At 43.9% G+C, this 72089-nt stretch overlaps 1 protein-coding gene across 1 annotated transcript; it reads right to left on the bottom strand.

The window, feature by feature from the left end:
• Nucleotides 1-22635: 22635 nt before the first annotated feature.
• On the bottom strand, nt 22636-38198 carry LOC142698085 (uncharacterized). Its single transcript, XM_075847780.1, has 2 exons — nt 36613-38198; nt 22636-22924 (listed from the first exon to the last, which is right to left on the bottom strand). The coding sequence occupies exons 1-2, from the start codon at nt 37656-37658 to the stop codon at nt 22636-22638; spliced, it is 1335 nt and encodes a 444-aa protein (XP_075703895.1). The 5' UTR covers nt 37659-38198.
• Nucleotides 38199-72089: the final 33891 nt, after the last annotated feature.

Below are 72089 nucleotides of genomic sequence, written 5' to 3'. Positions count from 1 at the left end.
CACATATCTACAATTATACACATTACACAGACATTGGCACAAGTATATAAACACTTTACATACATACACATACATATATACACATTACACAGATACATATATCCACATTACACACTTACATATATACACATTGCACAGATACATATATCCACATTACACACATACATATATACACATTACACACATACATGTATATCCACATTACACACATACATATACACATTACACACATACATATATACACATTACACACATACATATATACACATTACACACATACATATATCCACATTACACACATACATATATACACATTACACACATACATATATCCACATTACACACATACATATATCCACATTACACACTTACACATATATACACATTACACACATACATATATACACATTACACACATACATATATATACACATTACACACATACATATATCCACATTACACACTTACATATATCCACATTACACACATACATATATACACATTACACACATACATATATACACATTACACACATACATATATACACATTACACACATACATATATCCACATTACACACATACATATATCCACATTACACACTTACACATATATACACATTACACACATACACATTACACACATACATATATACACATTACACACATACATATATCCACATTACACACATACATATATACACATTACACACATACATATATACACATTACACACATACATATATACACATTACACACATACAGATATGTGATTACTCCGGGGCTCCTGGAGATCTCCACACTTTATGAGTGCGTTCAAAAGTCTATTCCAAAAAACTTGCCTCTGGTAGAAAAGCCAAGGTCATTCCCAAATATATCGTTCAAGCTGATCATTTTTATTACTTTCTGGTATTCCAAATAGACGGATGTTATCTAACAAGACCTATTCTCCAGGTCCAGAAGTTTATTATTATTATATAGCTTTATCTCTTCCTCCATGAATAGGTTACGGCCTAGAAGGACATTAAGGTTGTGAGTAACGCATGTAGTCTGATATTCCAATTGGTTAGATCTAGTGTTCAAACTGATCAAATCATCTTTTACTCCTTTAAAATCCATTTTCATTTGTTTGCGCTTCTCAGGCATCATCCTTTGCATCACGACCTCCATTGTTTTCTTTTATTAGCGCTGGCGGTATCTGCAGAGTGTCCGTACTAGAGGCCACCATTACTTCCGCCATCTGTGAAATTGTGCTCTCCTGTAAACTTACTTTCTGTGTGGGATCAGTTATTTTAGTTAAATCCCCAATTGTTCTTCTTCTTTACCCCTCCACCACCCATCAGAGAATTCTGAAAGTAAACTGATTTAAAGCAAGAAAGTTAAACCTCCCTTAAAGTTGTAACTTGCGTTTTGGAATGGAGAAGTTTCTTTGTTGCACTGGTTCTCAATACTTATTAGGTAAAAAAGAAAGGTTCAATGACACCCCTTCCAGTAGTAAACGTTTTCCTCCTGCAGCCACCCCTAAAACAGGAGAAGAGTTCCTTGTTTGTAGTCGGCGCCCTCCAGGGTTTAGATGCGTTCTACAATGCTGTTCTGTAAGGGGTCTTACATGTGCCGCTGCCGGAGCCGCCAGCCAAAGTGGCGTACAAAGTAAGTGCAGAGTTGCCAGCTTCAGTAGCAGTACGCAGTCCACAGCTTGCCTGCACATCACCTCCTGATCAGTGTTTGGGCATCCACTTGGCAAATGAGATTTCATGTGGATAAGTGTGAAGTTGTGCCTTATAGTCTTGGGAAGAGATGTCTAAGGGTGACATAATAAATCTATATCAGTATATAAATAGCCTGTATAAAAAATGATGGTGAAAAGCTGTTCCCTTTAAAATCCCCTTAAAAGACCAGGGGCAACTCCCTCCATCTGGAGAAAATAAGGTTCAGTCTCCAGATGTGACAAGCCTTCTTTACTGTAAGAGCGGTGAATCTGGGGAATAGTCACCTCAGGAGCTGGTCACAGCAGGGACAGGTGATGGCTTCAAAAAAGGCAAAGATCATTTCTTACGGCAAACAAAATCCACACTTACTTAAATGTATAGAATTCTTGTATGAACAATTCTCCAGTCTGATCACCACATAGGATCAGGATGGAAATGTTTCCCTTTTGGGCAGATATGAGTTTGTTTTATTCCTTCCTCTTGATCAGTAGGAGGAAACAATGTTCTAAAATGTACCGCTACCCCTTACCTTCATCCACATCCTCTCTGATGCTTTGGTTGAACTTGATGTACATGTGTCTTTTCCCAGCGATGTAACTATATAACTATGTGAATGGAAATCATCGCTCCTCCTGCTAATAATTCTGCTTCTTTATGTTGGGTGAACTATAGGCCCACAAGATGTCAGGGCCCAGTTGTGAATGTGACCTCTGTATCCCCCACAGCTGCACCGCTGCCTCTCTCCTGCTGTATTCTGTCACTGCTGAGAATTGTGCTTGTGTTTAATACCATGCACTTCTGATAATGATGATGATGATACATATTCATATAGTGAGAAAAGCACCTTATGATTTGTTATATATTTCTATAAGCTTAAATGTGAAGTCCAGTAGTGAATATCATTTTAGTCATGGAGTGAAAGAGCAGATCAGTAAAGGCCCATTTATAAGGGACAATTCTATCCCAGTTATATTTACATTCAGATGCAAATAATAATTTTTTTTTTAATAAGAATGCTTTATATAAAGTACATTATCCTGATAATCTCCTCATGTAAATGGGCCTTTTCAGCAGCTACCTGACTGTGAGAAAGGAACAAAGCTACTTATTCAGATCCAAATCAAAAATACAAAGCAATAAAAAGAATCAAAATGATATGAATCTGATAAACAGAAAAGGCAAATTACAGAAATTCTCAAATATATTCCTATCAGTGAAGAATTATACAAATCTTTCTGAAATTTCTTCTTCATAGACCTCTTTATACAATGTCCGTAGTGATCTAGTTGACCTGTTAAGAATGAAATTAGTGTAGATTTGATAGGCATTGGTCAATTTAGGATTTGAAAAATTAGCTTTATCCAGAAATAAGAAAGAAATTGTATTTTTATTAATAGAGTAATTTGATGTTCTTTCTAGTTTTTGGTGCCACAATGGGGTGGGGTTTCGCTTTTTTATAAAATGGTGCATCCTTCCCATGTGCTAGAAGTGAAAGGGTCCCTGGTGTGTGAGTGCGATGAGGAAATTAGATTGTGAGCCCCTCTGGGGACAGGGACTGATGTGAGTTACTATAATCTATGTATAGAGACGTCTTTTGTAGCTGCTCTGGGCTCCCACTGACTAATAAGGGTCCTGTATGAGTGCCCCCATATAACAATGCTGTAGTAGGGCCAGAGAACCCCTTTAATGTATGAAATATAACAATTCTCTACATGTTTTGGACCTTTATAAAATATTTGTAAGATCTTTGAATCTGTTTCTGCTGCTTTTGTGGATATTTGTTATAATAAACGGTTCCGCTGTTTACTACTTATTCTTGTCGTCTTTGTCTTTTTTATATCGGTGATTGAGTGTTGGTTTATGTGTGTAATACAAAAAAGAGTAAAGTTCTTTTAATCTGGAATTCAGTATTCCGGAAATTCTGATAAACCGACCCCAAATTGTAAGATAATCTGGAATCTGAGAAAACAAGAAGCAGAAGACTTAGGAGGGAGAAGCTATGATGAGACTCCCGGATTTCTACTTCTACAAGGACATTTTATAAACTTGTTTATTTTTCATCTAATCGTACAGAATGTCTGATAATCTGGGATCTGTCAGATCCCACTAATGTTGGATTTACAGAATAATACTGCACTCGGATAAAGAACCAAGCTTTACGGGAGCTCCAATTCATTAACAAGTCTTACGTTACAGTTAGGTCCGGAATTATTTGGACAGTGACACAAGTTTTGGCATTTTAGCGTTTTTTTTAAATCAATATGGGTTTAAAGTGCAGACCCTCATCTTTAATTTGAGGGTATTCACATCCTAATTTGAGGAATGTCTTAGGAATTATAGCTCTTTAATATGTAGCTGCCTCTTTTTCAAGAGACCAAAGGTAATTGAACAATTATCTCAATGGCTATTTAATGGGCTGCATGGGCTATTCCCTCGTTAATCCATCATCAATTAAGCAGGTAAAAGGTCTAGTGTTGATTCCAGGTGTGGCATTTGCATTTGGAAGCTGTTGCTATGAACCCACAACATGAGGTCAAAGGAGCTCTCAATGCAAGTGAAACAGACCATCATTAGGCTGAAAAAAAGAGAGAGATAGCACAAATGTTATGAGTGGCCAAATAAACTGTTTGGTACTTTCTTGAAAAGAAAGAGCACACTCCAAAAGGCCTGGACGTCCACGAATGAAAACAGTGGTGGATGATCACAGAATCCTTTCCATGGTGAAGAAAAACCCTTTCACAATATCTACCCAAGTGAAGAACACTCTCCTGGAAGTAGGAGTAACAGTATCTAAGTCTACCATAAAGAGAAGACTTCATGAGAGCAAATACAGAGGGTTCACCACAAGGTGCAAACCATTAATCAGCCTCACAAATAGAAAGGCCAGATTAGACTTTGCCAAACAACATGTAAAGAAGCCGCCCAGTTCTGGAACATCATGAAACTAAGATCAACCTGTACCAGAATGATGGGAGGAAGAAAGTATGGAGAAGGCTTGGAACGGCTTATCATCCAAAGCACAAAACATCCTCTGTAAAACATGGTGGAGACAGTGTGATGGCATGGGCAGGCATGGCTGCCAAAGGCACTGGGTCACTAGTGTTTATTGATGATGTGACTGAAGACAAAAGCAGCCGGATAAATTCTGAAGTGTTCAGGGATTTACTTTCTGCTCAGATTCAACCAAATGCAGCAAGGACGTCGCTTCACAGGACAGATGGACAATGACCCAAAACATATTGCGAAAGAAACCCAGGAGTTCTTTAAGGCAAAGAAGTGGAATATTCTGCAATGGCCAAGTCAATCACCAGATCTCAACCCGATCGAGCTGCATTTCACTTGCTTAAGACAAAACTTAAGGCAGAAAGAGCCATAAACAAGCAACAACTGAAGACGCTGCAGTAAAGGCCGGGCAAAGCCTCACAAAGGAGGAAACCCGGCGTGTGGTGATGTCCATGGGTTCCAGACTTCAGGCAGTCATTGCCTGCAAAGGATTCTCTACAAAGTATTAAAAAAAACATTTTATTTATGGTAATTTGTCCGATTACTTTTGAGCCCTTGAAATGAGGAGGTTGTGTAGAAAAATGGTTACAATTCCTAAACGTTTCACAGGTTATTTTTGTTCAACCCCTTTTATTAAACCTGAAAGTCTACACTTCAATTGCATCTCAGTTGTTTCATTTCAAATAGAGCCCAAATCATGAAGACTGTGTCACTGTCCAAATAATTCTGGACCTAACTGTATAAATTGTGGCTACCTAAGCAGGGGTGTAACAAGGAGCCATGGGGCGCAGGAGAAAAACAGAACGTGCCTCACTGCAAAGATGATCATCACCAGCAGCAAGTGTGTCCAGGAAATTGAGAGTTATGATTTGTATGGTTTTCAGTCCCTGTAGGTGCACAAAAAAATATATTCTGGCACCCCTCCATCATGCACAGTGAATCCCAACTATTCCTCCCCTTTAATAATATGGAGATGACCCCTTAGATGCTGGATTCTATAAAAGCTGCTATGTCTGCTACAGCGGCAGACACAGACAGCGGAACAGTATATGGGCCCAATACCAATAATATGTCTGCCCCTAGCCTTCTACCTTGGTTGTTATACACTTGTGACTAGGATCATATGCAAAAATCCTAAGGCCCTAAAGCAAAACTCAGAATGGGTCCCACGTCCCACTGAGAGCTCCAGCAAGTGTACTCCACCTTTATTAAAGGTAACATCCTTTATTATGTTTTTGGATCCAAAATTCTGTGCCAATAAATTTCATAATATATCTGGGGAGCTCTGTTTTCTGACTTGTGATATACAGTATATCTCTGGGTGTATACAGCAGCCACTAGGGGGAGCTCACTACATATGTATTTATATAGCTAGTGTTTAACTCAAGGGGTGTAATTGTACATCTTTATGTAGTGATCGTCCCTTAGTGGCTTGTGCAAATAGCTGCTATGACGGTGTCATTTGTCAGTGTTTCCATCAGGGAAGCTGCTGTGACGTCACAAGAGGGTTTCAGTCACATAAACTATTGTGACTTCAGCAATGTTTTTTGTTAGGTACGCTGCTATAACCTCACAAGTGATTTTCACTCAGGTAAGCTCCTGTAACTTGACAAATATCTTCCTGTCAGGCAAGTTGTAGTGACATCAGATACAACTTTGAATTAGATAAGCTGCTGTGACATCACAAGTGGGTTTTAGTTAGGTAAGCTACTGTGACATCACAAATATCTTCCTGTCAGGTAAGCATCTATAACGTAACACATGTGTTTCTGTCAGCTAAGCTGCTGTGACATCACCAAAAATGTTTTAGTCAGGTAAGATGCTGTGATATCACAAATGTCTTTCTGGCTGCTGAACTGTTGTAACATTGCGCGCCAAAGTACAAAATCTCACTAAAAGCCATTTCCAAAAGTTGGCAAGTAGATATCAAGCATATTCTTTATTATTCAAATGTAGTCAAAGGAAAAAAAAAAAAAAAGTTGAAAATCTTTTCATTCACCTCTGTTAAACGTACTTCTTCAGTTCAACTGGTCTCAACCACCATTACCCTCAGCCGCACACACCTACCCAAGGGCGCCAAGCACAAACGCAATATTAATTACAGCTCTTTGGTCCTTTACCCAAACGGGAACTGACATTTCAGATGAATATCCCGTACGCTATCAGCTGTGCACAACACTTCTATCGTGCCTCATTTTAAAGTGTAGCTGCCATCAATTTTTTGGGTGTAATCAGTATTAGCTTATGATATATCCTTTTCTGGACATTCAAGTAAATTATATATTTTACTTCTTTTAGTCTCTTTTTCAGTAACTTTCATTTAGAGGCGAATGAGTCTGAAGTATTGGCTTGTGTCTGAATGAGTCTAAAGGCTGGAGCTTCAGTGAGGGCTTTGACCAATCAGATTCAGCATGGTATATCAGATGACATGATCAACCAATCAGCTGCTTAAAAAGAGGTCTGAACATGGGTGGAACCCCCTTATAAATGTTCATTATGAGCCATTTTGTTAAGATACATAGATAAAATTCAGGACAGCTGTGGTGTAAGTTACTGGAAAGAAATCACAGTCACATAGTACAGGAGATATTTATCATATGATTCTACAGTGATTTCTCCAAAGACATAGAAAAGGATTATTTTAGTGACAGGGGCTCTATAACATAATTCAAAATATGTTCATTTTGTTTTTTTTTTCCAAAGACCCCTTTTACCCCTTTTATATATATATTGTAATTGATAGATTTTGACATGATATGATCAATATTAGCCCTACGTTTAGTTGAGCTTTCCCAACCTACATAGTAAAGTGTCCATAGGTCTCCACTAGCCCGACAGATGTAAAAAAAATAATTGTGTCTTTTTGGCCCAAGTTAGGCTGGTATACGCTATTCCAAACAATGGGAACCCTCAAGAAATGTACAATGCGTGGTGTATGTTTTTAAGCATGGGAGACTATGGGTGACGTATACCACTATATAGCATATGTCACAGGCCTCCGTTTCATGTATACGTCATAGGATTTACAATAGCTTTTCATCACATGTATATGTTACATTGATCTGTCGAAGGTTGACGGATGCCTGTGACAGATGCCTAAGGCTGGGTTACATGAAGGTAGTAAAAAGGAGGATCCTATAGGGCGCTGCTGCGTGGATGTAGTAGAAAGTCAATGATAATAGGAAATGTATAACAATTATTTATTGAACATTAGGTGGCTACGCGTTTCAACACTGAACTAGTGTCTTCCTCAGGCCTGACCATTCGGTTTCACCGGTTTTGGATCCTGGCAGCAGCATTAGTGGATTTACTTATTGCCTTTACCAACCTCCATGTGGTGAGCATATTAACTACGTTCTGCATTTATTTTTATTCCGATTGACCTGCACTATGTGGCGCCGTGCTTTTTGCTTCTTTATTTATTTCTAAGGCTGGGTTCACACTTAGTTTTTTGCAGGAGAAAAATCTGCCTAAAAATTCAGTTTGGAATTTTAAGGCAGATTTTCCTCTACATGCACGCCGATTTAAATGTTCAAAGATAGGGCATGTCCCTCCTTTTTCCCGTGAGCCGGCTTTTCCGCTCGCTGGGAAAAAAAACGCCTCCGCCTCCCATTAAAATCAATGGGAGGCATTTTGGGCCGTTTTTTTACGCTTTTTGCGGCGCGGTTTCCGCGTAAAAAAACTTGCCAAAAAACTGTGTGAACTCCCCCTAACAGTGGCATCCCTCACCTATAGGTTATTATGGCATCCGTTTAACGTATATATGTCTTGAAATGGGTCATGAGAGTTAATGACATATACATTTAACGTACGCCATTGTAGTCTATGCTTGACAGATGCCACGGTTTAGTTGTTCCTGGCATATACATCAAGTGGAGGCTAAAAACGTGATGTGATGGGGACTTATAGACTTTTCTAGACTGTTATTAGTTGGAAACACAGTAACCTGTGACTTCTCGTGATCTAGTCCCCTGCAGGCCGTCTTCATCTCCGATAAAGGAGTTTCTAATTACTGTTTTTTCCCCTGACATTTAGCTGAAGCAAAATAAAACATAATACTGTCCTCACTGTATGTCCTTTATTCCCTGTATACTGTCCTCACTATATGTACTATATTCGCAGTATATGTCCTCACTGTATGTCCTATATGCCTTGTATACTGTCCTCACTGTATGTCCTATATTCCCTGCATACTGTCCTCACTATATGTACTATATTCCCAATATATGTCCTCACTGTATCTCCTATATTCCCTGTATACTGTCCTCACTGTATGTCCTTTATTCCCTGTATACTGTCCTCACTATATGTACTATATTCACAGTATATGTCCTCACTGTATGTCCTATATGCCTTGTATACTGTCCTCACTGTATGTCCTATATTCCCTGTATACTGTCCTCACTATATGTACTATATTCCCAATATATGTCCTCACTGTATCTCCTATATTCCCTGTATACTGTCCTCACTGTATGTCCTTTATTCCCTGTATATTGTCCTCACTATATGTACTATATTCCCAGTATATGTCCTCACTGTATGTCCTATATGCCTTGTATACTGTCCTCACTGTATGTCCTATATTCCCTGTATACTGCCCTCACTACTGTCCTTCACCACTGCCTGTTGCTCACGGTGTTTCCGTGGGCAACTGCCCCTATCTCCCCCTTTTTCTTCTGTGTGCCCTTGTCTTGTGTTGTCTGTCTTGCACTTATTGAGAGTAGGGACCGTCGCCCAGTTGTACGCCGTCACTTAGGACGGGCCGTGCTAGTAGGCAGGGACTGAGTTTCGGGTAGATTAGGGCTCACCTGTCCGTCTCCCTACCCCGTTTCATTACACTATGACACCTGATAGCTCTGCTACTTGATAGGAGACAGCGGCTCAGCAGACAGTATCACATATAATATGCTTAGATACAACGGCTTAGCAGACAGTATCACACATGCTAGGCCCAATTAGAAGGTTAATTGTGAAACATTTCTTATGGTGTTTTTCGATAAAGGTCACTTGAACTGGTATCATTTAAACAGTTAACCGATGAATGGCGCTGTTTATGTGGAATTTACCCTGCGGCCTAATGTACCATATAATGTATTCATTTTTTTTTTTTTTAAAAACCAACATTTTGTGGGGTGAATTGAAAAAAAAACCTGTAATTCCGCCATTTCTGTTTTTAATTTTACAGTGTTCTTCGGGCGGCATCAGGGTCGGATAATAATGAGGACAATCTGGGCAAGTGCCCAGAGCCTGAGGCTAGAAAGGGGCCCAGTTCACCCCGGTTCTCCCGTACTGGCTGTTAAAATTACAGCCAGTTCAGAGAATCGGGGTGAAGCGGGACCTCTCACCAAATTGTATCCTCGTCCTTAGGATGCGGATACAATTGCTTACTTTAGCGGAGGCGAGACAGGGAACTATCCATTCCCTTCTTTTCATTCGGCGCTTTACTAATGACACAGTCGGCACGATGACATCATCACGCCGACTGCGCCATTACGCTAGATGACGCCGTCTGGTCTCTGACCAGTCCTGCATTCCTGGAGGATGGCGCGGGAACGGGGACAGGTGAGATTTTTTTTTTCTGGGCAGTGTTGGGGGCAATATCTACAGGGGGCATTAACTAGAGAGGGCATTGGAACTGGCGCTATCTACAGGGGACATTATCTACGGAGGGCATTGTAAGTGGCACCATCTACAGGGGGTATTGTGACTGGCGCTATCTACAAGCGGCGTTATCTACAGAGGGCATTGTAACTGGCACTATATACAGGGGGCATTATCTACAAAGGGCATCGTAAGTGGCACTATCTACAGGGGGCATTGTGACTGGCGCTATCTACAGGGGGCATTGTGACTGGCGCTATCTACCTATCTGGCATTGTTAGTGTGTGGGGTTTAACTTCATGGGCACAGTGTATAATACTATTATATTCAGGGGTGCAGTGTATGGTACTATTATATTCAGGGGCACAGTGCATGTTACTATTGTATTCAGGGACACAGTGTATAATACTATTATATTCAGGAGCACAGTGTATAGTACTATTATATTCAGGAGTACAGTGTATACTACTATTATATTCAGGAGTACAGTGTATAGTACTATTATATTCAGGGACACAGTGTATAATACTATTATATTCAGGAGCACAGTGTATAGTACTATTATATTCAGGAGCACAGTGTATAGTACTATTATATTCAGGAGCACAGTGTATAGTACTATTATATTCAGGAGCACAGTGTATAGTACTATTATATTCAGGAGTACAGTGTATAATACTATTATATTCAGGAGTGCAGTGTATAGTACTATTATATTCAGGAGCACAGTGTATAGTACTATTATATTCAGGAGCACAGTGTATAGTACTATTATATTCAGGAGCACAGTGTATAGTACTATTATATTCAGGAGCACAGTGTATAGTACTATTATATTCAGAAGTACAGTGTATAGTACTATTATATTCAGGAGTACAGTGTATAGTACTATTATATTCAGGAGTACAGTGTATACTACTATTATATTCAGGAGTACAGTGTATAGTACTATTATATTCAGGGACACAGTGTATAATACTATTATATTCAGGAGCACAGTGTATAGTACTATTATATTCAGGAGCACAGTGTATAGTACTATTATATTCAGAAATACAGTGTATAGTACTATTATATTCAGCAAAGTGTATAGTACTATTATATTCAGGAGTGCAGTGTATAGTACTATTATATTCAGGAGTACAGTGTATAGTACTATTATATTCAGGAGTGCAGTGTATAGTACTATTATATTCAGGAGTGTAGTGTATAGTACTATTATATTCAGGAGTACAGTGTATAGTACTATTATATTCAGGAGTGCAGTGTATAGTACTATTATATTCAGGAGCACAGTGTATAGTACTATTATATTCAGGAGCACAGTGTATAGTACTATTATATTCAGGGGCACAGTGCATAGTACTATTATATTCAGGGGCGCAGTGTATAGTACTATTATATTCAGGAGCACAGTGTATAGTACTATTATATTCATGAGCACAGTGTATAGTGCTATTATATTCAGGAGTACAGTGTATAGTACTATTATATTCAGGAGTGCAGTGTATAGTACTATTATATTCAGGAGTGTAGTGTATAGTACTATTATATTCAGGAGTACAGTGTATAGTACTATTATATTCGGGAGTACAGTGTATAGTACTATTATATTCAGGAGTACAGTGTATAGTACTATTATATTCAGGAGCACAGTGTATAGTACTATTATATTCAGGAGTACAGTGTATAGTACTATTATATTCAGGAGTGCAGTGTATAGTACTATTATATTCAGGAGTACAGTGTATAGTACTATTATATTCAGGAGTGCAGTGTATAGTACTATTATATTCAGGAGTACAGTGTATAGTACTATTATATTCAGGAGTGCAGTGTATAGTACTATTATATTCAGGAGTACAGTGTATAGTACTATTATATTCAGGAGTGCAGTGTATAGTACTATTATATTCAGGAGTACAGTGTATAGTACTATTATATTCGGGGGCACAGTGTATAGTACAATTATATTCAGGGGCACAGTGTATAGTACTATTATATTCAGGAGCACAGTGTATAGTACTATTATATTCAGAAATACAGTGTATAGTACTATTATATTCAGGAGCACAGTGTATAGTACTATTATATTCAGGATTACAGTGTATAGTACTATTATATACAGGATTGCAGTGTATAGTACTATTATATTCAGGAGCACAGCGTATAGTACTATTATATTCAGGAGCACAGTGTATAGTACTATTATATTCAGGGGCACAGTGTATAGTACTATTATATTCAGGAGTGCAGTGTATAGTACTATTATATTCAGGAGTACAGTGTATAGTACTATTATATTCAGGAGTGCAGTGTATAGTACTATTATATTCAGGAGCACAGTGTATAGTACTATTATATTCAGGAGCACAGTGTATAGTACTATTATATTCAGGGGCACAGTGTATAGTACTATTATATTCAGGAGTGCAGTGTATAGTACTATTATATTCAGGAGTACAGTGTATAGTACTATTATATTCAGGAGTGCAGTGTATAGTACTATTATATTCAGGAGCACAGTGTATAGTACTATTATATTCATGAGCACAGTGTATAGTGCTATTATATTCAGAAATACAGTGTATAGTACTATTATATTCAGCACAGTGTATAGTACTATTATATTCAGGGGCACAGTGCATGTTACTATTATATTCAGGAGAGCAGTGTATAGTACTATTATATTCAGGAGTACAGTGTATAGTACTATTATATTCAGGAGTGCAGTGTATAGTACTATTATATTCAGGAGTGTAGTGTATAGTACTATTATATTCAGGAGTACAGTGTATAGTACTATTATATTCAGGAGTGCAGTGTATAGTACTATTATATTCAGGAGTACAGTGTATAGTACTATTATATTCAGGAGTACAGTGTATAGTATTATTATATTCAGGAGTACAGTGTATAGTACTATTATATTCAGGAGTGCAGTGTATAGTACTATTATATTCAGGAGTACAGTGTATAGTACTATTATATTCGGGAGTACAGTGTATAGTACTATTATATTCAGGGGCACAGTGTATAATACTATTATATTCAGGAACACAGTGTATAGTACTATTATATTCAGGAGTACAGTGTATAGTACTATTATATTCAGGAGTGCAGTGTATAGTACTATTATATTCAGGAGCACAGTGTATAGTACTATTATATTCAGGAGTATAGTGTATAGTACTATTATATTCAGGAGCACAGTGTATAGTACTATTATATTCAGGAGCACAGTGTATAGTACTATTATATTCAGGAGTACAGTGTATAGTACTATTATATTCAGGAGTATAGTGTATAGTACTATTATATTCAGGAGCACAGTGTATAGTACTATTATATTCAGGAGCACAGTGTATAGGACTATTATATTCAGGAGTGCAGTGTATAGTACTATTATATTCAGGAGTGTAGTGTATAGTACTATTATATTCAGGAGTACAGTGTATAGTACTATTATATTCAGGAGCACAGTGTATAGTACTATTATATTCAGGAGCACAGTGTATAGGACTATTATATTCAGGAGTGCAGTGTATAGTACTATTATATTCAGGAGTGTAGTGTATAGTACTATTATATTCAGGAGCGCAGTGTATAGTACTATTATATTCAGGAGCACAGTGTATAGTACTATTATATTCAGGAGTACAGTGTATAGTACTATTATATTCAGGAGTACAGTGTATAATACTATTATATTCGGGAGTACAGTGTATAGTACTATTATATTCAGGAGCACAGTGTATAGTACTATTATATTCAGGGGCACAGTGTATAGCAGTATTATATTCAGGAGCACAGTGTATAGTACTATTATATTCAGGAGCACAGTGTATAGTACTATTATATTCAGGAGCACAGTGTATAGTACTATTATATTCAGGAGTACAGTGTATAGTACTATTATATTCAGGAGTACAGTGTATAATACTATTATATTCGGGAGTACAGTGTATAGTACTATTATATTCAGGAGCACAGTGTATAGTACTATTATATTCAGGGGCACAGTGTATGATACTATTATATTATGTTTATAGGTGTGGAAATGTTGGAAAAGTGAGGAGTCGAAGACATCTTAGCTGAAAACTGCAGAAATGGGCCATGCCCAGGAGAAGTCGTCATAGAGGTCTGGACCGGATGGAGAAGAAAAGAGAAAAAGAACGTAAAGTAATCTGAAATGTCACATGTGAGTCTATCAATGTAAATGTTTATTCTCCCTGTGACTGATCAGTACTGTAGTATATATATATGTACTGAGCTTTGTTCTGGCACTGTATTTATGTACTGAGCTTGTTTCTGGTGCTGTATATATGTACTGAGCTTCGTTCTGGGACCGTATATATGTACTGAGCTTGGTTCTGGTACTGTATTTATGTACTAAGCTTTGTTCTGGTGCTGTATATATGTACTGAGCTTGGTTCTGGTACTGTATTTATGTACTGAGCTTCGTTCTGGTGCTGTATTTATGTATTGAGCTTGGTTCTGCTGCTGTATATTTAATTAATGAGCTTGGTTCTTGGGCTGTATTTATGTACGGAGCTTGGTTCTGGAGTTATATATGTACTGAGCTTTGTTCTGGTGCTGTATATATGTACTGAGCTTGGTTCTGGAGTTATATATGTACTGAGCTTTGTTCTGGTGCTGTATAAATGTACTGAGCTTTGTTCTGGTGTTCTATATATGTACTGAGCTTTGTTCTGGTGCTGTATTTATGTACTGAGCTTGGTTCTGGTGCTGTATATATGTACTGAGCTTTGTTCTGGTGTTGTATATATGTACTGAGCTTTGTTCTGGTGCTGTATTTATGTACTGAGCTTGGTTCTGGGTCTGTATATTTGTACTGAGCTTGGTTCTGGGGCTGTATATGTACCTTATCTTGAGGTAATCTACTTTTACCTTAAGAGAAGGTAAATATATACAGTAAAACTAAACCCAAAAATCCATGGCGGAATCTCATTTTTTTCCAATTCACCCATTGTATGGTACTTTAAATGGTGCCAATAGAAACTACAACTCCTCCCACAAAAAAATAATCCTTCACACACCACTCCATTGACGTAAAAATAAAAAAGTTATAAAGCTCCTGACCTCTCTAGTGTCTCAAAGTATTCAGCTTTTTCTCTTCTGTATGGCTCATTCTGCTTTTACAGCAAATGCAAAACCGTGCCAGATCTGTGGCCGCCTAAACAAAAATCTGCAAATATATACGGTACAGCGTTCAGAGTTCGGGGGGAGGGAGGCCCAGACTTGAAAAAGTGCCCGGGGCCCATGATACCCTTAATCCGCCTCTGGGCGGCATGAATTGCATGATAATTTGATTTTGCGGGTCGTTACGATTACGGCGATACCAAATTGATATAGTTTTATTTTTTACAAAATAATTTGTTTTTGTGACGCTGCATTCGAAGATGAACTGCATAGTTTTTCAATGCAACTGCACTTCATAGGGCGGGAAGGGGTTAAAACCCACTCTCTAAAGCTCCCCTTCAAGATACATTTCAACTAATCTGGTCCCCAGGGCAGAAATCTGTCTTTCCATCTGGCACCTCCAGCAGACTCCTTTCAGTCTAGTTTGATTTCTTTTACCTCAGAGTTCCTCTTTTTACCTTTTTTTTATTTCTTTTCTCCCCCCTTTTTTTGAACTATTTCTAACAGGGGCTGTGCAGGATTAGAAAAATATAAAAATATTCTTCCAAAAACAGCACCACACCTATCCACAGGTTGTATCTGGTATTGCAGGTTTGCTCCATTGAAGTGAATGGTAATGAGCTGTAATACCACACACAACCTATGGACAGGTGTGGTGCTGGTTTTTGGAGAAAGCAGACAAGTTCTCTAATCCTGGACAACCCTTTGTCATGGATTGTTCTTGTGCGGAGATGCTCCCTGCATTATCCCTTTTCCTTTATGGCCGCTGATATGTTCTATTCAGCTTTATGGCCTCTGTGGTAAGTACACTGCCAGTCAGTAAAGGGTTAACACTTCAGACCACTGTGGGTGACGTCACAATGAACGAGGCGGCAGTGGTAATAAACTCCTGTAGTAATGATGATGAATGCGCTGATGTCATAAATACAAATGTTTATGACATAAAGAAGATTCCATATTAGAAGGTTTTACTGCCACATTCAGCGCCATATTGGATGGGACCGAGGACCTTGAGCTTGACTTCCCCACCAATGCCGACCTGATGTAATTTGTAGGTTCTAGCAGGGAAACCCTTCACCCCAGACCACTTCTTCATCACAGTGATGCCATCCTCTTCATACGGGTTGTCTGTAATAGAGGGGGGTTTCCAGCAGGAGATGCCTCTCTATTAGCCGGAGCGGAGACAGATGCTACAAGGAGGCATCTGGAAGACCCGTCTCATCCGTGGATCGCCCATTCATTTTAATGGGTGCCCAGGAAGAGAGACATCCGCCTAGCCAACCAGATCAGCCGATTTATGTGTTTTATGTCGTTCGTTCGTTCATTGTATTGTCTTTCCTTGAAAATCTGAGAAAACGTACAAATTCTGTTACAAATTCTATTTTGGCACCTTCTAAGCCCAGAGGAAGGGCAATCCTCCAGCCATGGTTTCCCTAGAGGTTTCCCCCACAGGGGGTTTTTCCTTTCCTGCGTGCTGGAGGGTGACTCTTCGTGAGTCGGAGGTTTGCCATTTTGGGTTTGGTCATATAATATAATAAACGTTTTGACCATTTAACACCCAATTATAATGTTTTGTGTCTTTATTTTACATTCTTTGGTTTGGTGATTGGGATTCTGGGTCTATCACATATCACAAAATCATAAGGCCGGACATCTACTTCCCACACTGACATAGAATGGAGACAACAAGCGTTGCTGCACAATTAAGTGTACACATCCTTACATTAACCCCTTCCCGACATTTGCCGTATGGGTACGCCATGGAAAGTTATGACTTCCCGCAAATTGCCGTATCCATACGCCAAATGTTTGTCACCGGCTCAGAAGCTGAGTCGGTGCCATCAGAGGCGTAGCTAGGTTCTCCAGCACCCAGGGCAAAGATTCAGTTTGGCGCCCCCCCCCCAACCTCTTTCCCGACATCTCCTTCCCCCTCGCCGTGTTTGTTTTCTCTACCAATCGACGTGTCATTTCTTTTCCACATTTCTTTTTATGTAACGCGAGCATAAAAACATTTGTACATTTTACAAGCAATATGGTTCTATACACAACACCAGAACCAAGCTCAGTACATATATACAGCCCCAGTAGCAAGCTCAGTACATATATACTACACCAGCACAAATACAGCTCAATTTAGTGCAACCCCTGCCGTATAGGTGTGTACGGTGTAAAACTACAGCTCCCAGCATGGCCCGAACAATGGTAAGGATATGCTGGGAGATGCTGTTTCACAAAAAATAAATCCTATCATAATCCTACCACCCATCATCTCACTGCAGATCATACAGTAACTACAGTGCTGATTAGAGGCAGAATAAACATTTACATTAAGTGACTCACCGGTGACGTCTCAGATTCTAGTTCTTTTTCTCCATCCGGTCCAGACCTCTATGATGAATTCTCCCGGTCACAGACCATTTCTGCAGTTTTCCGCTCACATGTCTTCAGCTTCTCACTTTTCCAACATTTCTGCACCTATAAATAAATATAAAGTTATCATTTTACCACACACTACGCCCCTAAATATAATAGTGTCATACACTGCACCTCTAATTATAATAGCACCATACACTGTGTCCCACTCACACTGTGCACCCTGTAGATAGTGCCTGCCATAGAGCCCCCTGTAGATAGTGCCCCCTGTAGATAGTGCTTGCCATAGAGCCCCCTGTAGACAGTGCCCCCATATAGCCCACCCCTGTATATAGTGTCCCACAAATAACTCCCCCTATAGTGCTCTACAGATAGCCCACCCCTGTATATAGCCCCCTGTACATATAGCCCAGCCCTGTATATAGTGCTCTACAGATAGCCCACCCCTGTATATAGCCCCCTGTAGATATAGCCCACCCCTGTATATAGCCCCCCTGTAGATATAGCCGACCCCTGTATATAGTGCTTCACAGATAGCCCAACCCTGTATGTAGCCCCCTGTAGATATAGCCCACCCCTGTATATAGTGTTCCACATATAGTCCACCCTTGTATATAGTGCTCCACATATAGTCCACCCCTGTATATAGTGTTTCACAGATAGCCCACCCCTGTATATAGCCCCCCTGTACATATAGTCCACCCCTGTATATAGTGCTCCACTAGATAGTCCACCCCTGTATATAGTGCTCCACAGATAGCCCACCCCTGTATATACTATATACAGGGGTGGGCTTTCTGTGGAACACTATAGGGGGAGCTATTTGTGGGATACTATATACATGGGTGGGCTATATCTACAGGGGGACTATATACAGGGGTGGACTATATCTACAGGGGGACTATGTCTACAGGGGGACTATATCTACAGGGGTGGGCTATCTACAGGGTGGGCTATCTACAGGGGTGGGCTATATCTACTTGGGGGCTATATCTACAGGGGTGGGCTTTATCTACAGGGGTGGGCTATCTACAGGGGTGGGCTATCTACAGGGGGGGGTTAGATCTACAGGGGAGGCTAGATCTAGAGGGGGTGGCTATATCCAGGGGTGGGCTATATCCAGGGGTGGGCTATATCCAGGGGTGGGCTATATCCAGGGGTGGGCTATATATACAGGGGTGGGCTATATCTACAGGGGGACTATATCTACAGGGGGACTATATCTACAGGGGTGGGCTATCTACAGGGGTGGGCTATCTACAGGGGTGGGCTATCTACAGGGGGGGTGGGCTATATCTACAGGGGGGGCTATATCCAGGGGTGGGCTATATCCAGGGGGTGGGCTATATTAAGTGGGTGGGCTATATTCAGGGGTGGGCTATATATACAGGGTTGGGCTATATACAGGGTTGGGCTATATCTACTGGGGGACTATATTTACTGGGGGACTATATCTACTGGGGGACTATATCTACAGGGGGGCTATATCTACAGGGGTGGGCTATCTACAGGGGTGGGCTATATCCAGGGGGTGGGCTATATTCAGGGGGTGTGCTATATCCAGGGGTGGGCTATATCCAGGGGTGGGCTATATATACAGGGTTGGGCTATATACAGGGTTGGGCTATATCTACTGGGGGACTATATATACTGGGGGACTATATCTACTGGGGGACTATATCTACAGGGGGGCTATATCTACAGGGGGCTATATCTACAGGGGGCTATATCTACAAGGGGGCTATATCTTCAGGGGGGCTATATCTTCAGGGGTGGGCTATATCTTCAGGGGTGGGCTATATCAAGGGGGACTATATCTACAGGTGGGCTATATCTACAGGGGCGCTATATATACAGGGGGGCTATATATCCAGGGGTGGGATATATCCAGGGGTGGGCTATATCCAGGAGAACTATATCTACAGGTGGGCTATATCTACAGGGGGGCTATATCTACAGGGGGGCTATATCTACAGGGGGACTATATCTACAGGGGGCTATATCTACAGGGGGGCTATATCTACAGGGGTGGGATATATCCAGGGGTGGGCTATATCCAGGGGTGGGCTATATCCAGGGGTGGGCTATATACAGGGGGACTATATCTACAGGGGTGGGCTATATCTACAGGGGTGGGCTATATCTACAGGAGTGGGTTATATCTACAGGGGGACTATATACAGGGGTGGGATATATCTACAGGGGGGCTATATCTACAGGGGGCTACATACTATATAGCCCCACCTGTAGCTATAGCCCACCCCTGTATATGGTGCTCCATAGATAGCCCACCCCAGTATATAGCCCCCCTGTAGATAGACACCCCACGTGTAGATAAAGCCCCCCACGTGTAGATAAAGCCCCCCCGTAGATATAGCCCACCTGTAGATATAGTTCTCCTGGATATAGCCCACCCCTGGATATATCCCACCCCTGGATATATAGCCCCCCCCTGTAGATATAGCCCCCCTGTATATATAGCCCCCCTGTAGATATAGCCCACCTGTAGATATAGTTCCCTTGATATAGCCCACCCCTGTAGATAAAGCCCCCCGTGTAGATAAAGTCCCCCCTCCGTAGATAAAGCCCCCCCCTGTGTAGATAAAGTCCCCCTTGTAGATAAAGGCGTCCCCCCGTGTAGACAAAGTCCCCCTGTGTAGACAAAGTCGTCCCCCCCCCCCCCCGTAGATACAGCCACACACTTTTATTACAATTAAAAAATATATATATATATTTTTAAACTCACCTTAATCCCGCTCCCACGCCGTCCGGCAGCCATGGAGACCTGCTCTCTTCTGCGCAGGTCTCCTGAGGGTTGAACGCAGCGTCTATGAAAGGCGCTGATTGGCTGGGCAGAATGACTTTCCCTGTCACTCAGCGCCTTTCATCGACGGAAGCTCCACTGGTACAAAAGGTACCAGTTACTTCACTCGTGGAAAGGCGCTGAATAGCCGGCCACGGAACGTGCCTGGTCATTCATTGCTTCTAATTGTACCTGTGTCCTATAGACACAGGTACAATTATAGTGCAGGAGGAGGTGGCGCTGACGCCCCCCTCTAAGCTGCGCCCGGGGCACATGCCCCGCCTGCCCCCCTAGCTACGCCCCTGGGTGCCATCATCGCCGGATCTCAGCTGTATCTTACAGCTGACATCCAGCTGTAATGGCGGGGACCGAAATTAGCTTTGATCCTCGCCATTAACCCCTTAAGTGCAGCGCTCAAACGCGAGTGCTGCACTTAAGGTGTTTGCAGCTCATTGGAACCCCGGTAATGACATTGCCGGGGCTCCGTTGGCTGCAATGGCAACCGGAGGCCTAATACTGGCCTCCCGGTCTGCCTAGCACGGAAGTCGGTCAAGATCCGCCCGGCGGCGGAGCCTGATCGGCTTCCATGGCCGCCGACAAGATGGCGCCGGCTCAGGAACTGATCCGGCGTCATCAGCGGTGGAAGTCAGCTGGATGTTACAGCTGACATCAACCTGTAATGGCAGGAACCAGAGGTAGCTCCGATCCCTGCCATTAACCCCTTCGATGCAGCAATCGAAAGCGATTGGTGCATCGTAGTGGTTACTAGCAGATCACCAGCCCTGACAGGCAATCAGGACTGGCGACTGCTGCTATGGCAACAGGAGACACAATAGCCTCCTGCTCTGCCATTACGGAAGCCGATTAGGCCCCGCCGGGAGGCGAAGCCTAATCGGCTTGCTGTCAGTGAATAACTGACAGATCTAATACATTGCACTTTGTAGATAGTGCAATGTATTAGAAAAAAAACATCAGACAGTTGGAACTTCAAGTCCCCTAGTGGGACTTGAAAAAAAGTGTAAAAGAAAGTATAAAAAAGTGTAAAAAAAAGTGAAAAAAAAATAAAAGTTTGAAAACAATAAAAGTTTCAAGTAATAAAATAAGACACAATCGCCCTTTTTCTCTTATCAAGTCCTATATTATTATTAAAAAAAATAAATAAACCATACGTATTTGGTATCGCCACGACCGTAACAACCTGAGGTATAAAAATATTATATTATTTATTGCACGCGGTGAACAGCGTAAAAAAAAACAGTAAAAAACTATACCCGAGTTTCTGTTTCTTGGTCACTTTGCTCTATAAATATTAGAATAAAAAGTGATCAAAAAGTCGCACGTATCCAAAAATGGTACCTATAAACACTATAGCTCGTCTCGTAAAAAATAAGCCCTCATACAGCTCCGTCGACAAAAAAATTCAAAAGTTATGGTTCTCACAACTTGACGACAGAAAAAATACATTATTTTTACAAAAGTAATTTTATTGTGCAAAAAGTTGTAAAACATAAAAAAGTTCTATAAATTAGGTATTGCCGGAATTGTACTGACCCGCAGAATAAAGGTAACATGTAATTTATAACGCATGGTGAACACTGTATAAAAAAACCTAAAAAAGCTGTGCCAGAAATGCGTTTTTTTGTTTACCTGGCATCCCAAAAAATAGGATAAAAGGCGATCAAAAAGTTGCATGCACCCCAAAATGGTACCAATAATCGCTACAGCTCGTCCCGCAAAAAAACAGCCCTCATACCACTACGTCTATGAAAAAATAAAATTAGTTATGGCTCCAATAAGTCAGGAAATAAAAAATATGCAGTTGTGCCCGAGGGGAACATTTCTTCTGTTTCAAGAGGCGATTTATCAAGAATCTAAAATTAGGGAACCAGGAAGGGGAGGGCCCAAACTGTGAATTATGATTTATTTGCTTATATTCTCTGTATGAAATTACATTGTGAATTATCAAGCAGGATGCCGAATTACTAAGATATGTAATATGTGAAAGTGATGATAATGTTTAAATGATTTAGTTTCGTGCAGCCGCGTCTTGTCTGGAGTTCCCATCTTGTCTGGAGTTCCCATCTTGTCTGGAGTTCCCATCTTGGTTCTTTTGTAGTGAATAGAAAAGTCATTGTTCCTTTAATACAAGTAATGTTGATTTCGTATGTTTTATCTTTGACCTTGGTTCCCATGCGAAGATGGACAGGGAGTGAGATGGGAGGATGGCAAGTATGCGTGAGGGAAGGTCTCCCCCATCTCCACGAGGACATTCTGTCCAAGAGAGAGATAAGACACTTGTAAACATAATGTGTGAAGAATTATAATGATGTATTTTATTGTATGCGTTTTACTGAATAACAAATATTGTTACATTGTCTCTGATTGGTTTACCTCAAGCCTACACCCCTTCTGAATTTCAGTTTAACAGTTTGAGTTTGCTAATAAATCCTTCAGAGGAGCATTTTGAACATTTCAGCGTGTCTGTGTGTTTTCTTCTCCTCTCTCGATATATATCGGTGAAATATCCTAATTAGGATTCTGACTAATGGAGTCTGGCCTTGAGAGTCTGTTGGGACTCGTATAAATTTCAGTCTGATATATTTTGAGCGATGTATTTCCACGACAAAACATATCTGCTGGAAGCGAGGGTGCCCGTTTTATACCAGGACAACACTTCACAGCAAAATTCCCCAAACTGCAAATGTGCGGAGTGTGGACCAAAAGGGGCATAAGAAAGGACGCCATATATCAGTGCGACACTGGCCTGTGTAGAAAGGATTGCTTCACAGCGTAACACACATCTATGGATTATTTTATCGTTTTTTTTACCCGATTATTGTACCCCGACTATGCCCCTGATGTACTCTGCCCAGCTCACATATGCCCCACATTATAAACGGAAACACCAGTAAGACTCCAAACAAAACTATTACCAAACAAATTCCACGCTCCAAAAGCCAAATGGCGCTCCCACCCATCTGAACCCTACAGTGTGCCCAAACAACAGTTTCCTTCCAAATTTATGGCAATGTCATACCCGGGAGAACCCTTTTAACAATTTTTGGGGTGTGTGTCTCCAATGGCATAAGCTGGGCATGACATATTTGCCACTGAAATGGCATATCTAGGGAAAAATATTAATTTTTACTGTGCACCATCCGCAGCGCAATCATTTATGGAAAAGACCTGTGGGATGAAAATGCTCACTACACCCCTTAATAAATGCCTTGAGGGCTGCAATTTCCAAATGGGGTCACTTCTCAGGGGTTTCTTTTTATTATTTCACATCTGAGACTCTGCAATTGTGAACCAATACTTTATAAATCGCCAAATTAGGCCTCGATTTCGCATGATACGCTTTCACGCCTGAGCCTGGTCGAATGTCCAGGCAAAAGATTAGAGCCACATGAAGGGTGTTTCTAAAACCAGGAAACCCAGCAGAATAATTAGAGAGCTGTCTTGTTATGGTGGCACAAGCTGAACACCACATAATGGCATATCTATGGAAAAAAAAATCCAATTTTCACTATGCAACATTGATTGCACACTAATTTCTACAAAACACCTGCAGGGTTAACATGCTTACTACACCCCTAGGTAAATGCATCGAGGGGTGTAGTTTCCAAAATGTGTTCACTTCTGGGGGGTTTCCACAGTTTTAGTCCCACAGGCGCCCAGAAACCAATCCAGCAAAATCTGCACTCCAAATGGCGCTCTTTCCTTTCTGAGCCTTGCCGTGTGCCCAAACAGCAGTTTATACTAAAAGTGAAACAAAAAGCACACGGCGCCAAACTTGCGGTATCAATAAATAATGAGCGGAGATAACGCACATATATGCTCACCTCCAAGGTTTTAAATTACCGGCATGTAATTCGTAGTAGAAAAGCTGCTGCCAATCCCAACGCAAACTCCCAAGGGGTTGCCAAGGTAGTATCCCGTTTTTTCTTCCTGTATTTAAACATCAGTTTATGACCACATATGGGGTATTGCCATACTCGGGAAAAATTGCTTTACAAATGTGGTGTTCTTTTTTTCCTTTATTTGTTGAGAAAACAAAAAATTTTGCGGTAAAGCTACGTCTTATTTAAGAAAAAGGATTGTTTTTATTTTCACTGCCCAATTCTAATAAATTCTATGAAACATCTATGGGGTCAAAATGCTCACAATACTCCTAGATGGATTCTTCAAGGGGTGTAGTTTCCTAAATGGAGTCACTTTTTGGACATTTTCATTGTTTTGTCCCCTCAGGGGCTTTGCAAATGCGACATGGCCTCCGCAAACCATTCCTGCTAAATGTGATCTCCAAAAGCCAAATAGCGCTCTTTCCATTCTAAGCCCTGCCGTGTGTCCAAACAGCCGGTTATTACCACATGTGGGGTACTGTTTTACTCGAGAGAAATTGCTTTACAAATTTTGTGGTGCTTTTTCTCCTTCAGTACTTGTGGAAATGAGAAAAAATTAGCTAAACCTACATTTTCTTTGAAAAAATGTAGATTTTTATTTTCAGGGCCTACTTCCAATAATTTCTGCAAAAAACCTGTGTGGTCAAAACGCTCAGTATACCCCTAGAAAATTTCCTCAATGGGTGTAATTTCCAAAATGAGGTCACTTGTGGGGGGTTTCCACTGTTTTATCCCCTCAGGGGCTTTGTAAATGTGACATGGCCTCCGCAAACCATTCCTGCTAAATGTGAACTCCAAAAGCCAAATGGTGCTGCATCCCTACTAAGCCCTGCCGTGTGTCCAAACAGCCGTTTTTTACCACATGTGGGGTACTGTTTTACTCTAAAGAAATTGCTTTACAAATCATGTGTTGCTTTTTCTCCTTCAGTCCTTGTGGAAATTAGAAAAAATTAGCTAAACCTACATTTTCTTTGAAAAAATGTAGATTTTTATTTTCAGGGCCTACTTCCAATAATTTCTGCAAAAAACCTGGGGGGGGGGTCAAAATGCTCAGCATACCCGTAGATAATTTCCTCAATGGGTATAGTTTCCAAAATGGGGTCACTTGTGGGGGGTTTCCACTGTTTTGTCCCCTCATGGGCTTACTAAATGTGACATGGCCTCCGCAAACCATTCCTGCTAAATGTGAACTCCAAAAGCCAAATGGTGCTCCATCCTTTCTAAGCCCTGCTATGTGTCCAAACAGCCGTTTATTGCCACATGTGGGGTATTGTTTTACTGACATGGTGCCTAAAATATATTCGAATAAAAATAAGGCCCCAAAATCCACTAGGTGCTCCTTTGCTTGAGAGGCCGGTGCTTCAGTCCAGAAGCACGCTACGGCCACATGTGGGATATTTCCTAAAACTGCAGAATCTGGGCAATAAATATTGGGTTGCATTTCTATGGTAAAACTTTCTGTGTTATAAAGAAAATTGGATTACAAATTAATTTCTGCCAAAAAATATGAAATTTGTAAATTTCACCCCTACATTGCTTTAATTCCTGTGAAAAGTTTAAAGGGTTAAGAAATTTTCTAAATGCTGTTTTGAATACTTTGAGGGGTGAAGTTTTCAAAATGGGGTGACTTTTTTTGGGTTTCCAATATATAAGGCCCTCAAAGCCACTTCACAAGTGAACTGGCCCCTGTAAAAATAGCTTTTTGAAATTTTCTTGAGAATGTGAGAAATTGCTGTTAAAGTTCAAAGCCTTGTAACGTCCTAGAAAAAGTTCGGTTCGGCTAGTTCGCCGAATTTCACAAAAAAGTTCGATTCGGACCGAACTAGTTCGGACCGAACCTGTAATTTCCGTGCGCCGAGCATGGTACTGTCCAGGGTGCTGATAGAGTTAATGGGCTGCACTAACTCTTTCAGCAACCTTGACAGTACATGCTCGGAGCGCGGAAAATAAAATTTTAATGTAATAAAAAAAAAAAATTATACGTTCATACTTACATTCCTCCTGTCCGGCCTCTAGCGATGACGTTTCAACCATGTCACCGCTGCAGCCAATCACAGGCTGTAGTGGCGGTCACGCACGTCAGGATGACGTCAGAAGGCCGGCCTCCAGGGATGACGCTTCATCCCACGTGACGGCCTCTGCAGCCAATCACAGGCTGCAGCGGCCTCTGCAGCCAATCACAGGCTGCACCGGCCTCTGCAGCCAATCACACGCTCCTCTCCTGAAATACTCTGTGCTGCGCTGCCTTAAACTCTGTGGACAGGTCAGGATCCTGTTTCTTTTAAATGCTGCTGGGGAACCTGCTCGATCCACTATATAAGGCTAAGCTACAGTGCAGCATTTAAAAGAAACAGGATCCTGACCTGTCCACAGAGTTTAAGGCAGCACAGAGTATTTCAGGAGATGAGCGTGCAGATTCAGTGCTGCTGTGAACTCTGCTCTTACCATTACGTAGCTCTCAGTCTGTTACCTCTCCTCCACTCCTGTCCTCAATAACACCTTCACATGATTGGTAAGTCACCACGTAATGGTAAGAGCAGAGTTCACAGCAGCACAGAGTATTTCAGGAGATGAGCGTGCGGATCTTGTGCGGGGTGGTGACTTGCCAATCATGTGAAGGTGTTATTGAGGACAGGAGTGGTGGAGAGGTAACAGACTGAGCTACGTAATGGTAAGAGCAGAGTTCACAGCAGCACAGAGTATTTCAGGAGAGGAGCGTGCAGATTCTGTGCTGCTGTGAACTCTGCTCTTACCATTACGTAGCTCTCAGTCTGTTACCTCGCCTCCACTCCTGTCCTCAATAACACCTTCACATGATTGGCAGAGTTCACAGCAGCACTGAATCTGCACGCTCATCTCCTGAAATACTCTGTGCTGCCTTAAACTCTGTGGACAGGTCAGGATCCTGTTTCTTTTAAATGCTGCACTGTAGCGCAGCCTTATATAGTGGATCGAGCGGGTTCCCTAGCAGCATTTAAAGGAAACAGGATCCTGACCTGTCCACAGAGTTTAAGGCAGCACAGAGTATTTCAGGAGATGCGCACGGCCGGCCACGGGCAGCCGGTCGTTTTTCCGAGCCGTGCTCCCATTATAAAGTATAGGAGCACGGCCCGTAAAATAAAAAAATAGAACATGTTCTATCTTTTTAACGGCACGGGCACCTTCCCGTGAGAAAACGGGAAGGTACCCGTGGCTAACAGAAGTCTATGGGCCCGCTATTTCGGGTCATAATTACGACACGTAATAACGGGTGTATTTACGGTCGTGTGCATGAAGCCCCGTAATGACGGGTGGCTACATGTGTGCACCCGTCATTACGGCAGCGTTGCTAGGCGACGTCAGTAAATAGTCACTGTCCAGGGTGCTGAAAGAGTTAACTGATCGGCAGTAACTGTTTCAGCACCCTGGACAGTGACTACCGATCAGAATATAGAGTAACCTGTAAAAAAAAAAGACGTTCATACTTACCGAGAACTTTCTGCTTCCTCCAGTCCGGTCTCCTGGCCGTTCCCTCTCGACATCTGGTCCGACATTCCTGGATGACAATACAGCCCATGTGACCGCTGCAGCCAATCACAGGCTGCAGAGGCCTCTGCAGCCAATCACAGGCTGCAGAGGCCTCTGCAGCCAATCACAGGCTGCCGCGTCAAAAAAGAAGGTCGGACTGTACTAAGAAGAGGGACTCGTCACCAAGACAACGACCGGGTACGTATGAAATGCTTTTTATTTTATTTTTAATCAGCAGCCTCTTTTCTCTATCAGTGATTGATAGAGACAAGTGGCTGCCGATTTGTATAATATTTTTGAACGGGTTCGGTCAAAACGGGTTCGGCCGAACCCGGTGAAGTTCGGATTCGCTGCGAACCGAACTTTTCCGGATGTTCGGACCAAAACCGGGTTCGGTTGTCCCGGTTCGCTCATCTCTAATCAAGTCCAATGTGTCACGAGAAAACAATCTCAGAATCGCTTGGATAGCTAAAAGCATTCCGACCAGTGGCGTAGCTATAGGGGTCGCAGTGGTCGCAGTTGCGACCGGGCCCGCAAGCCAGGGGGGCCCGCACTAGTCTGCACTAGGCTGTGTACACGGCGGCCAGCATGTAGACTGTGCACTGTATAGGGGGGAATTGTCGTGGTCCTAGCAGCAGCAGGAGGTGCCTCATGAGTCCTGGTGGATTTAACTTTTCAACCCCCCTCCCCCGGTCCAATCATATTGCATCACGGCTCACAGAGCTGAGCAGAGAAATAGTCAGACTCCAAGGTAAGAGCCAGGCAGCACTGCAGCAGCTTATAAGAAAAAAGTGTGTCCCCAGTACTTTGCAAAGAAACTACTGTCTGTTATGCCCTTCCCCTGCATGGGGAACTATAACTCCACGCATGCCATGATACCTGTAGGTTTTCAGGACCTGCTGTGAGTTGTAGTTCTCCTCACCAATTGTATTCAACAAGTATGTTATTACTTTCTTAAAGAGGTATTCCTATTTACAGTATATGCCATAAGTACCACCTATGGGATCCTCACCCATCAGCAGACCCCTGTCCGCCAATTCCTGCCCGCCGTAATCTCCATATACTTCAGTGGAGATATGGCTGCACGCAAGCGCAACCACCTCCCTATTGAAGTGTATGAAGAATTCTGCTGATAGGTGACGATCACATAGGTGAGACCAGCACTTTTTAGGCATTTATGGCATATATCCTATGCGTATTCCATAAATGCCCAAGATAAGAATACCGTACCTTTAACCCCTTAACGATGAACAATATCCGTCACAAGCAGGTGCTAGTTCCCGCATCGTGACTGATATATTAGTCTCTTGGATCTTGTGAGTACTGCCAGTGTACCTATAAGACTAGACACAGCCTGGCTCCTGCCGAAATTGTAGAGAACAATTCTGGCAGTTTAACCCCTTAAAGTGTGAAAAAAAAATACACATAAGGTATCGCCATGATCATAACTCGAGCAATAAAGTTAACACATTAATTAAACCGCCAGGTGAATGGCAGACAAAAACACTTAAAAAACACAACAGCAAAAATGCATTTTCTTTTTATTTCCCCCCCAATAAAATAAAATAAAAGTTGATCAATAAGTTCCACGTGACGCAAAATAGTGCCAACGCAAACTACACTTTGTCGTGCAAAAAACAAGACCACATATGGCTATATAGGCGGAAAAATAAAAAAGGTTAGGTCTCTTGGAATGTGGCGATTATTATTGTGCAAACGTAGGGAAAATTAAGAAACTATACTTATTTGGTATCGCCGCTTTCGTACTGAAAAATCTGCAGGATAATACAGTAGTAGCAGAGTGGATGAGATAATCACATCTCCTCCACACGCTGTGTAAATGACGAGCGGAAAATCTGCTCAGAAATTTACCTGCGGTGCGATTTTTAATCCGCAACATGTCAATTGATTTATTTTTTTTACGTGTTTTCTCCATTTAAATCAATGGGAATGTAAAACCCGCAACAAATAGCAGCTGTTTTTTTGTGGTGGAAAAGCAGCGATTAAACCCAAAACGTATACTTATCCAGAATTCTGTGTTTCTTCATCCAGGCCGGCCTCCTGGGACATCCCATGTGACTGTTACACCCAATCAGAGGCTGCATCGGTCGTATGGGATAAAACATCATCCCAGGCGACCAGCATGCAGGACAGCAGAGGGATGCGTCGCCATGGCTATGTAAAAGTATCACATTTTTATGTTTCATTTTCCGCAGCGGTCTTTGCGGCCGAAAAACTGCACCACAATTTGGTGCGGTTTTTCGTCCAGAATTCCCTGCGCCACAGCGTTTCCGCCCTGTGTGAACATAGCCTAACTCTGTAGAAGCACTGCGGGTAGCTACAGAATAGGAAGTGTGTGCGCAAAAACGAGTCATGACTGGAACTTGGAAGAAGTCGAGAAGAGAAGTCACATGTAAGTCACTGGATGTAACTGTACTATGCTCACTATTCACTGTGTAGAACTGGTATTTGACACTTATTGGGAGCTGCATTATTTAGGGGTATGGGCGGTACAAAGTATATGTCTTTGACTTTGTGCCCATGATCTTTTCTGACCGTTGCAACGCCTCTGGCTGCTAATGCTGCATCAATGGTTCACTTAAGAAACCCAGCAATGCAGCTGTAAGTTATAGGTGGGCCACGGCCATAAAGTGAAGTTGCGGGGGACGGGGGGGGGCCCAAGCTGAATTTTTGCACCAGGGCCCATGAGCCTTTAGCTACGCCCCTGCTGGGCTGTACAGGGTTAGCAGCAGCTATGCGGGTCAGTGGTGCAGACACAGTGAAGGAGCCGGGTGCTGCTGACCTGTACAGCTGCTGGGCAGTGAATTAGATACAGAGCAAGCCACCGGGCAGGGGCTTCACATATCAGCAGTACAAGCTGAAGTAACGGCAGCCCAGCGTCCTGTTCTGCATAGATTCTCCTGTGTCACCTGTCAGGTCCCAGCCAAGCCGCACTCTCTCCGCTGTCGAATTTCCTCCTCTCCGTTGTCCTCTCTGGCGGGCAGGAGACCCCTGCTAGTACTACACACGAGACGTGGTGCGCGGAGGCTGGGAAGGCTGCTAACAATGTTCTACATGAGAGGTCATCACGCAGCCACAACTTGCATATGCGCAGCTCCTTGCACAACAAAAAAATATAGAAATCACGGACGCATTCTTTTTATTCCGGACAGTTGCCAAAAGTCCTCTCATTTCACGGACTGTCCATGATTTTCACGGACTGTCCATATATGGACAGTGATACCGTGATGACAGCAGTGACAGCACCCGGCGGCCGAGTGGGCCCCCCCAAGGGTAATGGGCCCCGGAACTTGCCCGGGTTCGCCGGGTGCTGACGACGGCCCTGACTATACCCACACATATATAAACACACACAGAGGCATAAATATATATATACACTAACATAGAGACATATGTACGTGCAACAGCCCGATGGGGATGAGGGAAAGTGCGGAGACCAATGTTGGGAGTTGTAGTACTCACGGTGGCTGTAGTCCTCTCACACTCCTGCGGAGCTGGCACAGTGAAGGAGGGGGATCTGCATATGTATGGGTGGTAGTTGTTGATTCCCCCTGGGGCACGCCCTGTGGTGCTGTCTCCTGGTGGATGGGATATGGGGTGCCCTTGTTGTTAGTGGGTGCAGTGCAGAGTAACACGCAGGAGACGGTGATGTAACTTGGTATAATAATAACTCACAGTTTCTTTACTGGAAGATTGCAGGCTGCAGCTTGGCTCCACATAGAAGTTATTATCCAGCTAGGGCAGGCGGGATGAGTCAGGCGGAGACAGTTTCCTATCTGCAAGCAGCAAAATGAACTTTCTTCTCTCTTGCTTTCCTTCTCTTTAAGCAGGTTTGTTTCCCTGTATTAATTTCTAGTTCAGGCCAGAAGCTTTCTGAACTAAATATGCTGTGAGGCCCAGTATTATCTCAGCTCTCCTCACAGGCTGCCTTCCCTCGTTCCTCTCCTGGAACCGACTCCTCTACAACTTTCTGCTGCAAAGCCTCATGGGAATCGCCTCAGACCCTCCTCTCCAGCCACACCCTTTACAGGCTGGAAAAATAGATTGTAATGACAATTCTGCATCACTAGGTGGCAGCATAACACAACATATAACATTATGTTCAATGCATTACAATGTAACCAATACTCCTCTATGGTATTGTCAGGACACTACATACACCCCTGCTTTAACAAAAGCCGTCCTCGGCGTCTGCAACGATGGAGGAACTGCAACCCTAGGAATGGAAAAGTCAGGCACATATCAAGCATATATTAAAACAGTGCAATATATTACTTTCACGAAGAGTCTCATCAGTCCTTTAAGGCACTAGAATAAGGAATATGGGCGACGACTCTTGTTCAATGTAAAGTTCCTGTATCAACTGTTGGGGAACAGGGATGTGGATTCCTCATATAAACTTGTGGGGTACAAGAGTTCTTAACCCAACCGGGACAGTGTCCAAAAGTTCGGCACGGAATAACTTGGGTAAATATAGCAAAGTCATTCAATGTTCAAGTAAAAAGTATGAGGTAGAGAAAATGTTCAATTCTATGATGAAACAGTTAGTCGAGATACCTGGCGGGTAATTTACCCCTGGTGCTCCTCTCTGGTCTTCTAATAGGTTCTTCCTCGAAGAAAGTTGGTTCTGGGTTCATCTGTTGCTCTGGGCTGGCTGAAGACCCTGGCTGTGATGTTATCGGAGTCTCAACTTGATCCGGAACACTTTTGTCAGGGACAATGAAGGAAATTAAAGGCCCAAAGAACCAATCCAAAGGAGAAAAAACAGGCATCTGTGTCTCTGGTGACGGTAAAAGTTTCTCAACAACAGGAGGTTTCTCAACGATTTCAGCCTCTGCAGGAACAAACTCTTTTTGACACAATTTAAGTCTGTTACGATGGACTACTTGAGGTGCTCGGCCTTCTTTCACTATTTCGTACACGGCTGTGTCAGGATATGGGATGGCTTTGATGGTGTACGGTTCTGTTTCCCACTTGGTGTCCAGTTTGCTCGTTCTGTGATTATTCTTGAGCCAAACATGATCACCAATCTGAAAAGGCTCGGCTCTAGCATGCAAGTCAAAGTCCATTTGTTGCTTCTTGCGGGCTTCCTCCATTCGACTTTCAACTATTTTGTTGGCATCAGCCAGACGTCTCTGGTGGTCACTCACCCAATCGGTTCGTGGCAACGGGTTGATGGCATCAGGCACTGACACATCCAGGTCTAAGTCAGCTGGTAATTTGCCCTGACGAACAAACATGAGGTAGTAGGGAGTGTACCCAGTGGAACAGTGTACAGTGTTGTTGTACATGTAAACTAACTCTGGTAGCAGGGTTGGCCAATTAGTCCTCCTGTGAGATGGCACAGTCCTCAGCATCTCTATAAGCGTCTGGTTCATCTTTTCACAGAGGCCATTGCCTTGTGGGTGGTAAGCTGTTGTACAGAGCTTCTGACAACTGTAGAGAGAACACAGTTCTTGGAATAGCTGAGATTCAAATGCTGACCCTCTGTCAGTCAGGATCTTCTCAGGACATCCATAGGGTAGCATGAAGTATCTCCAGAAAACAGCGGCAGTGGTTTTGGCTGTCAAGTCTCGGACAGGTACTGCAACCGCAAACTTGGTGTAGTGGTCGATGATGGTCATTGCATATGTGTATCCAGATCTGCTAGGCTCAAATTTGACATGATCTATGGCCACGATCTCCAAAGGTCGGTGACTTACGATGGGATGTAATGGAGCCTTCTGATCATGTTTTTCACCTCTGCTTAGAGCACAAGCTTGACACTCTCTGCACCAATTCTCAATATCTTCACGCATTCCTATCCAATAGAAGCGTCTGCAGATTGTGGCCTCTGTTTTTTGTACACCGAAGTGTCCCGATCTGTCATGGTAGGCTTCTAGTACTGTTCTTGCATCTCGACGGGGTACTACTACTTGATGTAGACGGTCACCAGTGATGGGATCCAGAGCGCTGCGTAGCATCAGACCTTTTTTTATGAAGAGTCGTCTCCTCTGTCTCCAGAGACGGATTAATTCAGGGTCTACATTGCCACGACGAAGTCTCTCAGGTACTCTTCTACTAACGAGAAAATCTTGCAGCTCTCCCATCACCCGACTCTCTGCTTGAAGTTTAATCCATTGCTCCTTCTCTTGGAGTGATTCTGAACTCTGTTGCTGCGAGCAAAGTCCTTTCTCCATGATGGTGATTGTGTTCTGCTGTGTGAAGCGGGTGTAGAAGGATGGCATTTCTACTTCTTCCCAGTGTTCTTCATTCTGAGCAGGTACTTCATCGGTTGGCAGGCGGGATAATGCGTCCGCATTCTCATTGGATTTGCCGGTTCTGTACTTGACCACGAAGTCGTAGTTTGCAAGACGAGATGCCCACCTTTGCTCTAGGGCTCCCAGCCTGGCTGTGTTCAGATGTGCAAGGGGGTTGTTGTCTGTGTAGACCACAAATGGTGTTGCCACGAGGTAGTCTTTGTACTTCTCGGTTACAGCCCACACTAACGCGAGGAACTCCAATTTGAACAAGCTGTAATTTTGGTCATTTCGTTCAGTCCCTTTAAGCCCTCGGCTGCCAAAGGCTATTACCCGTTCTCTTCCCTCTTGCATTTGGGTCAGGATGGCTCCAAGACCTTTCTTGCTGGCATCCGTGTAGAGGCAGAAAGGTTGACTGTAGTCTGGATAACCAAGGATGGGTGGCTCAATCAGCTTCTGTTTCAGCAGCTGGAAGGCAATCTCTTGATCCTCAGTCCATTCAATAGGAATTGGTCTTTTCAGATGTTCCTTTGAGTGTCCTCTAAGAAGCTCTTGTAGAGGCTCTGCAATCTGGGCGAAATAGTGTATAAAGCGCCTGTAATAACCTGCGAATCCCAGGAAACTTCTCACCTCTTTTACTCTGGTGGGAGTAGGCCAATCCTTCACAACAGCAATCTTTTCTGGGTCAGGCATCACACCCTCAGAGCTAACAACGTGTCCCAAGTAGTTGACTTGTGGCTTCAGCAGATGGCACTTGGAGGGTTTCACCTTGAGACCATGCTTAATGAGAACCTGGAAGACCTCAGCCAGATGTTGTAGGTGGTCTTCATAGGACTTAGAGTAGATGATCACGTCATCCAAATACAGCAGAACAGTCTCAAAGTTCTTGTGGCCCAGACAGCGCTCCATCAACCTCTGAAAAGTTCCAGGTGCGTTACAGAGTCCAAAGGGCATGCAATTTAATTCAAATAGGCCCATGGGAGTGGTAAATGCTGTCTTCTCAATGTCTTCTGGGGCCATAGGTACCTGCCAGTACCCACTTGTCAAATCCAGGGTGGAGAAATAAGCAGCTTTTCCCAAAGCAGTCAAGGACTCTTCTATGCGTGGTAGAGGATAGGCATCTTTGTGGGTTATATTGTTAATTTTCCGGTAGTCTACGCAGAATCGCATCTTGCCATCTTTCTTTTTGACTAAGACAATAGGTGCAGCCCAAGGGCTGTGACTGTCCCGAATCACCTTGGCATCCTTCATTTCTTTTATCATCTTCTTGACAGGTTGGTACATAGTGGGTGGTATGGGCCGGTATCTCTCTTTAATTGGAGGATGAGAGCCAGTTGGGATATTGTGCTTCATTATGCTGGTCTTCCCGAAGTCCAGGGGATGTTTACTGAAGGCCTGATGGTATTCTCTTGAGACTTCCAATACTCCTTCAATTTGTTCAGCAGGCGTGGAAATATCCCCAACACAAATTTCTGACCACCATGGTGTAGATGAATTCTCTTCTTGTGTACTCTGTATTTGAGTGGACTGTTGGGCAGCAACTGTTGGAACTTCCACAATGTCTTGGAATGTGACCTGTAATAACTGGGCAACAGAGTAGTATTTCTTTAATTCCACAGGGATGTCACTCAGATTCAAGAGGCGGATGGGTACCTTTCCGTTGGAAACGGTCACTAGACTTCTTGCAGCAAGCACCATAGGATGTTCTTCATGATGGAGGGGTTCTACTAAGGCTTGGTAGTCTTGGCCTCGTATCCCTGGGCGAGCATGGCACCACAGCAGGGTTTCGGTACCGGGTTTCAGGATCACTGGACGGACATCTCTAATGCGGGCACGGCAGATCTCTCCTCTGACGTTGGCAAACTTCTGCTGAGCGCACAGCACACGAATAGTCTGTTGGATTACTTTCTGCGCAGAGTGTGAAGCTGTTGGCAGGGATCGGTGTAGGGCATCTAGCATTTCCCCATAAAAATTCCTTAGGATGTTCATTCCGAGCACCACTGGAGGCATGTCTTCATCATGGACCTTTACTACGATCACACCTTGCTGTGTTAGGTTAGTCTCTCCCACTTGAACGGTGGGTTCCCAGTAACCTTGCAGGGGTACTGTCTGACCATTGCTTGCAATAACATTCAGCCAAACTTCTGGTGGCTGCATCAATAGGTCGCTGCTACAGTATTTCTCAAACATGGCTTTCTGTATGGCGGTGACTTGCGAACCAGTGTCCAGCAGAGTTGTAAGGGGTACCCCATTAATGTGGATGGTGACTAATGGATGGGGCCCGACATACCTGGTCAGCCAATTTGGATCTTCTGGACCTAGTGTTCTTCCACCCGAGGGATGTTCTTTTGACCGCCAGCACTCTCTCTCCACATGACCACTTTTGTGGCAGTGTCTGCAGATGGGCCTTCCATGAGTATCAAACCTGTCTGTAGGCAATCTTCCAGATCTCCTGTAGTATCCCTTGCTCGCACTGTCAGTAGGACGACTCCTATGCTGTGGGGAATCACACTCTGGCTGAGGACGCATCTCTAACTGTTCAAGCTTATGACACACCTTCTCCAAGCTCTTAGTCAGGATTGCGACTTGGTCCTTTAAATCAGCCACTGCATCTGGAATCTGTACTTGTGCACCCTGGGCAGCAAGGAGAGTATTTCCTGGAGACACAGGACACATGAGCTTAGCATCTCCATAACTGTCAGCAGGACACACAGCAAATTTGGTTGATTCTTGGTTGAGTTCTACCCCCAGGATTCTGATGGACAATTCTTTAAAATCCAGGAACGTACTTTCAGGATGTTGAGCAGACAGCATTTTTAGTTGACATTTCAGAGACTTTGTTTCAGCTCCTTCAATAAACTGCTCCCGCAGTGTGTTATCTGCATTCTGTGCTTCACGTGGGTCCACTTCTATAACGGCCCTCAGTGCCTCCTGTAGGGATAAAGCATAGTCTCTAAGGGACTCACCGGGCTGTTGTTTCTTGCTAAAGAAGCGCATTTTTAATTCTGATACCGTCCTGGTTTCAAAGGTGACCAGTAGTCTTTCAAGAATCTGTTCTACTGTCTTTCTTTCTGAATGAGGCCATGACTTTACCTCTCTCAATGCAGCGCCCCCTAGCTGGCCAATGAGAATTTCCACCTTCTGTTCTGTTGACACTGGATATAACCGGAACATAGCAAGCATTTTCCCTTTAAATTCTCTCAGGGTATGTGATTCACCTTTGTAGCGGGGGAGCCAGGGTGCTCCAAAATAATACGGCATGGTCAGTGGCATCATATGCCTGGTTGTGGGTGATCCACCTCGGCTGGGGGAGCCGTTATCGCTGTCGTCAGACATTTCTAATATAAATTCCTATCGTTGCCCCTAGCAACGAGATGCTCAGTAGCAGAATGTGTAGTAAGTCTCTTATTTGTGCTCACTGATGCGACAAGTTCATCTTTACTTGGGCTGAATTGTAAAAACTTTCAGCGGTACTCACTGTTTTGGAGCTGGAACCTCTTTCTCTGTCTTTTTGGAAAATAAGCGGCCGCTGTGACTCAGATTCTGTACTTTTCAAGATGGCGGCGCCCATCTACTTCCGGTGGTTCCTCCTTTCCCACTGCAACAGTAGGTAGGAACTTTGGTTCCACTGTAGTGGTCTGTAACATGAGGTTCCTTGCTGTTGCTGGGCAGATTCTCTGCTTTCCCGCCTTCAAGTGAGCGGGGGTGGAGCTAAGAGCAGTTGTGATGCAGCAAACAATTCAATGCAAACAGTCTCTAATGTCACTTTTCTTCTGCTAAAACAATGATCAATTCAATGTAAAAGTCTCTAATCACATTCACTGTCAGTACAGCAATTTCCATCACAAGTTCCATAAGTAACACACAGTCTTTCCAAGATGGCTGCTTAACCCCACATGTGCTGGTGATCATTTCTTGCAACAATAAAGTCTCTTTAGCAGGCACAGAGGTGTGTTAATCCTGTTCGTGACGCCAATTTATGTGCAACAGCCCGATGGGGATGAGGGAAAGTGCGGAGACCAATGTTGGGAGTTGTAGTACTCACGGTGGCTGTAGTCCTCTCACACTCCTGCGGAGCTGGCACAGTGAAGGAGGGGGATCTGCATATGTATGGGTGGTAGTTGTTGATTCCCCCTGGGGCACACCCTGTGGTGCTGTCTCCTGGTGGATGGGATATGGGGTGCCCTTGTTGTTAGTGGGTGCAGTGCAGAGTAACACGCAGGAGACGGTGATGTAACTTGGTATAATAATAACTCACAGTTTCTTTACTGGAAGATTGCAGGCTGCAGCTCGGCTCCACATAGAAGTTATTATCCAGCTAGGGCAGGCGGGATGAGTCAGGCTGAGACAGTTTCCTATCTGCAAGCAGCAAAATGAACTTTCTTCTCTCTTGCTTTCCTTCTCTTTAAGGAGGTTTGTTTCCCTGTATTAATTTCTAGTTCAGGCCAGAAGCTTTCTGAACTAAATATGCTGTGAGGCCCAGTATTATCTCAGCTCTCCTCACAGGCTGTCTTCTCTCGTTCCTCTCCTGGAACCGACTCCTCTACCACTTTCTGCTGCAAAGCCTCATGGGAACTGCCTCAGACCCTCCTCTCCAGCCACACCCTTTACAGGCTGGAAAAATAGATTGTAATGACAATTCTGCATCACTAGGTGGCAGCATAACACAACATATAACATTATGTTCAATGCATTACAATGTAAACAATACTCCTCTATGGTATTGTCAGGACACTACAAGAGCATGTCAGCATTGTCAGCGGACAGGGTGGGAACGGGGTCATGTGAGTATGTAAAGTTTTTTTTCTCATAAAACTGTGAGTAGCATTATCTATAGTGGTGGCTCTATCTACAGGGGGCTCGTCTATATGTGGGCCACTATATACAGTGGGGTCTATTTGTGGTGATGTGGGCACTATCTACAGGGGTGGTCTATATGTAGGGATGTGGGGCACTATATACAGGGGAGGATCTATATGTGGGGATGTGGGGCACAATCTACAGGGGGGTCTATATGTGGGGATGTGGGCCACTATATACAGGGCGGTCTATATTTGGGCCACTATATACTGGGGTGGTCTATATGAGGGCCACTACATACAGGGGGTCTATATTTGGGCCATTGTCTACAGGGGGGTCTATATATGGAGATGTGGGCCACTATATACAGGGGGGTCTATATTTGGGCCACTGTCTACAGGGGGGTCTATATGTGGGGATGTGGGGCACTATTTACAGGGGGTCTATATTTGGGCCACTGTCTACAGGGGGGTCTATATGTGGGGATGTGGGGCACTATTTACAGGGGGTCTATATGCGGGGAACTATATACAGGGGGAGCTATATGTGAGACTATACAGGGCTGGGCTATATGTAGAGCACTATCTATAGGGGAGCTATTTTTTTAGGCCACTTTCTATAGGGGTGGGCTATATGTGGGACACTATATACAGGGGTGGGTTACCTGTGGGGCACTAGCTACAGGGTGGCTATATGTAGGGCACTGTCTACAGGGGGGGGCTATATTTGGGACTCTATATACAGGGGAGCTATATGTGGGACTATCTACAGATGTGGGCTATACATTGGGCACTGTCTATAGGGGAAGCTATATGTATGGTGGCTTAGTGGTTAGCACTATTGCCTTGCAGCTCTGGAGTCCATATGTGGGCACTATCTACAGAGGGCTGTATGTGGGACACTATCTACAGGGGCTTCTATGTAGGTCGCTTTCAACAGAGGCTCTATGGGGTTCACTATAGGGGGCTATGGGGGCACTATTTACAGGGGGCACGGTGTGTGTGAGACAGTGTATGGTACGATTATAATCAGGGATACAGTGTATGGCGCTATTATAGTTAGAGGTGCAGTGAATGGTGCTTTATTATATTTAGAGGTGTTGAGAATTTTTACTTTGTTTATAGGTGCAGAAATGTTTTAGAAGTGAGAAGCTGAAGACATCTGAGCGGAAAACTGCAGAAATGGGTCATGGCTGGTAGAAATCCATCATAGAGGTCTGGACCGGAGGGAGAAGAAAAGGACTCGAATCTGAGATGTCACCGGTGAGTCACTTAATGTAAATGTTTATTCTGCCTCTAATCAGCACTGTAGTCACTGTATGATCTGCAGTGACATGATGGGTGGTATGATTATGATAGGATTTTTTTTGTGTGAAACAGCATCTCCCAGAATATCCTTATCATTGTTCAGGCCATGCTGGGAGCTGTAGCTTTACACCGTACAAACCTATACGGCAGGGGTTGCACTAAATTGAGCTGTATTTGATCTGGTGTTGTATATATGTACTACTCTTGGTTCTAATGCTGTATGTAAGTACTGAGCTTGGTTCTGGTGCTGTATATACGTATGAGTTTTGATCTGGTGCTGTATATATGTAATGAGTTTTGTTCTGGTGCTGTATATGTGTAATGAGTTTTGTTCTGGTGCTGTATATACGTATGAGATTTGTTTTGGTGCTGTATATATGTAATGAGTTTTGTTCTGGTGCTGTATATATGTAATGAGTTTTGTTCTGGTGCTGTATATATGTAATGACAGAACCGATAAAAACACAGGGACATATACAGAAACACCGAAAAAGGCCATACTTGCAAATGGACACAGCCAGGCCAGAAATGCTGACGAAAGGGCGAGCAGGTGCTTTAAATAATAATAGCCACTCCCACTAGTCTTGAGGGGAGTGGTGTGCGGTGCATGGGATGTGTAGTAAGAAATAATAAATGAATAGTGTGTGTGCAAGTGTAATACTATAAGTGAAATATAGGGGGCAGTAATAAATGAAGTGCCTCAATAGAAATAAATGGATAATGGGGTGCAAGTGAGTGAAACATGGAGGTATGGTGTGTATGTCATGAGGCACAACGTGTATAGCCAGGTAGAAGCCTATTTGTGACGCCTTGATAATTCATAGAGCGGGCTACCCTGCTTGCTATGCCAAACAACAACACACCATGCTCTCCCAGCATCAAAGACCCGGCTGTGTCCAAGAGAAGCGAATATACATAATAATGAAAAATACCTGGGGTATTGGTAATCATTTTGGCCAAAAGGACGCAAGCTCGCAATCCACGACAAGGATCCCCAGACTTGCGAGTCCCTAAATCCTAAACTGGAACAGAACGTTCCTGATGCACAAACAGAACCGATAAAAACACAGGGACATATACAGAAACACCGAAAAAGGCCATACTTGCAAATGGACACAGCCAGGCCAGAAATGCTGACGAAAGGGCGAGCAGGTGCTTTAAATAATAATAGCCACTCCCACTAGTCTTGAGGGGAGTGGTGTGCGGTGCATGGGATGTGTAGTAAGAAATAATAAATGAATAGTGTGTGTGCAAGTGTAATACTATAAGTGAAATATAGGGGGCAGTAATAAATGAAGTGCCTCAATAGAAATAAATGGATAATGGGGTGCAAGTGAGTGAAACATGGAGGGATAGTGTGTATGTCATGAGGCACAACGTGTATAGCCAGGTAGAAGCCTATTTGTGACGCCTTGATAATTCATAGAGCGGGCACGGTGTGTGTGAGACAGTGTATGGTACGATTATAATCAGGGATACAGTGTATGGCGCTATTATAGTTAGAGGTGCAGTGAATGGTGCTTTATTATATTTAGAGGTGTTGAGAATTTTTACTTTGTTTATAGGTGCAGAAATGTTTTAGAAGTGAGAAGCTGAAGACATCTGAGCGGAAAACTGCAGAAATGGGTCATGGCTGGTAGAAATCCATCATAGAGGTCTGGACCGGAGGGAGAAGAAAAGGACTCGAATCTGAGATGTCACCGGTGAGTCACTTAATGTAAATGTTTATTCTGCCTCTAATCAGCACTGTAGTCACTGTATGATCTGCAGTGACATGATGGGTGGTATGATTATGATAGGATTTTTTTTGTGTGAAACAGCATCTCCCAGAATATCCTTATCATTGTTCAGGCCATGCTGGGAGCTGTAGCTTTACACCGTACAAACCTATACGGCAGGGGTTGCACTAAATTGAGCTGTATTTGATCTGGTGTTGTATATATGTACTACTCTTGGTTCTAATGCTGTATGTAAGTACTGAGCTTGGTTCTGGTGCTGTATATACGTATGAGTTTTGATCTGGTGCTGTATATATGTAATGAGTTTTGTTCTGGTGCTGTATATGTGTAATGAGTTTTGTTCTGGTGCTGTATATACGTATGAGATTTGTTTTGGTGCTGTATATATGTAATGAGTTTTGTTCTGGTGCTGTATATATGTAATGAGTTTTGTTCTGGTGCTGTATATATGTAATGAGTTTGGTTCTGGTGCTGGATGTATTTATGTACTGAGGTTGGTTCTGGTGCTGTATTTATGTACTGAGGTTGGTTCAGGGATGAATTTATGTACTGAGCTTTGTTCTAGTGCTGTATTTATGTACTGAGCTTGGTTGTGGTACTGTATGTATGTACTGAGCTTTGTTCTGGTGCTGTGTATATTTCAGAGCTTGTGTAAAGGATCTGCCAGGCACAGCTTCTGTGTCGACGCTCGTTGGTAATCAGTCTGCACCTGCTCCTATGTCTGTGAGACTGACTCCATCTTCCACCACTCAGGATGGCAGGCTTAGGAGTGGGAGAGCCTATCACAGCATGGCCAGACGGAGCTAGCTCCCGCCCACTGTCTATTTATACCTGCCTTTCCTGTTCCTCCTTTGCCTGTGATTCTGCTCTGCTTGTTTCCTGGCTCTGCTGCTGCTGCTGCTTGAACTACTTATCCTCTGCTTGTTATTGACCTTGGCTTACTGACCACTATCCTGCTCAGCGTTTTGTACCTCGTGCACTCCTGGTTTGACTCGACTCGTTCACTACTCTCGTTGCTCACGGTGTCTCCGTGGGAAGTTGCCCCGTTTCCCTAGCTTCTTTGTACCCTTGTCTGTTTGTCTGTCGTGCACTTACTGAGCGTAGGGACCGTCGCCCAGTTGTACCCGGTAGCCTAGGACGGGTCGTTGCAAGTAGGCAGGGACTGAGTGGCGGGTAGATTAGGGCTCACCTGTCTGTCTCCCTACCCCGTCATTACAGCTTGGCTCTAGTGCTGTATTTATGTACTGAGCTTGGTTCTAGTGCTGTATATATGTACTGAGCTTGGGTGTGGTACTGTATATATGTCAGAGCTTGGTTCTATTGCTGTATATATGTACTGAGCTTGGTTCTGGTGCTGTATATATGTCAGAGCTTGGTTCTAGTGCTCTTTTTATGTACTGAGCTTGGTTCTATTGCTGTATATATGTCAGAGCTTGGTTCTGGTGCTGTATATATGTACTGAGCTTGGTTCTAGTGCTCTTTATATGTACTGAGCTTGGTTCTATTGCTGTATATATGTACTGAGCTTGGTTCTATTGCTGTATATATGTAATGAGCTTGGTTCTGGTGCTGTATATATGTCAGAGCTTGGTTTTGGTGCTGTATATATGTCAGAGCTTGGTTCTAGTGCTCTTTTTATGTACTGAGCTTGGTTCTATTGCTGTATATATGTCAGAGCTTGGTTCTGGTGCTGTATATATGTACTGAGCTTGGTTCTAGTGCTCTTTATATGTACTGAGCTTGGTTCTATTGCTGTATATATGTACTGAGCTTGGTTCTGGTGCTGTATATATGTCAGAGCTTGGTTCTAGTGCTCTTTTTATGTACTGAGCTGGGTTCTATTGCTGTATATAAATGTACTGAGCTTGGTTCTGGTGCTGTATATGTGTACTGAGCTTGGTTCTAGTGCTGTATTTGTGTACTGAGCTTGGTTTTATTGCTGTATGTATGTACTGAGCTTGGGTGTGGTACTGTATATATGTCAGATCTTGGTTCTAGTTCTCTTTTTATGTACTGAGCTTGGTTGTATTGCTGTATATGTATGTACTGAGCTTGGTTCTGGTGCTGTATATATGTCAGAGCTTGGTTCTAGTGCTCTTTTTATGTACTGAGCTTGGTTCTATTGCTGTATATATATGTACTGAGCTTGGTTCTGGTGCTGTATATATGTCAGAGCTTGGTTCTAGTGCTCTTTTTATGTACTGAGCTTGGTTGTATTGCTGTATATGTATGTACTGAGCTTGGTTCAATTGCTGTATATATGTACTGAGCTTGGTTCTGGTGCTGTATATATGTCAGAGCTTGGTTCTAGTGCTCTTTTTATGTACTGAGCTTGGTTCTATTGCTGTATATATATGTACTGAGCTTGGTTCTATTGCTGTATTGATGTACTGAGCTTGGTTCTGGTGCTGTATATATGTCAGAGCTTGGTTCTATTGCTGTATATATGTCAGAGCTTGGTTCTAGTGCTGTATTTATGTACTGAGCTTGGTTTTGGTGCTGTATATATGTCAGAGCTTGGTTTTGGTGCTGTATATATGTACTGAGCTTGGTTTTGGTGCTGTATATATGTCAGAGCTTGGTTCTAGTGCTGTATTTATGTACTGAGCTTGGTTGTGGTACTGTATATATGTCAGAGCTTGGTTCTATTGCTGTATATATGTCAGAGCTTGGTTCTAGTGCTGTATTTATGTACTGAGCTTTGTTCTAGTGCTGTATTGATGTACTGAGCTTGGTTCTGGTGCTGTATATATGTCAGAGCTTGGTTCTAGTGCTCTTTTTATGTACTGAGCTTGGTTCTAGTGCTGTATATATGTCAGAGCTTGGTTCTATTGCTGTATATATGTACTGAGCTTGGTTCTGGTGCTGTATATATGTCAGAGCTTGGTTCTAGTGCTCTTTTTATGTACTGAGCTGGGTTCTATTGCTGTATATAAATGTACTGAGCTTGGTTCTGGTGCTGTATATGTGTACTGAGCTTGGTTCTAGTGCTGTATTTGTGTACTGAGCTTGGTTCTATTGCTGTATGTATGTACTGAGCTTGGGTGTGGTACTGTATATATGTCAGAGCTTGGTTCTAGTGCTCTTTTTATGTACTGAGCTTGGTTCTATTGCTGTATATATGTCAGAGCTTGGTTCTGGTGCTGTATATATGTACTGAGCTTGGTTCTAGTGCTCTTTATATGTACTGAGCTTGGTTCTATTGCTGTATATATGTACTGAGCTTGGTTCTGGTGCTGTATATATGTCAGAGCTTGGTTCTAGTGCTCTTTTTATGTACTGAGCTGGGTTCTATTGCTGTATATAAATGTACTGAGCTTGGTTCTGGTGCTGTATATGTGTACTGAGCTTGGTTCTAGTGCTGTATTTGTGTACTGAGCTTGGTTTTATTGCTGTATGTATGTACTGAGCTTGGGTGTGGTACTGTATATATGTCAGATCTTGGTTCTAGTTCTCTTTTTATGTACTGAGCTTGGTTGTATTGCTGTATATGTATGTACTGAGCTTGGTTCTGGTGCTGTATATATGTCAGAGCTTGGTTCTAGTGCTCTTTTTATGTACTGAGCTTGGTTCTATTGCTGTATATATATGTACTGAGCTTGGTTCTGGTGCTGTATATATGTCAGAGCTTGGTTCTAGTGCTCTTTTTATGTACTGAGCTTGGTTGTATTGCTGTATATGTATGTACTGAGCTTGGTTCAATTGCTGTATATATGTACTGAGCTTGGTTCTGGTGCTGTATATATGTCAGAGCTTGGTTCTAGTGCTCTTTTTATGTACTGAGCTTGGTTCTATTGCTGTATATATATGTACTGAGCTTGGTTCTATTGCTGTATTGATGTACTGAGCTTGGTTCTGGTGCTGTATATATGTCAGAGCTTGGTTCTATTGCTGTATATATGTCAGAGCTTGGTTCTAGTGCTGTATTTATGTACTGAGCTTGGTTTTGGTGCTGTATATATGTCAGAGCTTGGTTTTGGTGCTGTATATATGTACTGAGCTTGGTTTTGGTGCTGTATATATGTCAGAGCTTGGTTCTAGTGCTGTATTTATGTACTGAGCTTGGTTGTGGTACTGTATATATGTCAGAGCTTGGTTCTATTGCTGTATATATGTCAGAGCTTGGTTCTAGTGCTGTATTTATGTACTGAGCTTTGTTCTAGTGCTGTATTGATGTACTGAGCTTGGTTCTGGTGCTGTATATATGTCAGAGCTTGGTTCTAGTGCTCTTTTTATGTACTGAGCTTGGTTCTAGTGCTGTATATATGTCAGAGCTTGGTTCTATTGCTGTATATATGTACTGAGCTTGGTTCTGGTGCTGTATATATGTCAGAGCTTGGTTCTAGTGCTCTTTTTATGTACTGAGCTGGGTTCTATTGCTGTATATAAATGTACTGAGCTTGGTTCTGGTGCTGTATATGTGTACTGAGCTTGGTTCTAGTGCTGTATTTGTGTACTGAGCTTGGTTCTATTGCTGTATGTATGTACTGAGCTTGGGTGTGGTACTGTATATATGTCAGAGCTTGGTTCTAGTGCTCTTTTTATGTACTGAGCTTGGTTCTATTGCTGTATATATGTCAGAGCTTGGTTCTAGTGCTCTTTTTATGTACTGAGCTTGGTTGTATTGCTGTATATGTATGTACTGAGCTTGGTTCTGGTGCTGTATATATGTCAGAGCTTGGTTCTAGTGCTCTTTTTATGTACTGAGCTTGGTTCTATTGCTGTATATATATATATATATATATGTACTGAGCTTGGTTCTGGTGCTGTATATATGTCAGAGCTTGGTTCTAGTGCTCTTTTTATGTACTGAGCTTGGTTGTATTGCTGTATATGTATGTACTGAGCTTGGTTCTATTGCTGTATATATGTACTGAGCTTGGTTCTGGTGCTGTATATATGTCAGAGCTTGGTTCTATTGCTGTATATATATGTACTGAGCTTGGTTCTATTGCTGTATTGATGTACTGAGCTTGGTTCTGGTGCTGTATATATGTCAGAGCTTGGTTCTATTGCTGTATATATGTACTGAGCTTGGTTCTGGTGCTGTATATATGTACTGAGCTTGGTTCTGGTGCTGTATATATGTACTGAGCTTGGTTCTGGTGCTGTATATATGTCAGAGCTTGGTTCTAGTGCTGTATTTATGTACTGAGCTTGGTTCTATTGCTGTATATATTTACTGAGCTTGGTTATATTGCTGTATATATGTACTGAGCTTGGTTCTGGTGCTGTATATATGTCAGAGCTTGGTTCTATTGCTGTATTTATGTACTGAGCTCGGTTCTATTGCTGTATATATGTACTGAGCTTTGTTCTGGTGCTGTATATATGTACTGAGCTTGGTTCTGGTGCTGTATATATGTACTGAGCTTTGTTCTAGTGCTGTATATATATGTACTGAGCTTGGTTGTGGTACTGTATATATGTCAGATCTTGGTTCTAGTGCTCTTTTTATGTACTGAGCTTGGTTCTATTGCTGTATATATATGTACTGAGCTTGGTACTGGTGCTGTATATATGTCAGAGCTTGGTTCTGGAGCTGTAATTATATAGGATATATTTATAACAAAATTGCAGGGCAGATTGCATTTTTCTCAATTCATTGTATATTTCATGGGAACCTGTCTGGTAGTTTTAACCCCTTGAACCGTCACCATGCGGTAATACATGATCTGACTGTATTCCCCTGTATGTTTTTTCAGATGCAACAAAATCCTTAAAATCCACTTTTAAAACGACGCACACTATATGCTAATTACTCATTAGAGGGTCATGGGGCGGTGCCGATATCCTCACGAGTCACATAGTCCTGCCTCCAAACCCACCTTTTCATGTTTGAGTGACATCTCCCTGGCTGATACAACTTTCTCGGATGTGCCATTGCCTTGTGGCACTATACACAAGGGAGAGATCTGTGTGGCACTATACACAAAGGGGGGCTGTGTGGCACTATACACAAGGGGGAGCTGTGTGGCACAATACACATAGGGGGGCTGTGTGGCACTATTTACAAGGGGGAGGGATGTGGCACAATCTACAGGGGGCTGAGTGTGGCACAATCTACAGGTGTCTGTGTGTGGCACTATCTACTAAGGGGGGGGGGGGGGGGCTGTGCTGCACTTTCTACTAAGGGGGGCTGTGTGGCACTATATACAAGGGAGGGGGCTGTGTGGCACTATATACAGTGGGGGCTTTATGGCATTCTACAAGGGGGAGTTGGGGGTGCTATCTACAAATGGGGTGACACTGTCTATAGGAGGGGCTATATAGCACTGTCTACAGGGGGGCTGTATGGCACATTCTACAGGGGGCACTATTTATATGGGAGCGGCCCGGCCAAGAGTTTTCTATGGGGCCCAGTCTTTCCTAGTTACGCCCCTGAGCAGACTAGTGTCTCGTCTAGTTATATAATGCAAGTGGAACAGCCTCTATAGATGATGCGCTGCAGGAAAAAACTTACAAAGTATAGAGAGCCACGGTGTGGTCACCGCCGGGAACTGTTTACTTTCATGGATGAAGTAATAGCGCCATTATGTGGTCATCGCTGGTACTACTGACTATATTTTACGACCTTATTACTTATGGAAGGCTGCATTGGCTATACGGCGCAATAGCGCCATCGTGTGGTCAATGCTGGGAAATGCTCACTAAATTCATTGTATTGCAGGCAGCCTTAGTGATACGCTAAGCAGCAGCGCCATCATGTGGTCAATGCTGAGAAATCTCACTAAATTGAATGTAATGCAGGCAGCCTAGTGATACACTGTGCAGCAGCGCCATCTTTTGATCAATGCTGGGAAATGCTCACTATATTCAATGTAATTCATGTAGCCTTAAAGATACGCCCAGTAGCAGCGCCATCGTGTGGTCGATGCTGAGAAATGCTTACTAAATTCAATGTAATGCAGGTAGCCTAGTGACACGCTGAGCAGCAGCGCCATCGTGTGGTCAATGCTGGGAAATGCTCACTGAATTCAATGTAATGCAGGCAGCCTAGTGATACAAGGAGCAGCAGCGCGCCATCGTGTGGTCACCGCAGGGAACTTTTTACTTTCAAATTGTTCCAATATTGTATATATTAATGAATAATATAGCAATACTGCAGGGAATTTGTAGACCTAGTTTTATATGACGCAGACAGCACAAAAGATGTGCAGTAGCAACAGCGGCCTCGTGTGGTCACTTTGGCAACTGGCTTGGTAGGCCATCTGAGTACCCGGAAGAAAAATGACTGGAACACACAAACAGGAAGTGACGTTTATGACTTCTGGGTGAAGCGAGGCAATCATTCAGGTATTTACAGTCAGAATCTTTCCTGTCCGTTTATTACGTGTCAGTGTGTGAAGCATGATGCGCGTAGTATAAACATATTCAGCTTCTTTGTATGTGAGATTTTTACTAAAATGCTTATCAGGCGGATGATGAACGCAATCTGTACTATGGCCACCAGGTGGCGCTATGACATAACATTATTATATTATTACCATTTACATGTTCCAGAATCAAACCTCACACTTTTTGTGAATATAAAACAGATATTTGATCTTTTTTCAGAGCCCCTGTGACCCCCCCCCTCTCCTATGTAACCGTGTTAACACCAGTGTAGCCATAAGGGTATGTTCACACAACCTATTTTCAGACGTAATTCAGGCATTTTAGGCTATGTTCACACAGAGTTTTTTGACAAGTTTTTTTATGCGGAAACCGCGCCAAAAATACTTGTCAAAAACGGCTCGAAAATGCCTCCCATTGATTTCAATGGGAGGAGGAGGCGTCTTTTTCCCGCCAGCGGTAAAACCGCCCCGCGGGAAAAAGAAGCGACATGCCCTATCTTCGGGCATTTACGCCTCTGACCTCCCATTGACTTCAATGGGAGGCAGAGAAAGCGTATTTCGCAGCGTTTTATGCCTGCGGCACTCAATGGCTGCGGGCGAAAAACGCCACGAAAATCGGCGTGCAGGGAGAGGAAAATCTGCCTTAAACTTCCAAACGGAATTTTGAGGCAGAAATTCCGCCTGCAAAAAACTCTGTGTGAACCCAGCCTTACGCCTCGATTTACGCCTGAAAAACCGTCTCAATTACGCCTACAAACATCTGCCCGTGGCTTGCAATGGGTTTTACGATGTTCTGTTTAGACAAGGTGTAATTATACGTGTCGCTGTCAAAATGCGGCGCGTAGACGGCTCGTCAATAGAAGTGCAGGTCACTTCTTGGGGTGTTTTTGGAGCCGTTTTTCATTGACTCTATTGAAAACAGCTCCAAAAACAGCCATAAAAACGCGAGTGGCTCAAAAAACGTCTGAAAATCAGGAGCTGTTTTCCCTTGAAAACAGCTCCTGATTTTCAGACTTTTTTAAGCCACTTTCGCCTTTTTCGCTGCGTTTTTACGGCCGTTTTTGGAGCTTTTTTCGCTAGAGTCAATGAAAAACGGCTCCAAAAACGTCCCAAGAAGTGACCTGCACTTCTTTTTCGCGGCCGATTTTTTTTATGCATAAAAAAACGCAGCGAAAAACGTTCTGTCGGAACAGAACGCCGTTTCCCATTGAAATCAATGTTTCTGCTTTCGATCTTTCAGCCGCTTTTCGGCCGTTTACGGATGGAAAAAACGTCCGAAAATAGGCCATGTTCACACGACAGCGCAAAATACATCTGAAATTACGGAGTTGTTGTCAGAAGAATACAGCTCCTGAATTTCAGATGTTTTTGCATGCACTCGCGTTTTTCGCGGCCGTAATTGGAGCTGTTCTTCATTGGAGTCAATGAAAACCGGCTCCAATTACGTCCCAAGAAGTGCCCTGCACTTCCTTGACACGGGCGTATTTTTACGCGCCATCTTTTGACAGCGACGCGTAAAATTACACCTCGTGGGAACAGAACATCGTAAAACCCATTGCAAGCAATGGGCAGATGTTTTCTGACGTATTGGAGCCGTCTTTTCAGGCGTAATTCGAGGCGTAATACAGTGACGGTCACAGTGCCCACATGACAGCAACAGTCAAGAGCCCCCATAACAGGGACAACCAGCTCTTCCCCCAGAACAGTGACAGCCATAGTGCTCCCATAACAGCAACAGCCAAGGGCCCCCATACCAGGGACAACCACCTTTCTGCCAGAACAGTGACAGCCAAAGTGCTCCCATAACATTGACTGTTGCTGTTATGGGAGCACTATGGCTGTCACTGTTCTGGGGGAGTTTTGGTTGTCCCTGTTATGGAGGACTTTGACTGTTGCTGTTATGTGGGCACTGTAACTGTCAAAGTCCTCCATAACAGGGACAACCGACTCTCCCCCAGGAAAGTGACAGCCATAGTGCTCCCATAACAGTGACAGTCACAATGCCCACATAACAGCAACAGTCAAAGTCCCCCATAACAGTTGATTAACAGCTGATGGCCACTGTTAAATTTTTTGGAGTTCCATCTAAGGCTGCGTTCACATATATCAATTGCATCATCATCAGTTATTTTCGTCTCAAGTGATTACAACTGATGCAAAAACCGATTAAAAAATGTATCAGTTGCATCAGACTTTTTCACAATTTTTACTACAAAATCATCAGTTGTCGTTCGTTGTCATCCGTTTTTAACGTCAGTTTTTACCACAATGGTCCACCAAAAAGGTCGCCTATGGTCTGAAAATGTCACCCCCGCTGTATATAATGCCACAGTGCCCTCTGTATATAATGCCACACTCCCTGTAGATAATGCCACAGTGCCCTCTGTATATAATGCCACACCCCCCTGTAGATAATACCACAGTGCCCTCTGTATATAATGCCACACTCCCTGTAGATAATGCCACAGTGACGTCTGTATATAATGCCAAACACCCTGTATATAATGCCACACCCCCCTGTAGATAATGCCACAGTGCCCTCTGTAGATAATGCCACACTCAATGTAGATAATGCCACACCCCCTGTAGATAATGCCACAGCGCCCTCTGTATATAATGCCACACCCCCTGTAGATAATGCCACAGTGACGTCTGTATATAATGCCACACTCCCTGTAGATAATGCCACAGTGCCCTCTGTATATAATGCCACACCCCCCTGTAGATAATGCCACAGCGCCCTCTATATAATGCCACACCCCCTGTAGATAATGCCACAGTGCCCTCTGTATATAATGCCACACTCCCTGGAGATAGTGCCACAGTGCCCTCTGTATATAATGCCACACTCCCTGTAGATAATGCCACAGTGCCCTCTGTATATAATGCCACACCCCCTGTAGATAATGCCACAGTGCCCTGAAGATAATGCCACACCCCCCTGGAGATAATGCCACAGTGCCCTCTGTATATAATGCCACACTCCCTGTAGATAATGCCACAGTGCCCTCTGTATATAATGCCACACTCCCTGTAGATAATGCCACAGTGCCCTCTGTATATAATGCCACACTCCCTGGAGATAATGCCACAGTGACGTCTGTATATAATGCCACACCCCCTGTAGATAATGCCACAGTGCCCTCTGTATATAATGCCACACTCCCTGGAGATAATGCCACAGTGCCCTCTGTATATAATGCCACACTCCCTGTAGATAATGCCACAGTGCCCTCTGTATATAATGCCACACTCCCTGGAGATAATGCCACAGTGCCCTCTGTATATAATGCCACACTCCCTGTATATAATGCCACAGTGCCCTCTGTATATAATGCCACAGTGCCCTCTGTATATAATGCCACACTCCCTGTAGATAATGCCACAGTGCCCTCTGTATATAATGCCACACTCCCTGTAGATAATGCCACAGTGACGTCTGTATATAATGCCACACTCCCTGGAGATAATGCCACAGTGCCCCCTGTATATAATGCCACACTCCCTGTAGATAATGCCACAGTGCCCTCTGTATATAATGCCACACCCCCTGTAGATAATGCCACAGTGCCCTCTGTATATAATGCCACACTCCCTGTAGATAATGCCACAGCGCCCTCTGTATATAATGCCACACTCCCTGGAGATAATGCAACAGTGCCCTCTGTATATAATGCCACACTCCCTGGAGATAATGCCACAGTGACATCTGTATATAATGCCACACTCCCTGGAGATAATGCCACAGTGCCCTCTGTATATAATGCCACACTCCCTGGAGATAATGCCACAGTGACGTCTGTATATAATGCCACACTCCCTGTAGATAATGCCACAGTGCCCTCTGTATATAATGCCACACCCCCTGTATATAATGCCACACCCCCTGGAGATAATGCCACACTCCCTGTATATAATGTCACACCCCCCTGTAGATAATGCCACAGTGCCCTCTGTATATAATGCCACACTCCCTGTAGATAATGCCACAGTGCCCTCTGTATATAATGCCACACCCCCCTGTAGATAATGCCACAGTGCCCTCTGTATATAATGCCACACTCCCTGTAGATAATGCCACACCCCCCTGTAGATAATGCCACAGCGCCCTCTGTATATAATGCCACACCCCCTGTAGATAATGCCACAGTGACGTCTGTATATAATGCCACACTCCCTGTAGATAATGCCACAGTGCCCTCTGTATATAATGCCACACTCCCTGGAGATAGTGCCACAGTGCCCTCTGTATATAATGCCACACTCCCTGTAGATAATGCCACAGTGCCCTCTGTATATAATGCCACACTCCCTGTAGATAATGCCACAGTGCCCTCTGTATATAATGCCACACTCCCTGGAGATAGTGCCACAGTGACGTCTGTATATAATGCCACACCCCCTGTAGATAATGCCACAGTGCCCTCTGTATATAATGCCACACCCCCTGTAGATAATGCCACAGTGCCCTGAAGATAATGCCACACCCCCCTGGAGATAATGCCACAGTGCCCTCTGTATATAATGCCACACTCCCTGTAGATAATGCCACAGTGCCCTCTGTATATAATGCCACACTCCCTGTAGATAATGCCACAGTGCCCTCTGTATATAATGCCACACTCCCTGGAGATAATGCCACAGTGACGTCTGTATATAATGCCACACCCCCTGTAGATAATGCCACAGTGCCCTCTGTATATAATGCCACACTCCCTGGAGATAACGCCACAGTGCCCTCTGTATATAATGCCACACTCCCTGTATATAATGCCACAGTGCCCTCTGTAGATTCTGCCACACTCCCTGGAGATAATGCCACAGTGCCCTCTGTATATAATGCCACACTCCCTGTAGATAATGCCACAGTTCCCTCTGTATATAATGCCACACTCCCTGTAGATAATGCCACAGTGCCCTCTGTATATAATGCCACACTCCCTGGAGATAATGCCACAGTGCCCTCTGTATATAATGCCACACTCCCTGTATATAATGCCACAGTGCCCTCTGTATATAATGCCACAGTGCCCTCTGTATATAATGCCACACTCCCTGTAGATAATGCCACAGTGCCCTCTGTATATAATGCCACACTCCCTGTAGATAATGCCACAGTGACGTCTGTATATAATGCCACACTCCCTGGAGATAATGCCACAGTGCCCCCTGTATATAATGCCACACTCCCTGTAGATAATGCCACAGTGCCCTCTGTATATAATGCCACACCCCCTGTAGATAATGCCACAGTACCCTCTGTATATAATGCCACACTCCCTGTAGATAATGCCACAGCGCCCTCTGTATATAATGCCACACTCCCTGGAGATAATGCCACAGTGCCCTCTGTATATAATGCCACACTCCCTGGAGATAATGCCACAGTGACATCTGTATATAATGCCACACTCCCTGGAGATAATGCCACAGTGCCCTCTGTATATAATGCCACACTCCCTGGAGATAATGCCACAGTGACGTCTGTATATAATGCCACACTCCCTGTAGATAATGCCACAGTGCCCTCTGTATATAATGCCACACCCCCTGTATATAATGCCACACCCCCTGGAGATAATGCCACACTCCCTGTATATAATGTCACACCCCCCTGTAGATAATGCCACAGTGCCCTCTGTATATAATGCCACACTCCCTGTAGATAATGCCACAGTGCCCTCTGTATATAATGCCACACTCAATGTAGATAATTCCACAGTGCCCTCTGTATATAATGCCACACTCAATGTAGATAATGCCACAGTGCCCTCTGTATATAATGCCACACTCCCTGGAGATAATGCCACAGTGACGTCTGTATATAATGCCACACTCCCTGGAGATAATGCCACAGTGCCCTCTGTATATAATGCCACATTCCCTGGAGATAATGCCACAGTGCCCTCTGTATATAATGCCACACCCCCCTGTAGATAACGCCACACAGTGCCCACTGTAGATTGTGCCACACAGCGCCCCCTGTAGATAGCGTCACCTCCACTGTTTGTAGCGCTACCCCCTTCTCCTGTAGATAGCGCCACTCAAGCTCCCTCTAGCATACATGGACATTGGCGTCAGGGCTTATTCCCTAAACGGAATCCCGGCCACAGCATTACCAATGCTGTGGCCTGGGATTGCCTCATTAAGGACCCCCTGACGCAACGGTCCATATATGGACAGTGACGTCAGTGTCTACTCCTTGAGTGGAATCCCCTTGCCGACTCTGGCCAGGGATTCTGCTCCAGGAGGAGATCCCTGACGTCACTGTCCAAATATGGACATTAACCTCAGGGGTTTCCTCTAGGAGCCAAGATCATCGGCAACAGGGATTCCGCCCAATCCGTAGCCACTGACGTCACTGTCCATATATGGACAGTGACGTCAAGGGCTTCCCCGTAGGTAGCGCTGTGGCCAGAGAGTCCTCAGCAAGTGGAGGAGCTCCCTCTACTTCTCCACTCTGTACTAATTCTGAAGCAGGGAGCTGATGGTTCCCTGCTTCAGAATTGGGTTCAACTCTATCTGCGTCCTGAGGATGCAGATACAGTTGACAGCGAGACATACCCCCGGCCGCCTTTCCGCCGGGTGCTGCTGGAAGGTGGATCCGGCAGCACCTGACGTTCATCCGGCCACAGTTCAAATAGATAGGATACGGCACCGGACATCCTGGGAGCCAGACCAAAACACGCTGCAGGTAACGTTTTTGGATCCTGGTTCCTGCAGTGGTCTATCACTGTACGGAGCCACAACTGATGTTCCCTGTCCCAGGACAGATCACATAGAAAGCTATGGGATCCGTTCTAGCATCAGTTTCACTCCGGCTGTTCTTCAACACGCCGGAGGGAAACTGACAGGAGCAACGGTCATATGTGAACGGCCCCTAATCTGGCATTGATAAAAAATATTTGGTGAAAGTTTTTGGTGGATTGTCAGGATTTTCTCGGCAAAGCGTCAGTTCTGAGCATGTTGAAGGTATCAGTGTCTGGAGAGGAGCTGGGTCAGGTGAGATGACCAGTACTCACCGTCTGCTGGAAGTTGACATGGCCATAACCAAGAGACCATCTTTTGATCATGTTCCTGCAGACACGTATAGACAGCTCAGGCCCATCTGGACTAAACTTCTGATAGATAGAGGAAGGCCATAGGATATTGGCTGTTACTGTGTGGATCTCCACTGAAGAAGTAACGGAATATTATCATCACACAAAGTGATGGCATATCGTTGGGTTATGCCATCATTTTGCGATCGGTAGAAGTTTTACTGCCATATGAACCCTCGTTCTCGATCATTGCCCTTGTAAAGGATTTACCAGACACAGCTTCTGTGTCGACGCCCGTGATTAATCAGTCTGCATCTTATCCTAGGTCTGATAGAGTGACTCGATCTGCTACGACTCTGGCTGGTAGGCTGAGGAGTGGGAGAACCTATCACAGCCTGGCCAGGCGAAGCTAGCTCCCGCCCTCGGTTTATTTATACCTTCATTTCCTGCTCTTCCTTTGCTTGTGATTCTGTCTGGTTTTCTGGTTTCCATCTAAGGCCCCACTCCTCAGGTTCTGAGAGCCAGCGAGTGGGTATAATTATGTCCCGGCTCCAGGACGGCCCCCAAAAATGGGCCTTCTCCTTGGCACCTGACGCCCCTGAACTTTCCTCTGTTGACCTTTTTTTTTCTGCTCTTGGGCTCATCTATAATGAGACTGACAGGACTGCCTTTGCCGAGAGTCAGCTGGTGACCTTACGTCAGGGTAAGAGACCTGTTGAGGAGTATTGTTCTGACTTTAGGAAGTGGTGTGTAGCTTCTCGGTGGAATGACCCTGCCTTGAGGTGCCAGTTTAGATTGGGTCTGTCGAACGCCCTGAAAGACCTGTTAGTTAGTTATCCCTCTTCTGACTCTCTAGATCAGGTTATGACTTTAGCGATACGTCTTGACCGACGTCTCAGGGAACGACGACTTGAAATTTGTTGTGCTTTCTCCTCTGACTCCCCCATGATGGCTCCCGAGGTTCCGTTGCTTCGTTCTTCCACGAAAAACTCAGATGAACCAATGCAACTCGGGGCCTCCGTGTCCCCACGACAACGTAGAGAGCTCCGCATGAAAAATGGTCTCTGCTTCTGCTGTGGGGATGACAAGCATCAAGTGAACAACTGTCCTAGGCGTAAGAATAAGCAGCCGGAGGAACTTCCGCGCCTAAGTGATCATCGGGGAGGTCGCTTGGGCTCACAGGTATTTCCCGTAAATATGAAACCTAATAAGATCTTGCTTCCCTTTCAGGTCTCTTTTGGTGGTAGGTCTGCTACCGGCAGTGCCTTCGTGGATTCAGGGTCGTCTGCTAATATTCTGTCTGTGGAATTTGCTATGTCTCTAGCTATGCCTTTGGTTGATTTGCCTAAACCTGTCCCGGTAGTGGGTATCGACTCCACTCCTCTTGCTAATGGTTATTTTACTCAGCATACCCCTGTTTTTGAACTCCTTGTTGGCTCCATGCATTTGGCGCAGTGCTCTGTACTGTTGATGCAGGGATTATCGTCCGATTTGGTTTTAGGCCTTCCCTGGTTGCAGTTGCATAATCCCACGTTTGACTGGAATACTGGGGAGCTTACCAAATGGGGTAATGAATGCTTGACGTCATGTTTTTCTGTTAATTCTATTTCTCCCCCTGAGGAGGTGAACACGCTACCTGAGTTTATTCAGGACTTTGCTGATGTTTTCTCTAAGGAGGCCTCCGAAGTGTTACCTCCTCATAGAGAATACGATTGCGCTATCGATTTGGTACCAGGAGCTAAGCTCCCTAAGGGTAGGATTTTTAATCTCTCTTGTACCGAACGTGAAGCCATGAGAGAGTATATCCAGGAATGCCTGGCCAAAGGTTACATTCGCCCCTCTACTTCTCCGGTAGGTGCTGGCTTCTTCTTCGTAGGGAAGGAGGATGGTGGTCTTAGGCCGTGCATCGATTACCAAAACTTGAATAAGGTCACTGTAAGAAACCAGTACCCCCTTCCTTTGATTCCTGATCTCTTCAATCAGGTTCAGGGGACCCAATGGTTCTCTAAGTTTGATCTTCGGGGGGCATAAAACCTTATCCGCATCAAAGAGGGGGATGAGTGGAAGACTGCGTTTAACACGCCCGAAGGTCATTTCGAATACCTCGTCATGCCCTTTGTGTTGTGTAATGCTCCCGCGGTCTTCCAGAATTTCATAAATTAGATTTTAAGAGACTACCTGGGGGTATTTCTTGTAGTGTACCTTGATGACATACTTGTGTTTTCCAAGGACTGGTCCTCCCACATTGAGCATGTCAGGAAGATGCTCCAGGCACTTCGGGAAAACAAACTCTTTGCTAAATCCGAAAAATGTGTGTTTGGGGTGCAGGAGATACCATTTTTGTGTCAAATCCTCACTCCTCATGAATCCTGCATGGACCCCGCCAAGGTTCAGGCTGTGGCTGAATGGGTCCAACCTGCCTCCCTGAAGGCGTTACAGTGCTTCTTGGGGTTCGCTAATTATTACAGGAGATTTATTGCTAACTTCTCGGTCATCGCTAAGCCTCTTACGGATCTCACTCGCAAAGGTGCTGATCTCCTCCACTGGCCTCCTGAGGCTGTCCAAGCTTTTGAGATCCTTAAGAAGTGCTTTATCTCTGCCCCAGTGCTGATTCAGCCCAACCAAATGGAGCCATTCATCGTGGAGGTTGACGCCTCCGAGGTGGGAGTGGGGGCTGTCTTGTCCCAGGGTACCAGGTCCCTCACCCATCTCCGTCCCTGTGCCTACTTCTCCAGGAAGTTCTCGCCCACTGAGAGCAACTATGACGTGGGCAACCGCAAACTCTTAGCCATTAAATGGGCATTTGAAGAGTGGCGCCACATCCTGGAGGGGGCTAGACACCAGGTAACGGTCCTTACCGACCACAAGAATCTGGTTTTCCTAGAATCTGCCCGGAGGCTAAACCCGAGACAAGCTCGATGGGCGTTGTTTTTTACCAGATTCAACTTTGTGGTCACCTATTGGGCTGGGTCTAAAAATATTAAGGCTGATGCACTGTCGCGTAGTTTCATGGCCAGCCCTCCTTCAGAGGAAGATCCTGCTTGTATTTTGCCTCCAGGTATAATCATATCCTCTGTTGATTCTGACTTAGTCTCCGAAATTGCGGCTGATCAAGGTTCAGCTCCCGGGAACCTTCCTGAGCACAAGCTGTTTGTTCCCCTGCAATTCCGGCTAAGGGTACTCAGGGAAAATCATGACTCTGCACTATCTGGCCATCCAGGCATCCTGGGTACCAAGCACCTCATTGCCAGAAACTATTTGTGGCCTGGGTTGCCTAAAGACGTTAAGGCCTACGTCGCCGCTTGTGAGGTTTGTGATAGGTCCAAGACTCCCAGGTCCTGACCAGCGGGCTTACTATGTTCTTTGCTCATTCCCCAGAGACCTTGGACCCATATCTCCATGGATTTTATCACCGATCTGCCTCCATCTCAAGGCAAGTCGGTGGTGTGGGTTGTAGTAGACCGCTTCAGTAGGATGTGCCACTTTGTGCCCCTCAAGAAACTACCCAATGCCAAGATGTTAGCTACCTTGTTTGTCAAATACATCCTGCGTCTCCATGGGGTTCCTGTCAATATTGTTTCTGACAGAGGGGTGCAATTTGTTTCATTGTTTTGGAGAGCCTTCTGTAAAAAGTTGGAGATTGATCTGTCCTTCTCCTCTGCCTTCCATCCTGAAACTAATGGCCAAACTGAGAGGACTAATCAGTTTCTAGAACAATATTTAAGGTGTTTTATCTCTGACTGTCAATATGATTGTGTCTCCTTCATTCCCCTCACCGAATTTTCCCTTAATAACCGGGTCAGTAACTCGTCAGGGGTATCCCCCTTTTTCTGTAATTTTGGGTTTAATCCACGGTTCTCCTCCGTTTCACCTGGTAGTTCCAACAATACCGAGGTAGATGTCGTTCATCGGGAACTGTGCACAGTCTGGGCCCAGGTTCAGAAGAACCTAGAGGCGTCCCAGAGCATACAAAAAACTCAGGCTGATAGAAGACGTTCTGCTAACCCCTTGTTTATGGTCGGGGATCTGGTGTGGTTATCGTCTAGGAACTTGCGCCTTAAGGTCCCGTCCAAGAAGTTTGCTCCCCGGTTTATAGGACCGTATAAGGTCATTGAAGTCCTCAATCCTGTCTCCTTCCGACTGGAGTTGCCCCCATCTTTTCGAATACACGACGTGTTTCATGCCTCGCTCCTGAAACGCTGCTCCCCGTCCTTGGCTACCTCGAGGAAACCTCCGGTCCCTGTTTTCACCCCTGAAGGGGTAGAATTCGAGGTGGCCAAGATTGTGGATAGCAGGATGGTCTAAGGCTCCCTCCAGCACCTGGTCCATTGGAGAGGATACGGGCCTGAGGAGAGGACTTGGGTACCCGCCCGGGAGATTCACGCTGGGGTATTGCTCAGGAGGTTCCATCTTCGGTTCCCCAATAAGCCAGGACCACCTAGGAAGGGTCCAGTTGGCCCTCATAAAAGGGGGGGTACTGTAAAGGATTTACCAGACACAGCTTCTGTGTCGACGCCCGTGATTAATCAGTCTGCATCTGCTCCTAGGTCTGATAGAGTGACTCGATCTGCTACCACTCAGGCTGGTAGGCTGAGGAGTGGGAGAACCTATCACAGCCTGGCCAGACGGCGCTAGCTGCCGCCCTCGGTCTATTTATACCTTCATTTCCTGCTTTTCCTTTGCCTGTGATTCTGTCTGGTTTCCTGGCTCTGCTGTTCCTGCTAGTACTATTGACCTCTGCTTCAATTTGACCCTGGCTTTACTGACTACTCTCCTGCTCTGCATTTGGTACCTCGTGCACTCCTGGTTTGACTCGGCTCGTTCACTACTCCTGTTGCTCACGGTGTTGCCGTGGGCAACTACCCCATTTCCCTTAGCTTCTATGTACCCTCGTCTGTTTGTCTGTCGTGCACTTATTGAGTGTAGGGACCGTCGCCCAGTTGTACGCCGTCGCCTAGGACAGGCCGTGCAAGTAGGCAGGGACTGAGTGGCGGGTAGATTAGGGCTCACTTTTCTGTCTCCCTACCCTGGCATTACAGCCCTTTTGTGGCTTTAACAGTCTCTACTCTTCTGGGAAGGCTTGCCACAAGATTTTGGAGTGTGACCTCACAGATGCTTTTTTTGGCTGAATGGGCACAAATTCCCACAGACAAGCACTGATATTGGATGAGTAGGTTTTGCTCGCAATCCGTGTTATAATTCATCCCAAAGGTGTTGGATGGTCCTTTGTGCAGGCCACTCGAGTCCCTACGCAACTAACTCATCAAACCATGTCTTTATGGACCTTGCTTACAGGGGCACAGTCATGCTGGGACAGGAAAGGTCCTTCCCCAAACTGTTCCCACAATTGTCCAAAATGTCTTCCTATGTGGAAGCATTAACATTACTCTTCAATGGAAATAAGAGATGTAGCCCAAACCCTAAAAACCATCCGCAGACATTTATCCTTCCTCCCCTAAATTTTTACAGTAGACACTATGTATTCCTGTAGGTAACGTTCAGAGGCCCAGATTCACCCATCAGACTACCAGATAACAAGACGTGATTCATCCCTCTCGAGAACGACATGCTTTACACCTCTCCAGCTGGCACCTGGCATTGTGCATGGGGATCTAAGGAAATCCATTTCATAAAGCTCCTGACACACAGTTCTTGTTATGCGCCACATTTAAAGCCACTGAGCTCTTCAGTACGACCCATACTACTAGCAATGTTTCTCTGGAGATTGCATGCCTGTGGGCTTGCTTTTATGCACCTTTTTGCAATGCGTGAAGCTGAAACACCTAAGCTCAATAATTAGGTGGGGAGTTCACGTACTTTTATCCATATAGTATTGTCTCTCACATCCCACATGCTGTATTTTCTCCTTACTGCCAAGAGACACGGAACTAAAAATTAAAGAAGAGCTCCAGTGGAAGCACAACTTTCCATGTCTGCACCCCCACCTGACTGTATATATCTCTCTACACTTCTTTTATGTATACTGTACTTACTTTTTGAACTCCTGCCTTGTCCGTGCTTTAAGAAAGCCTCCGTCTTGATTCTTAGATTTCCCCAGCTTTCTCTTCCTCTCTGCTTTGCTATCAATCATATGACCAGCTAAAGATCATATAATTTATTTATGCTGGGGGACACTGTGATTATTATTCTCTCTATATTCTTCTAAATAAGCTCAGAAACCATCAGTATACAGACAGGGAGGCTGCACTATATTCTTCTACACCTGTGTGACAGGAACCTGTCTAAGTATCAGTGGCAGTTGATGATAGAAGTTTCTGTTTCCCCCTGTGTATAACTAGTGCGGTACAGAAACCGCTGAAGCCTGTGATGGGTGACACATAGATCTCCAGAGACCCAAGTAGAGAAAGTAGTCACCGAGCCTGACTCACACTGCTGCTAAGCAACCGTCCCGGTCTGATATATAGAGATAAATAACAGGTGAGGGACTGACACATGAAATACCAGAATGCAGCACATGGGAGAGGTTAGTTATGGCCGGAGTGTCCCTTTAACATTTCATAATTATATCATCTAGTTATCATCTCTTTATTTGTAGATCTCAATCGAAACCATCTACACTACATTGTTCTTTGTAATGGATAAGGGACACATAACGGAGAAGATACTGAACGTCACCCTGGACATAATCTACCTTCTTACCGGAGAGGTAAAATAATCCGGGACTCATGTATATGTCCTTTCTCTTATCTTTTCTATCCTACGAACAATATTATATAAAAAGCAAAAGATCACGTCATCATAATTGATTTGTAAATATAATGTAATGGCGGGGGTAGGGAAACGGACAAGTGAGCCCTAATCTACCCACCACTCAGTCCCTGCCTACTTGCAACGACCCACAACTGGGCGACGGTCCCTACGCTCAGTAAGTGCACGAGACAAACAGACAAGGGTACACAAAGCTAAGGGAAATGGGGCAGTTGCCCACGGAAACACCATGAGCAACAAGAGTGGTGAACGAGCCGAGTCAAACCAGGAGTGTACAAGGTACCAAACGCAGAGCAGGAGAGTAGTCAGTAAGCCAGGGTCAGTATGGAGCAGGGTCAAATAGCTAGGAGCTGTAGCAGGGCCAGGAAACCACACGAGAAGAATCACAAGCAAAGGAGGAACAGGAAAGGCAGGTATAAATGGACAGAGGGCGGGAACTAGCTCCGTCTGGCCACGCTGCGATAGGCTCTCCCACTCCTAAGCCTGCCATCCTGAGTGGTGGAAGATGGAGTCAGTCTCAGAGACATAGACTCAGGTGCAGACTGATTACCTATGGGCGTATACACAGAAGTTGTGCCTGGCAGATCCTTTACAGTACCCCCCTTTTTATGATGGGCCACCGGACCCTTTCTAAGTGGACCTGGTTTATTGGGGAAACGAAGGTGGAACTTCCTGACCAATACCCCAGCGTGAACATCCCGGGCGGGTACCCAAGTCCTCTCCTCAGGCCCGTATCCTCTCCAATAGACCAGGTACTGGAGGGAGCCTTGGACCATCTTGCTGTCCACAATCTTGGCCACCTCGAATTCCACTCCCTCAGGGGTGAGAACGGGAACAGGAGGTTTCCTCGAGGGAGCCAAGGACGGGGAGCAGCGTTTAAGGAGGGAGGCATGAAACACGTCGTGTATTCGAAAAGATGGGGACAACTCCAGTCGGAAGGAGACAGGATTGAGGACTTCAATGACCTTATACGGTCCTATAAACCGGGGAGCAAACTTCTTGGATGGGACCTTAAGGCGCAAGTTCCTAGACGATAACCACACCAGATCCCCGACCATAAACAAGGGGTTAGCAGAACGTCTTCTATCAGCCCGAGTTTTTTGTATGCTCTGGGACGCCTCTAGGTTCTTCTGAACCTGGGCCCAGACTGTGCACAGTTCCCGATGAATGACCTATACCTCGATATTGTTGGAACTACCAGGTGACACGGAGGAGAACCGTGGATTAAACCCAAAATTACAGAAAAAGGGGGAGACCCCTGACGAGTTACTGACCCGGTTATTAAGGGAAAATTCGGCGAGGGGAATGAATGAGACCCAATCATGTTGACAGTCAGAGATAAAACACCTTAAATATTGTTCTAGAGATTGATTAGTCCTCTCGGTTTGGCCATTAGTTTCAGGATGGAACGCAGAGGAGAAGGACAGATCAATCTCCAACTTTTTACAGAAGGCTCTCCAAAACAATGAAACAAATTGTACCCCTCTGTCCGAAACAATATTGACAGGAACCCCATGGAGACGCAGGATGTGTTTGATAAACAAGGTAGCTAACGTCTTGGCATTGGGTAGTTTCTTGAGGGGCACAAAGTGGCACATCTTACTGAAGCGGTCCACTACAACCCACACCACCGACTTGCCTTGAGATGGAGGCAAATCGGTGATAAAATCCATGGAGATATGGGTCCAAGGTCTCTGGGGAATGGGCAAAGAACGTAGTAAGCCCGCTGGTCGGGACCTGGGAGTCTTGGACCTAGCACAAACCTCACAAGCGGCGACATAGGCCTTAACGTCTTTAGGCAACCCAGGCCACAAATAGTTTCTGGCAATGAGGTGTTTGGTACCCAGGACGCCTGGATGACCAGATAGTGCGGAGTCATGATTTTCCCTAAGTACCCTTAGCCGGAATTGCAGGGGAACAAACAGCTTGTCCTCAGGAAGGTTCCCGGGAGCTGAACCTTGATCAGCCCCAATTTCAGAGACTAAATCAGAATCAATAGAAGAAGTGATTATACCAGGAGGCAAAATACAAGCAGGATCTTCCTCCGAAGGAGGGCTGGCCATGAAGCTACGCGACAGTGCATCGGCCTTAATATTTTTAGACCCAGCCCTATAGGTGACCAGAAAGTTGAATCTAGTAAAAAATAACGCTCATCGAGCTTGTCTCGGGTTTAGCCTCCGGGCAGATTCTAGGAAAACCAGATTCTTGTGGTCGGTAAGGACCGTTACCTGGTGCCTAGCCCCCTCCAGGAAGTGGCGCCACTCTTCAAATGCCCATTTAATGGCTAAGAGTTGGCGGTTGCCAATATCATAGTTACTCTCAGTGGGCGAAAACTTCCTGGAGTAGGCAAAGGGACGGAAATGGGTGAGGGACCTGGTACCCTGGGACAAGACAGCCCCCACTCCCACCTCGGATGCGTCAACCTCCACGATAAATGGCTCCATTTGGTTGGGCTTAACCGGGGCCGAGATAAAGCACTTCTTAAGGACCTCAAAAGCCTGGGCAGCCTCAGGAGGCCAATGGAGGAGATCAGCACCTTTGCGAGTGAGGTCCGTAAGAGGCTTAGCGATGACCGAGAAGTTAGCAATAAATCTCCTGTAATAATTAGCGAACCCCAAGAAACACTGTAACGCCTTCAGGGAGGCAGGTTGGACCCATTCCGCCACAGCCTGGACCTTGGCGGGGTCCATGTGGAATTCATGAGGAGTGAGGATTTGACCCAAAAATGGTATCTCCTGGACCCCAAACACAAATTTTTCGGTTTTCGCAAACAGTTTGTTTTCCCGAAGGACCTGGAGCACCTTCCTGACATGCTCAATGTGGGAGGACCAGTCCTTGGAAAACACAAGTATGTCATCAAGGTACACTACAAGAAATACCCCCAGGTAGTCTCTTAAAATCTCATTTATGAAATTCTGGAAGACCGCGGGAGCATTACACGACCCAAAGGGCATGACGAGGTATTCGAAATTACCTTCGGGCGTGTTGAACGCAGTCTTCCACTCATACCCCTCTTTGATGCGGATAAGGTTATAAGCCCCCCCGAAGATCAAACTTAGAGAACCATTGGGCCCCCTGAACCTGATTGAAGAGATCAGGAATCAAAGGAAGGGGATACTGGTTCCTTACCGTGACCTTATTCAGGTTACGGTAGTCAATGCATGGCCTAAGACCACCATCCTTCTTCCCTACGAAGAAGAAGCCAGCACCTACCGGAGAAGTAGAGGGGCGAATGTAACCCTTGGCCAGGCATTCCTGGATATACTCTCTCATGGCTTCACGCTCGGGACAAGAAAGATTAAATATCCTACCCTTAGGAAGCTTAGCTCCTGGTACCAATTCGATAGCACAATCGTATTCTCTATGAGGAGGTAACACTTCGGAGGCCTCCTTAGAGAAAACATCAGCGAAGTCCTGAACAAACTCAGGTAGCGTGTTCACCTCCTCAGGGGGAGAAATAGAATTAACAGAAAAACATGACGTTAAACATTCATTACCCTATTTGGTAAGCTCCCCAGTATTCCAGTCAAACGTGGGATTATGCAACTGCAACCAGGGAAGGCCTAAAACCAAATCGGACGATAATCCCTGCATCAACAGTACAGAGCACTGCTCCAAATGCATGGAGCCAACAAGGAGTTCAAAAACAGGGGTATGCTGTGTAAAATAACCATTAGCAAGAGGAGTGGAGTCGATACCCACTACCGGGACAGGTTTAGGCAAATCAACCAAAGACATAGCTAGAGACATAGCAAATTCCACAGACATGATATTAGCAGAAGACCCTGAATCCATGAAGGCACTGCCGGTGGCAGACCTACCACCAAAAGAGACCTGAAAGGGAAGCAAGATTTTATTACGTTTCATATTTACGGGAAATACCTGTGCGCCCAAGTGACCTCCCCGATGATCACTTAGGCGCAGAAGTTTTCCGGCTGCTTATTCTTACGCCTAGGACAGGTGTTCACTTGATGCTTGTCATCCCCACAATAGAAGCAGAGACCATTCTTCCTGCGGAACTCTCTACGTTGTCGGGGGGACACGGAGGCCCCGAGTTGCATAGGTACCTCCGAGTCTTCCGTGGAAGAGCGAAGCAACGGGACCTCGGGAGGCATCATGGGGGAGTCAGGGGAAAACACAAAAACGTTCAAGTTGTCATTCCCTGAGACGTCGGTCAAGTCGTACCGCTAAAGCCATAACCTGGTCTGGGGAGTCAGAAGAGGGATAGCTAACTAGCAGGTCTTTCAGAGCGTTCGACAGACCCAACCTAAACTGGCACCTTAAGGCAGGGTCATTCCACCGAGAAGCTACGCACCACTTCCTAAAGTCAGAACAATACTCCTCAACAGGTCTCTTACCCTGACGTAAGGTCACCAGCTGACTCTCGGCAAAGGCAGTCCTGTCAGTCTCGTCATAAATGAGTCCGAGAGCAGAAAAGAAACGATCAACGGAGGAAAGTTCAGGGGCGTCAGGAGCCAAGGAGAAGGCCCACTCTTGGGGCCCTTCCTGGAGCCGGGACATAATTATACCCACCCGCTGGCTCTCAGAACCTGAGGAGTGAGGCTTTAAGCGAAAGTAGAGCCTACAACTCTCCCGAAAGGAGAGAAAAGTCCTCCGGTCCCCTGAGAACCGGTCAGGCAACTTGAGGTGGGGTTCAAGAGGTGAGGTGAGGGGCACTACCATGGTAGCGTCAGGCTGGTTGACCCTCTGAGCCAGGGCCTGGACCTGTAGGGAGAGACCCTGCATTTGCTGGGCCAGGGTCTCAAGGGGGTCCATAGTAGAGACAGGGACCAGAGTAGACTAGGTAATGGGCTTGTGATTATGTAATGATAGGGGTAGGGAAACGGACAAGTGAGCCCTAATCTACCCGCCAATCTGTCCCTGCCTACTTGCAACGACCCGCCCTTGGCAACGGGGTACAACTGGGCGGCGGTCCCTACGCTCAGTAAGTGCACGAGACAAACAGTCAAGGGTACACAAAGCTAAGGGAATCGGGGCAGTTGCCCACGGCAACACCGTGAGCAACAAGAGAGGTGAACGAGCCGAGTCAAACCAGGAGTGTACGAGGTACCAAACACAGAGCAGGAGAGTAGTCAGTAAGCCAGGGTCAGTATGGAGCAGGATCAAATAGTCAGAAGCTGTAGCTGGGCCAGGAAACCACACGAGAAGAATCACAAGCAAAGGAGGAACAGGAAAGGCAGGTATAAATAGACCGAGGGCGGGAGCTAGCTGAGTCTGGCCAGGCTGCGATAGGCTCTCCCACTCCTAAGCCTGCCAGCCTGAGTGGTGGAAGCTTGAGTCAGTCTCAGAGACATAGACTCAGGTGCCGACTGATTACCTATGGGTGTTAACCCCGAAGCTGTGCCTGGCAGATCCTTTACAACATCGCTGCCCATATATGGACAGTGTGTCAGGGTCTTCCCCAGAGCGGAGTCCCGGGCAGAGCGCTAGTACAGGCTATGCTCCGGGACTCTGTGGAACTCCCTGACATCGCTGCCCATATATGGACAGTGTGTCAGGGTCTACCCCAGAGAGGAGTCCCGGGCAGAGCGCTAGTATCGGCTCTGCTCCGGGACTCTGTGGAATTCCCTGACATCGCTGCCCATGTTTGGAAACACGATGTCTGGGGCTTCCCCTGAGCAGGAGTCCCGGGCAGAGCGCTAGTATAGGCTCTGCTCTGGGGAAGCCTCTGACATCGCTGTCCATACATCAACAATGATGTCAGGGGCTTCCCCAGAGCAGGAGTCCCAGTGATGTCAGGAGCACAGCTGCAGTCCCAGGAAGAGCCTACTAGCTCTCTGCCCGGGACTCCAGCTCTGGGGTTGCCCCTGACATCTCTGTCCATATATGGACAGTGATGTCAGGAGCAGAGCTGGAATCCCAGGCTGCAATCACAACTCTACTATTATATCATGTACTTTACTCCAGTCACATCCAGAGCTGCAGTCACCACTCTACTGTAACATGTTATACTGCAGTCACATCCAGAGCTGCACTCACAACTCTACTGTAACATCATGTACTATACTCCAGAGACATCCACAGCTACACTCACAACTCTACTGCAAGATCAGTAGATGCAGATGCAAACATCTTGTCTTATACTCCAAACAAATCCAGAGCTCCAGTCACAACTCTACTATTATATAATGTGCTATACTCCAGCCACATCCAGAGCTGCAGTCATAACTCTACTGTAACATCATGTCCTATACTCCAGTCACATCCAGTGCTGCAGTCACAACTGTACTGTAACATCAGGTCCCATACTCCAAACAAATCCAGAGCTGCAGTCACAAATCTACTGTAGTTCGAGTGCTAGAAGCGGCACTGCTCCGGGACTCCAGCTCTGGGCAAGACCCTGACATCACTGTGGTAGCATCTGCGGAGGGCACTGTGGCCTTATCTAGGGGTGTGTTGCATTATCTACAGAGGGCACTGTGGCAGCATCTACAGAGGGCACAGCGGCAGCATCCACAGAGGGCACTGCGGCAGCATCCACCGAGTGCACTGCGGCATTATCTAAAAAGGGGCTGCCCAATCTTGACATGTGTGTCTGCCACACACTGCTAACTGAGCCGCCGGACTGCATTCAGCGACACTTAAACTGGAAAGCTGGATTGTTGAAATAAGCACGTGGAGAAATATCTCAAATTTTAAACCTAGCGGTATTATTATAGTAATGTAGTGTTAGTATTATAGTAATGTAGTATTATAGTAATGTAGTGTTATTACTATAGTAATGTAGTATTATTATAATAGTAATGTAGTATTATTATTATAGTAATGTAGTATTAGTATTATAGTAATGTAGTGTTATAGTAATGTAGTATTGTAGTAATGTAGTGTTATAGTAATGTAGTATTATAGTAATGTAGTGTTATTATAGTAATGTAGTATTATAGTAATGTAGTGTTATAGTAATGTAGTATTAGTATTATAGTAATGTAGTGTTATAGTAATGTAGTGTTGTAGTAATGTAGTGTTATTATAGTAATGTCGTGTTGAAGTAATGTAGTATTATAGTAATGTAGTATTATAGTAATGTAGTGTTATAGTAATGTAGTATTAGTATTATAGTAATGTAGTATTATTATAGTAATGTAGTATTAGTATTATAGTAATGTAGTGTTATAGTAATGTAGTATTATAGTAATGTAGTGTTATAGTAATGTAGTGTTATAGTAATGTAGTGTTATAGTAATGTAGTGTTATAGTAATGTAGTATTATAGTAATGTAGTGTTATAGTAATGTAGTATTATAGTAATGTAGTATTATAGTAATGTAGTATTATAGTAAGGTAGTGTTATAGTAATGTAGTATTATAGTAATGTAGTATTATAGTAATGTAGTGTTACAGTAATGTAGTGTTACAGTAATGTAGTGTTATAGTAATGTAGTATTATAGTAGTGTAGTGTTATAGTAATGTAGTGTTATAGTAATGTAGTGTTATAGTAATGTAGTGTTATAGTAATGTAGTATTATAGTAATGTAGTGTTATAGTAATGTAGTATTATAGTAATGTAGTGTTATAGTAATGTAGTGTTATAGTAATGTAGTATTATAGTAATGTAGTGTTATAGTAATGTAGTGTTATAGTAATGTAGTGTTATAGTAATGTAGTATTATAGTAATGTAGTGTTATTATAGTAATGTAGTATTATAGTAATGTAGTGTTATAGTAATGTAGTATTAGTATTATAGTAATGTAGTGTTATAGTAATGTAGTATTGTAGTAATGTAGTGTTATTATAGTAATGTCGTGTTATAGTAATGTAGTATTATAGTAATGTAGTATTATAGTAATGTAGTATTATAGTACTGTAGTATTATAGTAATGTAGTATTAGTATTATAGTAATGTAGTGTTATAGTAATGTAGTATTATAGTAATGTAGTGTTATAGTAATGTAGTATTATAGTAATGTAGTGTTATAGTAATGTAGTATTATAGTAATGTAGTGTTATAGTAATGTAGTATTATAGTAATGTAGTATTAGTATTATAGTAATGTAGTATTATAGTAATGTAGTGTTATAGTAATGTAGTATTATAGTAATGTAGTGTTATAGTAATATAGTGTTATAGTAATGTAGTATTATAGTAATGTAGTGGTGTTATAGTAATGTAGTGTTATAGTAATGTAGTATTATAGTAATGTAGTGTTATAGTAATGTAGTGTTATAGTAATGTAGTGTTATAGTAATGTAGTGTCATAGTAATGTAGTATTATAGTAATGTAGTGTTATAGTAATGTAGTATTATAGTAATGTAGTGTTATAGTAATGTAGTGTTATAGTAATGTAGTATTATTATAGTAATGTAGTGTTATAGTAATGTAGTATTATAGTAATGTAGTGTTATAGTAATGTAGTGTTATAGTAATGTAGTATTATAGTAATGTAGTGTTATAGTAATGTAGTATTGTTATAGTAATGTAGTGTTATAGTAATGTAGTGTTATAGTAATGTAGTGTTATAGTAATGTAGTGTTATAGTAATGTAGTGTTATAGTAATGTAGTGTTATAGTAATGTAGTATTATAGTAATGTAGTGTTATAGTAATGTAGTAATGTAGTATTAGTATTATAGTAATGTAGTATTATAGTAATGTAGTGTTATAGTAATGTAGTATTATAGTAATGTAGTGTTATAGTAATATAGTGTTATAATAATGTAGTATTATAGTAATGTAGTGGTGTTATAGTAATGTAGTGTTATAGTAATGTAGTATTATAGTATTGTAGTGTTATAGTAATGTAGTGTTATAGTAATGTAGTGTTATAGTAATGTAGTGTCATAGTAATGTAGTATT

Source organism: Rhinoderma darwinii (genome assembly GCF_050947455.1).
Source record: "Rhinoderma darwinii isolate aRhiDar2 chromosome 11 unlocalized genomic scaffold, aRhiDar2.hap1 SUPER_11_unloc_7, whole genome shotgun sequence".
In the NCBI taxonomy this organism is placed as follows: Eukaryota; Metazoa; Chordata; class Amphibia; order Anura; family Rhinodermatidae; genus Rhinoderma; species Rhinoderma darwinii.
Note: the sequence above shows the minus strand (reverse complement) of the source record. Positions and strands in the feature narration are given on the sequence as shown.

Coding starts and splice junctions, on each gene's coding strand:
- LOC142698085 (XM_075847780.1), bottom strand. CDS start 37,658: ATGTCTGACGACAGCGATAACGGCTCCCCCAGCCGAGGTGGATCACCC. Junction 22,925..36,612: donor GATCCAAATTGGCTGACCAG/GTATGTCGGGCC, acceptor TCTCTTGGACAG/AATGTCCTCGTGGAGATGGG.